At 45.4% G+C, this 71,096-nt stretch overlaps 5 protein-coding genes across 5 annotated transcripts in view; 1 reads left to right on the plus strand and 4 right to left on the minus strand.

Moving 5' to 3' along the window:
• Positions 1-4,190: 4,190 nt before the first annotated feature.
• On the minus strand, positions 4,191-17,196 carry rab40b (RAB40B, member RAS oncogene family). Its single transcript, XM_085361126.1, has 6 exons — positions 16,925-17,196; positions 8,054-8,114; positions 6,352-6,412; positions 5,593-5,670; positions 5,111-5,333; positions 4,191-4,576 (listed from the first exon to the last, which is right to left on the minus strand). The coding sequence occupies exons 1-6, from the start codon at positions 17,064-17,066 to the stop codon at positions 4,284-4,286; spliced, it is 858 nt and encodes a 285-aa protein (XP_085217252.1). The 5' UTR covers positions 17,067-17,196; the 3' UTR covers positions 4,191-4,283.
• Positions 17,197-22,454: 5,258 nt separating this feature from the next.
• On the minus strand, positions 22,455-25,400 carry cox11 (cytochrome c oxidase assembly homolog 11 (yeast)). Its single transcript, XM_085361127.1, has 5 exons — positions 25,337-25,400; positions 24,280-24,611; positions 24,046-24,201; positions 23,843-23,968; positions 22,455-23,551 (listed from the first exon to the last, which is right to left on the minus strand). Exons 2-5 carry the CDS (start codon positions 24,580-24,582, stop codon positions 23,363-23,365), a joined length of 774 nt encoding a protein of 257 aa, XP_085217253.1. The 5' UTR covers positions 24,583-24,611; positions 25,337-25,400; the 3' UTR covers positions 22,455-23,362.
• Positions 25,401-34,114: 8,714 nt separating this feature from the next.
• On the plus strand, positions 34,115-40,355 carry cbx2 (chromobox homolog 2 (Drosophila Pc class)). Its single transcript, XM_085361737.1, has 5 exons — positions 34,115-34,200; positions 34,278-34,321; positions 34,675-34,740; positions 36,268-36,337; positions 36,422-40,355. Exons 1-5 carry the CDS (start codon positions 34,135-34,137, stop codon positions 37,775-37,777), a joined length of 1,602 nt encoding a protein of 533 aa, XP_085217863.1. The 5' UTR covers positions 34,115-34,134; the 3' UTR covers positions 37,778-40,355.
• Positions 40,356-53,650: 13,295 nt separating this feature from the next.
• On the minus strand, positions 53,651-54,232 carry LOC146627466 (noggin-3-like). The gene has a single exon (XM_085361128.1). The coding sequence runs from the start codon at positions 54,230-54,232 to the stop codon at positions 53,651-53,653; it is 582 nt and encodes a 193-aa protein (XP_085217254.1).
• A 9,716-nt stretch (positions 54,233-63,948) lies between these two features.
• ankfn1a (ankyrin repeat and fibronectin type III domain containing 1a) overlaps positions 63,949-71,096 on the minus strand; it is a 108,191-nt gene continuing 101,043 nt past the window's right edge. Inside the window, 5 exon segments of the mRNA XM_085361129.1 lie at positions 63,949-64,690; positions 65,018-65,219; positions 65,297-65,519; positions 69,212-69,378; positions 70,072-70,240. Of these exon segments, the coding sequence (XP_085217255.1) occupies positions 63,949-64,690; positions 65,018-65,219; positions 65,297-65,519; positions 69,212-69,378; positions 70,072-70,240 (1,503 nt within the window).

Genomic DNA, 71,096 nt, shown 5'->3' on the forward strand with positions numbered 1-71,096 from the left:
ACGGTTAACAGTCACCTCCTGAGCGCGTGCTGCAGGGGTCAGCTTCATCATCACCATCATCATCTTCAGCTTCATATCAAACAGGCGTATTTACAACACGTACAAATATCGCACACAAAAAGTTTGTGTGTCTGAAGAAGAATGATGTGCAAAAGCACAGCTTCAAGGTGCTTCTATGTACAGGTGAGGAAACATTTAACCTCAGCGCTGAGGTGGAAATGTGGCGCAGGAAGTGTCAAAGGTCACGGTTTCAGTTCATCTTATGAACATGAATCAGAGGCTGTGTCCCAATTCAGGGTCTGCACGCTTGAAGTACGCGCACTACGCGTACTACGTACGGTGCGTCCTATAAGTACGAGAAGTGCGGAAGTGAGAGGCTTGTGAAATGGGACGGTATACGCTTCGTCGCGCTGTTCAGGTTGCCTAGCAACCATGATACTAACCGCGAGACACGTTACATACAGCTTTGTTTGACAGAAATGAAGGAGAAAAATGTTTTGTTGGTCATTCATTTTTGTCATGACATCACTTTGATTAGTTGAGTATCTGAGGCTGAGACCACGGGACTGTAAAACATGATTGTTGGGCTTCATGTCTGTGCTGAACAGTCATTTAAGAGTAGTTAGTAAATAACAATTAGCTGATGTTGTTTATGAGACTAAAGTCATCTCACTGTGGTGATGTAAATATAATATGGCCAATATTATAGTATTGTCAGATTGATTGATTGAGATATATATATATATATATATATATATATATGAATAAATAAAACACCCAGCACGCCCCTGCGGGCGGTTTATCCTTCAAGCTCGGGTCCTCTACCAGAGGCCTGGGAGCTTGAGGGTCCTGCGCAGTATCTTAGCTGTTCCCAGGACTGCGCTCTTCTGGACAGAGATCTCCGATGTTGTTCCCAGGATCTGCTGGAGCCACTCGCCTAGCTTGGGAGTCACCGCACCTAGTGCTCCGATTACCACGGGGACCACCGTTACCTTCACCCTCCACATCCTCTCGAGCTCTTCTCTGAGCCCTTGGTATTTCTCCAGCTTCTCGTGTTCCTTCTTCCTGATATTGCTGTCATTCGGAACCGCTACATCGATCACTACGGCCGTCTTCTTCTGTTTGTCTACCACCACTATGTCCGGTTGGTTAGCCACCACCATTTTGTCCGTCTGTATCTGGAAGTCCCACAGGATCTTAGCTCGGTCATTCTCCACCACCCTTGGGGGCATCTCCCATTTTGACCTCGGGACTTCCAGGTTATACTCGGCACAGATGTTCCTGTACACTATGCCGGCCACTTGGTTATGGCGTTCCATGTATGCCTTGCCTGCTAGCATCTTGCACCCTGCTGTTATGTGCTGGATTGTCTCTGGGGCATCTTTACACAGCCTGCACCTGGGGTCTTGCCTGGTGTGATAGACCCCAGCCTCTATGGATCTTGTGCTCAGAGCTTGTTCTTGTGCTGCCATGATTAGTGCCTCTGTGCTGTCTTTCAGTCCAGCTTTGTCCAGCCACTGGTAGGATTTCTGGATATCAGCCACCTCCTCTATCTGCCGGTGGTACATACCGTGCAGGGGCCTGTCCTTCCATGATGGTTCCTCCTCTCCCTCCTCTTTCTTGGGTTTCTGCTGCCTGAGGTATTCACTGAGCACGCTGTCAGTTGGGGCCATCTTCGTGATGTATTCGTGGATGTTCGTTGTCTCATCCTGGACTGTGGTGCTGACACTCACCAGTCCCCGGCCCCCTTCCTTCCGCTTAGCGTACAGCCTCAGGGTGCTGGACTTGGGGTGAAACCCTCCATGCATGGTAAGGAGCTTTCTTGTCTTTATGTCAGTGGCTTCTATCTCCTCCTTTGGCCAGCCTATTACCCCAGCAGGGTACCTGATCACGGGCAGGGCGTACGTGTTGATGGCCCGGATCTTGTTCTTACCATTCAGCTGACTCCTCAGGACTTGCCTGACCCTCTGCAGGTACTTGGTGGTTGCAGCTTTTCTAGCGGCCTCTTCATGGTTCCCATTTGCCTGCGGGATCCCCAAGTACTTGTAACTGTCCTCTATGTCTGCAATGTTGCCTTCTGGTAGTTCAATCCCCTCAGTTCTGACTACCTTCCCTCTCTTTGATACCATCCGACTACACTTCTCCAGTCCGAACGACATTCCAATGTCATTGCTGTATAGCCTGGTAGTGTGGATCAGTGAATCGATGTCTCGTTCACTCTTGGCATACAGCTTGATGTCATCCATGTACAGGAGGTGGCTGACAACTGCTCCGTTCCGTAGTCGGTATCCGTAGCCAGTCTTGTTAATGATCTCACTGAGGGGGTTCAGGCCTATGCAGAACAGCAGTGGGGACAGAGCATCTCCTTGGTAGATCCCGCACTTGATGGTGACTTGTGCTATGGGCTTGGAGTTGGCCTCTAGTGTTGTACGCCACATCCCCATTGAGTTCCTGATGAAGGCTCTTAGGGTCCCATTGATCTTGTACAATTCTAGGCATTCCAGTATCCAGCTGTGGGGCATTGAGTCATAGGCCTTCTTGTAATCAATCCAGGCAGTGCACAGGTTGGTCAGTCTGGTCTTGCAGTCTCGGCTGATTGTTCTGTCTACCAGTAGCTGGTGTTTTGCGCTTCTGGTATTCTTGCCAATTCCTTTCTGTGTCCCGCAGAAAGGAATGGGTCATGTATTGACCCATGTGCCTGTTCATCTTAGCCGATATGATGCCTGACAGGAGCTTCCATGTAGTACTGAGGCAGGTTATTGGTCGGTAGTTGGAGGGGACCGCTCCCTTCTTGGGGTCCTTGGGGATCAGGACCGTCCGGCCTTCGGTTAGCCATTCCGGGTGTCTCTCGTTAACTAGCAGCTGGTTCATTTGTGCTGCCAGACGCTCGTGGAGTGCAGTCAGCTTCTTCAGCCAGTAGGCGTGAACCATGTCGGGCCCTGGTGCTGTCCAACGCTTCATACTGGAGACCCTTTCTTGGATATCTGCCACTGTGATGGTTACTGGACCCTGTTCAGGGAGGTCGCTGTGGTCAGCCCTCAGATCCTCTAGCCACTGAGCATTGCCGTTATGGGTTGCGTTCAGTACTTTTGACAGTTCACTCTTCGGCCGCTCCATCTTATTAAGGAACTTCCACATACATAAATGTCAATTTCAAAACTCAAGCCCATCATTTAATTTGTTTTTGATTGAAATTGAATATTACTTAAACTCTCTTAAATTAACTTCCAATAAAAAAGGTTTATCATTGATTGAAATTCATTCAGAAATGTTTAACGAATGAGCTGTCACAACTTTCAAGTACAAAGTTATGAAGTCTGTCACATTCTCCCCTTTTGTTTCTTTTTTCCTTTATTTATTTATCCTTCTTATTTCATTGTGCTGTATATTGTTACTCTTATTTGCCTTGTATGTCTACTGTACAAACTGAACTGGAATGACTGTTCGCTTTATAATTTCAATAAAGTTTGGGAAAAAAAAAACCCTCTTCGGCTGCTCCCTTCTGCCGTATTTTGCGGCAAAATTATCCACACCCACCGCCGCGCTATGAATTGTGGGATATATGGGACCACGAAGCGTGCACCGGACCACGCTTGATATTTGGGGAAATCGACGGCGCATTTGAAGTATGCATTTGAAGTACACTTCGAATTGGGACAGCCGTCGTCGCGTGGCGGTGACGTAACCGCACTTAAAATGCGTACTTCAAGCGTGCAGACCCTGAATTGGGACACAGCCAGAGGCTCCGAAGAATTCCAAGAATAAAGTCCCAGAGTGGAAAACTGTCACACCTGCAGATCAAATCACATAACGAAGAAGAGTCCGGGCAAAAAACCACATCTGAACGATTCAAGAAGGAAATCTGAATCTTACAAATCTGACTGGAAGTTTTTTTTTATTATAAAATCTGTAAATAAAAAAAAAAAAAGTCTCTTTCAAAAGTAAAAAAAGTACCAAAGTAACAAAAACCAGAAGAAAGCCAGAAGAATAAATCAGCGTCTGCAGCTCTGATTGGCTGCTGAGAACGCGCGTTTTCTGAGCATCGAGCAGCTTTACGTCACACTTTCAGACTTGGGGCTGACGTGCTCCGAGGATTTTTCCTGACACTGTCGTTTTCCAACCATGTGATGTCACCTCACCTATGACTGGACGCCTGCAGCTCACAGGTGGCAAAGCAAACGTCACCAACAGGAAGTCTGAAGCTCGGTTCAGGTCCTGGTGAGGAATTCTTCATTTCTAACCGCCATCTTCAAATGTTCGAGCAGGCGGTGCCTTAACTGTCGTTAGGAGATTTTACAGCTGTTTCTGCAACTCTGAGTCGACGGGCTGAGGGGCGGCGCCCGGATCAGTTTGGGCTTTTTCAGCAGCGCCCCCCCAGTCCTCTTGGTGGCGCCGTAGTGGGCGCTGGCGGTGACGGAATAGGAGCGTCCGTGCATCATGCGAGCGTTGAGGCCGTTGGCCATAGAGAAGGACTTCAGGTGAGACTTCAGAGCCAGTGGGAGGGGCAACTTGTCGACCAGGTGGACCGGCGTGCAGGAAACGATGGAGCGACAGCAGAGGTCCTGCAGACTGAGCACTGACACACACAGAGAACCAATCAGATTACAGCGCTCACAGAGAAGAACCAATCAAAACAGGGAATCATTATAAATTTATTGTATTTCATGAAAAAACACTTTATCAATAAAGTTATAAAACTTTAGGAAACAAATTGAAATATTGAATATGGAATCATGTATTTGTACAATAACATATGTTTGGATACATTTCCTAATATTTTAGGACTAAAGTCATAAAAATTTAGGAATAAAGTTGTAAAATATTCCAAGAACATTAATTTAGCAATAAATGAATAAGATTATGAAAAACATATTTCAGCAACAAAGTGAAAATGTTGTATTAATAAAGTGACAAATAAAAATAAAGTTGGAATATTTCAGGAATAAAAAGTGTTTTTTCAGGAAAGAGTGAAAGCAGAACGATGTTTTTGTGAATGACGTCTGATTTTATCCTCAGTGAGGCGGAGCCTCCAGCAGAGGGCAGCGCAGAGCTGAACGTCCCATTTTAAAGCTGCATCACAGACCTGCAGGGGGCGGAGCTAATGGCACACCTTTACTGGGCCTCCACAGGCGCTCCATGCCGTGTCTCATCAGCACGATTCGGGCGAGCTCCGTGAACGACTCGGTGATATTGAAGTTGCATAGCGGGCTGACCTCGAAAAAGGTGACGCCCAGTTTCTCGGCGTACACCTGCGCCTGCTCCGTGGTCACTTGACGCTTGTAGGCCAGGTGCAGACGGTTGCCAACGAGGATCTTAGGAACTCCTGGGGCATGCTGGGTAAACGGGGAACAGAAAGGAAAGGGGGATGTGGGTCTTTAAGCACACTCAGTGTTACAGGTGTGTCAGGTGGGGGGAGGCAGCTTAAAGTTAAGGGAAACGTTTGAAGTACAGCAACCTAAAGAGGCACTGCCTCAGCAGGCGTGGGCGCCGTTTTGACTCAGTCAGAGTTTGTGACATCACCGGTCAGCTGTTAGATAACAGGAGAGCGATGGAGAGAGAGCTGACTGCACACACACACGATCGATGGCTCACCTCGTCGATCTCTTTGATCCACCTGTCGATGCCGTCAAACGACCAGCGGTTGGTGATGTCATACACCAGGATGACCCCCTGAAAACAAACAAACTCACACTCTCATCAGCGTGTTTACAGCCTCTACAGATAATCTCACCGTCATTACATCACCTGTTTAAATGAACGCTTAAAGGCTGCATCGCTGGGGGCGTGGCCTCTTTGACTGACAGGTGTGAGCGCCCTGCTCTCGGGCCAGCGGGCCGTTACCTGCTCGCCGTGACTGAAACTACAGATTCAAGATCAACTTTTAGCCTTGCCGTGGCAACAGTGACACCGTTTCCATGGTTACATGTCCTCTAATAGCCCTGATGAGCGACTACAACAGAACAGCTTCATTCAGGGAAACGTGTTTTCTCACACTTCCTGCCACCGCCTGCTGCCAGAGTCACATGGCTCCATGTCCAATCAGGGAGCAGCACTCACAGCTGGTCAGCATCAGCATCTTCAGCCTCGAAACCCCCAAAGCGTGTCTAACACGGTGCTTCAGAGCACGTTTGAAACTAAAAACCAGTTTAAAACTAAAAATGTTATTTGTTCGGAAAATAAGATGAACTCATGTTGATCATTCTGATGATAGAACCGTTACTGCTTTACAGCAGCCCAGGGGTTCGTTTACATTCAGTGAAGGTCAAAGGTCATTAGGAGAATGGAGAACTCACCCCCAGGTTCAGTGAGCGCCCCCCTGTGTTTGTCTGCAGCAGTGCACTCGGTGCTCACCTGTGCTCCTCTGGAATAGGATCGGAATATGGTGCAGAACCGGCCCTGCCCCGACGTGTCCCTGAAACAACACAGACCAGGAGAAGTTAAAGGTCACCGTGGCGACGCTCACGCCTCCAAACAAACATTACTCAGAGTCTTAACTAATGACTGTGAAGCTGAAGGTCAGACTGGGATGAGCTCTCCCGTTGTCCAGCCTTAATGGGAAAGAAAAAACAAACTCCCAGCTTTACTTTGGAGAGCCGTCTCACGGGGCCGACTTCAGCTGCCTGAACGTGAAAAAGGTCCAAACACAGGAAGCCGAGCACAGAGCCAGTGGTGTGGACTTTGGTCTCGACCCTCTCAGACCGGTGACAGTGTGCGTCCTGGTTTTAAGGGTTCTGTCATGAAGTCGTGGACAGATTAGGATTGAAGTGTTCCCGAGGCTCTGGAGGAAGTGTGCACAGACATGGTGGGCTGGGTTCTCCCCTCACTCTTATTGTGAAAGGTCAGTGCTTCCTTCAGTTCAGGTAGAGTCGTGGTTTCTTTCTGTTGTTGTGTTTGACTGGATTCAGAGACTCGAAGCTGCCCAGTGTCTCAAACTCCTGTTAAAAACCTGCTTTTTTAAGCACACAGTCGTATTTACTGCTGATTTCAGCTGAGGCTGTTTTAATTGTGCACCTGCTTCACATTTTCCTACAAGATTTAAGACATGAAAGGTGGCTCAAGACTTTTGCACAGCAGCGTCCTGACTGTGGTGATGAACATGTGCACAGATGCTTGTCTCCGCCTCCTCCTGCAAGCGTAGCGCGCTCTGTGGGTTTGTTGTTCCTGTCCACAGTAAGAAACGCGAGTGTGTCTGAGCACCACAGCAGGGGTTTGCTTGGCTCATGAGCACGCGGGCGGGGAAAAGATGGCCGCCAGTTATCAAAGTCAGAGCGGCAGATCCAGACAGGATCATCACACACACACACACAGCGTCGCGTCCTCTTAAACATCAAAGCGGCAGACTGAACATGTGACGGCGCCTCGGCTGAAACACGTTTCTACAAACACGAGCGAGTTTGTGCAGAGCAGCAAACCGTCATCACAGAAACAAACTGAGTAGATTTACTCGAGTACAGCTCCGCTGATTTCATCCAATGACATCTTTTATGCCAAAGTAAAAGCATCAGTGCTGCAGATGCTCTTATGATGGCATCATCATCCTGGACTGGTCCTTCAAAATAAAAGTCCTGGTCACTTCCAGGTTAGTTTGTGTGACGTGTCCAGCAGGGCGGGTCACACGCATCTTGTGTGGTTACGCTTTTACGGTGTTCGCCCTCTGATGACGACATCCTGTCAGCTGCAGCATCAAAGGAGGTTTTGAATCAGACCTGCTGTCAGTGTCACATTAAGGCTTTTAATCATCATAAGTTATTTTCTTTCCACTTTTATCCACCACACACCGCTCAGGCTGTGCTGTCAGCTGCATTCCTCTCAGTTTCTTTGGACATAAAACTGAAACGTCAAACTAAAACTGAAGGAATATTTTCACTGAGTGAAGCGAGCCTTTAACACCCGTCAGGCTGAAGCTGGATGAAGCTCAGTACCTGAAAAAGCTTTTTATTGGGTAAACGGGCCTCACATGCCTCCTGTATATTTTGGTTGTCCTCTGCTTTCTTTCCACACAGACTGATAACATGAGACGTAGGCAGCCGTGTGAACGACGGCGTGTTCGTACCAGAGCTGCAGCTTCACTCTTCTCCCGTCCAGGAGGATGGTGGTCGTCTTGTAGTCGATTCCTGAAAAACAGCAGAAGGAAAGATTCAGATCAAACCAACGAGCAGCAGTTTTAGATCCAACGTGCCAAACATCTCAAACATGCATCACAAACAGTGGCGGTCCGAGCCTGTTTGGCGCCCTGGGCCCAGCAAATGGGCATCAGAAAACCGATCAGTGCCTATGCCATCCCCAATATACGCTGGCATGACGTCGCAGCAGCATGAGTACGAGCAATTTTTTTTTTTTTTCCGCAGATGCCCGTGATGCCGCCCCGGGCAACCGCCTGTGTTGCCTGTATCAAAAACCTCTACTGATCACAAATAACATCAAATCAGAAAAGAATGACTTTGACTGTGATGAATGAATTTGTGAGGGCCAGCCAATCAGAACAAACAAAGGCACAGTATTAGAAGGAATCGTCAATCATGCAAAGCACTGCAGCAGGTCTGAGCAGATACAGCGGTTCATGAGGAGTTCACGTCCATGGCTTTATGTTGCTAAACCACGTTGTTCAGTTTAGGCTGTAAAAACAGTTTGCTCTGAATAAGGACTTGCTCAGCTTTAGTTAGTAACTACATTTAATTAAAGGGTTATTCGTGAAACCCTCATATATTCATGAACACTTTCACCAGAGCCCTGCAGCTGCCCAAATCCAGGTGTGATGCTGGGTATTCAGAGCGTCCTGTGCAGGTGTGTGGTTTCTCTCCAGCTTGTTACTGGTTAGCCGCTAATATCAGGCGACTCTCACAGGGGACAAAAGCAGAAAGCAGCTCGTCTCTTCTGTAACTGTAATTATTATTAGCTTCCTGAAAATAACCACAGCGCACTTTGACGCGTCGACACACGCGGCACACGCTCACCGTCACGTATGTCACGGGAAAGCTGCTGGGTGCAGGAAGCAGGGCTGGACTGGGACAAAAAAATCGGACCGGCCCACCAGGTATTATAGGAAAAACCATAAAGCCTTTGAATGAAAACACTGTTGTGACAGTGATGTACAGTCTTGTTGGTATATGCATGATTCCTATACATTTTACATCATACTAAAAACTTTGGTTGTAAGATTCAGATAATTATTTATTAAAAGCGAAACATTTTAAATGAGAATAAGAAAGTATGTCTTTGTGCCCCCCTCTCCCTGTTAATGCCCTACCTGCCCCCGTGGCAAAGCTTTGCTAGACCCGCCCCTGCACAGTTACCAGCTGTCAGATACTTAGAAAAGGATCCTGGTGTTATTTGTCTCTCAGAAACAGTTCATAACTTCCCTTCAATTCAGCTGATACTAGAAACTAATATTAAATAAATTCTAACAACAGCTGATCAAGCTTAAACGTGCTGCTGTTGTTTAGCGCGACATCAGCTGGTTTCTTCTTTCTGGCGCAAAGTGGGCGATAAACAAACAAGAGAGAAAAGCCGATCAGCTGATCATTGATCAGTTTCATGATTGAAGTAGCAACAGGAGAGAGAGGGGAGAGGATGAGAGGAGAAGAGGCACGGTTGGCAGTTACTAACTAACCTTATGAATAAAATAAAGTTCACTATCAGTAACATCATAGCACCACCCAGCTGTATAGAAACTCCGTCATGCTAGCTAGTAGCAGTACGAGTTATTGTAACTGACTGTAAAAAGTCAGCACAACAAAAATAAACTAAACTTGGTTCATATCTGACCCAGATAGACTGCAGCTCATAACTTCTTACCTGGAGTTCAGTTCACCGCCTCGGGGCTCTGCTCCTCCTGCCTCCCCTTCCCCTCATCCACCTGCTGGCCTCTGTGGAAGCTCCGCCACAGCCACCAGCAAACAACTGAGTTGTTTTTACACATCTGCCAGCATCTGGCCAATCCACCACCTCTCATTGTTTATACCGTTACAAAAATCAAAATCAAAAATCACCATGGCCCACAGGCAAATGCCTGTATGCCTGATGGCCAGTCCAGCTATGGCAGGAAATAGGAGATTCCGGGGGATGATGCTGCCCTAAGCCCAGTACTACTATGATAGAGTGCTGATGCTAGTGGGACGGCCTTCTGTGGTCCTCCATCAATGACCTAAGATGGTTCCAGTGTCACTTTGACACAGTTTACAGTATATGTGCTTAACTATTAATGACACAAACGACTGGTGTGATATGACTCCGTCTCTCTGACCCAACACTGACAACAGGATTAACTTTGACCATTTTTGCCTCTTTTGTGGGGCAGCAGCTTCACCTACACCCACATGTAGACCACAACTGCTTCCTCGTAGTGACAGCTACACGCACAAAGATGTGGAGCGAGCTCTTAGAGCAGCTTCAGCAGAGGCTGATTGCACGGCGTCTACCAGCACTGAAACGAAACTGCTCTGACTAAAACAAAATGAGCTTTACATTTCACGTGTACTTGTTAAGATTTGAATCTTAAGTCATTTTTTTATTCATTTACTAGTTTTGACTAGTAAAAGCATAAAAGCAAAAACAGACAATACTAAATTATGAATACTGATTCCTGTGTCCATGCAGGTTGAATCCCAGCCAATCCCTGCACAGAAATGTCCAAAGATGAGTTAATAATTCTAAGAATTCAACTGCTCAACGAACAGACAGAGGGCTCCCTGATAACTGACTATAAATTAATAATGTGCTATTAGCAAAGAACAAACAGTGAAAGCCAGCTCCTCGTATCGAACACGTATATGAAAATATCTGCGGGAGAATATCCTGAGAGAACAAGACGTGATATAACGTAGGAGTTATTCTGGGAGACGTAAGCCCCACCGACACACGCTGTGTCCAAGTTATTGCACACACACACTCTGGTGTGCATGATGCATGAAGGGAAAGTGGAGTTACATAACAGGCTAAAACAGAAAGGTCTGCTGACAGATGTCTAAACAGCAGAGCGCTGGGAAACGTAGCTGCTGCAGGGTGACAATAAGAGCTCCATGATTCAGTTTAAACACCAGCAGGCCCGAGTGCACGAAACAAGATTCCTTTATTCAAATCTGCACAAATTGATTCATCTTTGTTCTTTCAGTGTGACACAATAACTCCTAAGTACAGGAGGCGTTACTGAGACTTGTCTACAAGAGTGTGAGTCAACTGATTTCACAAAGTTCTGTGTTTTTATTGTATAAACAAATAAATAAGAAGAATAAAACAAACATTGAAATCAAACAAAGCAAACTAACAGTAAACAGTTTCCAACAATAACAAATAAACTGGATTAGAAATAAAATTAAATTTAAAAATATAAAACTGCAAAACTCTGATTAGCGGTTGTTTGTAGCTTAGCCACACTACAGTTAAAACAGCCTTGTAGTGCACAAAAATAATAAGCAGCTTCTTATCTTACATTAGCTTCATGTCCTGCTCTCAGATATTAGCCACGCTAACACTACGATACGTTAGCTGACGTTAGTCGAGAAAATCATCTTTTTATGTTGCTCTAGCTTCATTTACTGCTGTTAGCCTATTTAAGGTTTACCTTATCTAAGCTAATGTCACATTAGCACGCTATCTGATAGCTTTGTGTCCCATTAACTAAGAATTGATAACTTAGCCACATTAGCATTGTGTTAGCTTCACAGTAGGGGTGGGTTTTGATGATCGATTCATCGATTAAAATCGATCCTGGCTTGGATAACGTGATATCGATTCATTAAAATCCTGAATCGATTTTTTAATATAAATTTATTTTGCCCGAAACGCCAGAATCTCAGGTTAAACCTCACAAAATTTCAACAACTACCAAACAGCTAAAACAGTAAATGAGAGCAGGAACACGGCTTCTGCACAAAGACGTGAACACAAAGCGCCGACGCATCAGAATCAGTGAGATGTGACTTTCTCACCGACGGCACGGACACGGTCGGGGCTGAAAGCGACAGCTCGCTGATTCTGATGTGTCGGCGGGTCGAGCTTTGTGTTCACGCCCTTTTTGCGCTGATTCTAAAGCTGCAGGTTTTATCTCTCTCCAAACAATATTGACCGAACCAGCAGCAAAAGAAGATCCAAACTACGCTTCACACAAACATGAATTCACTCTGACTTTTGCTGCTTTGCTTCCACCAGGATAAAATCACACTTCATGCACAGCTCTCTCTCTCTCTCTCTCTCTGTTTTCTGCATTATTCGCTTGCTTGTTACGCACAAGTCTACTGTTGTTTACAGCCTGTCAGCCGCTGTTTTTTTCCTTTTACTTACTTCCGAAAAGAAAACCTAATTTCTGCCGTTCAATACTGAACAAATTTAAACTTTTTAAAATTATACAAAATGCAAAACGCTGTGTCTGTAATAAAACCGCTGTTACGTCAGAGGTGATGTTCATATGTTGATTAATGGTTTTCTTTCGTTTTTGATGTACTGCAGAATATTTTTATAAAATCCAGAACAGGAAAATCAACTTCATGTTTTTCTGTTTTATCCTCAGTTACTTTGACACAAAGGCCTCGCTGTGATGCTCACACCTTTGATAAAGTCTCAAAAGTGTCAGCTTCCTTTTTATAGATACAAAAATATGTAAATGTACTGATCTGAATTATAATATTGCTGACTGTCTGAGGCAAAATTTCCCAGATTCGAATCGAATCGATTCGGGACTTTGTGAATTGGAATCGAATCGATTCTAGAAATCAGTGACGATATCCAGCCCTACTTCACAGCCTGATGTTGGCCCTTCTTGTGTTAGCTCTGTGTTATAATTGAGTCTGAATAATAAAACAGGCAGTATTATGGTACAGATTACCCCTCTTTAAGTTTTCTTGTAACACCTGGGCGAGCAGCCACACGGATCATTTTATCAGACTGTTAGTAACTCTGTTTGGGAACTGAGGGGAGATTTGGACTCACAGATGGTTAATGATGTCAGAGGTTCTGCCGTGCTGCTGCGTTTTGTTTCAAACAGAAATATGACCACTTACATCTTTGTGTGCCATCTGTAAAGAAGTCCTCACAATCAGTTCAAACCCAAACAAACACATCACCTCTAACAGTATTCTTCATGCATAGTGAAGGTCGGCCTATCTGTAAGAGCCGGTTCACACTGGAGGAATGAGTCAGCCTCTCCTGGCAGCACCAGCAGCATCATTATACCCCCACCGAGCAGCTCGCAGCAGCACCACCACAACCACACAAACACTCTCACAGTGCACATTTGGAGTAGATGGGAGAGTGGAGTGTTTTTGTGGAGTTACACAACACTCAGAAGGATGTTATAAAAGAGCCGATCGTGGCGTTCAGACCGTAAACAAGCGCTTGGCCCGTCTTCGCGTGTCTCATTTGGGAGTAATTATCAACGGCTCATAAAAGCACAGAGAATAAACTAGCAAGCTGTTTGTGTGCATTTTTCCGAGCTCGCGTCAATGCTAATCAAGGCTTCCCCATGTGGTCTGGCTCAGCTTTGCACTGCAGCCAGCTCTTCTCTGGACTCGGCAGGAGAGCAAAGCCCCCTCCTGGACCTGAGAGCCAGAAATCGTCCCACAGTTTCACCACAGCTATGTCTGTGTGCCGTCATGCCTCCCGTTAGAGGAGATGACCCAGAAACAGCAGAAGCCTGCGGTTTTCCATCAGCCTGAAACCGTCCTCACACCAAGGAAAACCCAGAAACGGCACGACTCGAGGCCTCTGCTGATGTCGCTGCTACTGATTAATTCACCCAACGGTCATCACGTCTGAGAGACCAAAGACAAAAAATTACTAAACAAAAACTGATTTCTGTTCATCAGCAGTGTCACAGCTGAGGTTCATCAAACATTCAGATCAACATGTCCAACGTAGTTCCTCCAGAAAACCACAGACCTCTAGTTTTCCTGTTACTGTATCAATGAACACTTTATCCTACAGTTTCCACAGTTTCTCAGAACCCAGGATGTGTGTTCAAAACCAATTTACTGCATGAAAGGACAAGGGCCCAACAGTATGGTGCAAACTGCGCCCAGTACAGAGGCAGCTGCATTATAGTGCTAACATCTGCACAGGTAGCATGCTAACACTTAGCTAGCCAAGAACCCAGACTGATGGTAAAGCTGGGTGTATGCAGACCCCGGCCCAGCAGCCAGAGCCTGAACATCAACGGGTAACAAACTGATGAGCAGTCAGCCTGCAGCCTGTTCCTACCAGTTCAGAATCACCGTGGTGACCACTCCAAAGTGTCTTTGTGCTGGTTTCCATCTTTGCTTTTTGTTCATCCCTGAACAATAAAAGAAAGAGCGTACCTGTGTCCTCATGAGGACTGTGTTTCAGGACAATTTACGGAGTAATGAGAAAGCAATGGAAAAAAACCTTTCTTCAGCGTAATTAAGTAACGCAGCACATCACTTTTAAGCAAAGTAATGAGTAATGTGTAATGGATTACTTTTTTGAGTAATGATTTTGCTCCATATTGTAATTCTTTGCTTCAGAATAGTTCAGAATAATCCTTCATCTCATACGGAGACAGCTGGCTGCCCCTCACAACAGAAGGTTTAAATAGCAAGTGGGCGGGGCTTCTGTGCCTGAGATTGACCATATAAGGATATAACCTCCCTATGACATCATACAAAGCCAACACCATAAAAAACTGGTGTAAACTGAGTGTTTAGATCTGAGCTTTGGTCTCATAGTGATTAATGAACATAGGCTGAGCTGATTATTGTCACTGGGACAGCAGATAGATGTCATTTCACTGTTAGGAGACACAAATATTACTGATGGCGTAGCTGTGTGGAATATTTTAAAAACAGGATAATTGGATAAAACTTACTACAGATTTTTATACATTTTCTATTTTTTGAATTTACTTCTTTCACTTCAGAATTAGACATGAGAGTACAGCCTTCCTTCCTCCAGGATGATTCAGAGACCATGTGGGTGTTTTTCTGCATCCACAAAGCATGGCACTGGCCTGTCATCTGTGACCTTTGACCTCCTCACTGCAGGCTGTGGCTGGTGATGTCAGCAGACCTTTTTATGTGCAGGGGAGATTTTTTGGCGTGTGAGGACTCATCTCCTGAGCCAGCAGACTGTTCTCTGCTGGTAAATCGTTTTCTGTCCAAGTATAAAACATGAAAACACGTCTGCTGTAAACAGGTGAGTAACATCACCTGCTGCTGCTGCACGTCACGTCTGACCACGGTGGAGCTCAGATCATCTATGAAACTGTCCTAAAAGCTCAGTTTGGACTTTTCTGCAGAGAGATGACAGCCGTGTGCAGGATGTTACATATTTAAATATGAAATCAGTTTTTATGACAGCAGGTTGAGCATGTGGTCATGTGACTCGTGAGCACAGTGTGTTACATCGTGTGTCAGCACGTGAACTTGGAGAGCTTCAACTCCTGTCACCCTCCTGCAGGCCGAGCATGAGTCATGAGCAGCTGCCTGCCAGCGCCACACACAGACACACACAGACGTACACACACACACAGACACACAGACACACACACACACACACACACAGACACACACACACACACGCACACAGACACAGACACACACACACACACACACACACACACACACACAGACGTACACACACACACACACACACACAGACGTACACACACACACAGACGTACACACACACACAGACACACAGACACACACACACACGCACACACACACACACAGACGTACACACACACACACACACACAGACGTACACACACACACAGACGTACACACACACACAGACACACACACACACACACACAGACGTACACACACACACACAGACGTACACACACACACACACACAGACGTACACACACACACACACACACACACACACACAGACGTACACACACACACACACACACACAGACGTACACACACACACAGACGTACACACACACACACAGACACACAGACACACACACACACGCACACACACACACAGACACACAGACACACACACACAGACGTACACACACACACACACACACACACACACACAGACGTACACAGACACACAGACACAGACACACACACACACGCACACACACACACACACACACAGACGTACACACACACACAGACACACAGACACACACACACAGACGTACACACACACACACACACACACACACACACACAGACGTACACACACACACACACACACACACACACAGACACACACACACACACGCACACAGACACACACACACACACACACAGACGTGTACACACACACACACACACACACACACACACACACACACACCATGGCAACACGGCTTCAATATTACAAACTAAAACGGTGTGTGGAGCTTCTAATGCTTCCCAGAACAAAGCAACACTTCACTGCAGTTCCTCTGACGTCCACAGGGGGCAGGCTCTAAAACCAGCCAATCACCACTGTTGAGTGACATCACAGTGATTATGTCCAGTTTTTATACGCAGTGGATCCAAACCATCAGTTAGTTGGATGGTGTCTGCTCACCAGAGAACAATGCATATCTTAACAACTATGGCTCTTATTTTGAAAGAGTAAAACTTGTGAACCAGTTAAAATGCTTTCAATAATAAAATACACTCAGCTGTTTATTAAAGTAAACGTGAATACATTTATTTATTTTTAAGAATAAACTTGTGAACTTATTTCACAAAAACAGCTTTTTCTTGTAAACTTTAATCACTAACTTTCATTTTTCAACTCAGAATAAAATCTTTTCATAAGGACTAATAATAACTAATAATAACATAATTCTTTTCTTTTCATAAAGCTTTGATGTCAGAGAGGCTGCTGTGGACTGGAGCTCTGATGGAGGCGCTTAAAGTTTGAGTGAACATGAAGTCAGACTCCTGATGGAGGACTCGGTGTCAGCAGCCTCCACAGAGATCACCGGACAGCTGACCCTACTCCCCCCACTCACCCATGTTGTAGCCGTACGGGGACTCGGTGGCTCCGTCCTGCAGGCTGGCCAGGATCTCGCCCTTCCCCACGTCGCTGTCGCCCACCAGCAGGAACTTGAGCAGAAAGTCGTAGGCGCGCGCCGGGCTGCTTCTGTGGCTCATGCTCGCGGCGGGTGACGGCTGTGGTGTCCCATCCTGAGATGAGAGCAGGCTTACACCTCTTTCCCCCGCACTCAGACTGGAGCGTGTTCAGGAGCTGCTCGGAGCGCGTCCAGCTGTGCCATCGGCGCGCTTTTACGCACGACAGTAAAAATCCTCTGCAGGTTCAGGTCCAGGTCTGCTCCCGGACTGAGGAGCAACGGGAGGGTGTTTATCTCGGTTCGATTGGGTAATCGTTCGAGTTGCTAGGGCAACCTTGAGTCAGGATTGGACGTTGGAGACGTCCATCAGCGAGCGGGACAAGCTGTGCGTTTGGCTCACTAAGTGACGTCAAGCTGAACAGAAATAGAAAAGGCAACAATTTCCTGTTTGGATTGAGAAAATAAAAGCATGACAGCGGCTGGGCGGAAGAGATGCTTTACACAGGAGCAGTCTAGAGATGAGCCTTCGGACAGACAGCAGTCCGGGTTTGATGAGGCTGATGTTCAGATCAACAAGTGCAGCACTCGGAGCAGACTGAGGTTATATTTGCAGGAGATATTTCATGATGTCCATCTGCGTCTCTCTGAGTTTTGTGAAGCAGTGACTGTTGGAAATGTCTTAATGCAGTCGAAGGAAGAAGTTTTCCTCCATCAGCTCACACTCGAGTAACCAATCACTGACTGAAAGCGTGACAATGTTATTTATACAGCACCAACTCACAACAGCAGTCACCTCAACAACATGTTTTTGGCTGTTTTGGCCGTGCCCACCCTGACAAAGATGAATGACATATTTGGTTGCTGTAAAACCACAAACTCTGTGGCAGGGTTGGTCCTTCCCGGGAGTAGGGAGTGGGGGAGTTATCTTTTTTTGTGTTGTGCTCTGGTTTCCCAGAGGCCGAGGCACAATAACAGCAACAGCAGATATAAATTCCTAACTTCCTGACAAATAGACCACAGTCTGTCAGACTCGGCCCCCACCGGTCCAGCACCATCACACTCAGCACCGGGTCTCCACAAGGATGTGTTTTGAGTCCCCTCCTGTTTACGCTCTACACATCCGACTGCTCCCCTACCCATCTCTCAAACACCATCATAAAGTTCGCGGATGACACCACAGTGGTTGGACTCATCTCAAGGGGGGATGAGTCGGACTACAGAGATGAGGTCAACAGACTGACTGAGTGGTGTTCAGTTAACAACCTCCAACTGAACACCACGAAAACTAAAGAACTTATCTTGGACTTCAGGAAGGGCAGAGCAGACCCGGCCTCACTCTACATCCACGGGAACTGTGTGGAGAGGGTACGCTCCATGAGGTTTCTGGGCGTGCAGATATCTGACGACCTCTCCTGGACTGCAAATACTACGGCGGTGGTTAAAAAGGCCCAGCAGCGTCTCCACTTTCTGAGAGTGCTCAGGAGGAACAACCTGGAGGAGAGGCTGCTGGTGACATTTTACAGAGCCACCATAGAGAGCATCCTAACGTACGGCACAACAACATGGTATGCAGGGTGCTCAGCTGCGGACAGGAAAGTACTGCAGAGGGTCATCAACACAGCCCAGAAGATCACTGACTGCTCTCTGCCCAGCCTGGAGGTCACTGCAAACTCTCGGTACCTCAGCAGAGCTGGCAATATCATCAAGGACCACTCTCACCCCAGCAACCAACTGTTTGAACTATTACCGTCAGGCCGACGGTACAGGTCACATAAAACCAGGACAAACAGATTCAGGGATAGCTTCTTTCCCAGAGCTATCACCGTAGTAAATAAGCACAAAAACAATTGAACCTATTCCATACCGTCACTGTCATTATATTATGCTGCTATTCATACTGTCATTATATTAATGCTGCTATCCTGTATATATTGTACATACTATTGTTTGAGTACTTACGATTGTTTTTTTTGTCCTTTTATATTTATATTTATTATTGAAACTTGCACCAAGGGAGTGGCACTCCAATTTCGTTGTACTCTGTACAATGACAATAAAAGGCTATTCTATTCTATTCTATTCTATTCTAAATTAGTGACAAATGTAAATATGAAAACATCCTTTCAACCTGTCAGGACTGTTTGAGGTCAGACTTTAAAGCTTCGAATTTATCTTTTCTCCTTTATGATTTTTAAATAAAGTTTCGGTATCCAACAAACAGGAAGCAGCACACAGTGTTCAACTCAGGATTCAGCTTTAGTGATGACATCCAGCAGGTGTCAGTGTCACACCAAACTGCCGTTTGTTGCATCACTTTGATATTCATATACAGTAAATTTCACGCATACAGTATTTTAGGTTTGTCACATTAACAGCTGTTGATGGGAACACGTGATATATAGTTCTATATTGTGTATTGTGTATTTTGTTGTACAGTTATTTTATTTTCAACTTTAATTTATATATTTTATCTTATTCTTTCCAGTTAAATTTACCCTTCATTCTAATTTGTGTTGTACAGTTATTTCATTTTTAACCTTAATTTATATTTTATTCCTTCCTAGTTAAATTTACCCTTTTTAATTTTTCATATTTATTTCCTATCTTATTCATAGCCTTTTCCTTTTTTGTTTTCTTTAGGTCACGAGCAGTTGTCCAAGCATTTCACTACATATCGTACTGTGTATGACTGTGTACGTGACAAATAAAATTTGAATTTGAATTTGATTTGAATTTGAAAAATTATAATAAATGCTTTACTGGAACAATTCAACCATCACTACATTTTTAGCCATTCTTTCAAGAGATTAACTGATCCTCGAGAATATTTTTAAAAAGAAAATGATTCTAGCGTTACGTAGCTCACTGATACCCAAAGTCCCCCTAATTAACAGAAGCTATAATAATGGAAGATAATTATTAATTATTAAGTGTGACGCATCAGAGTAAACTTAAGATTTCTCTTATTTTGTCAATAACAGTTGAATGAGATTATACTTATATACTCTACACAAGCCTTTAATAGTGGTTTCATGTCATATACATCATGTAGCTGTGATTTTTTTGAAAAAAGGAAAAAAAGTTCACAAGCAATCAAGAAGTAATGTATTTTTCGGATTATAAGGCGCATTAAGCGAAACAAAACAGTCAGATAAGTCAAACTTTACTCAGCTCATTCTTCTTGCTTCCTCCACTTCAAGTTCAAGTTCAAATTTTATTCGCCACATGCAGTGGCAGGTTGCTGGTTGGAATGAACCCGTCCCCCGACCTTACACACACAACACAGACATCACATGGGGATACAAGTCAGAGAACGGATGCATTACAGAAAAACCACTGAAATGTACACTACAATGGGAAAGTACAAGAGGAAAAAAAGAGACCTCTACTCATGCTGGGCTACAGGAGGACAGCATGAGAACAGGAAACAAAAAAACTCCTCTGCACAGAAAGCACATAAATGTCCACAGCACAACATTATAGAGCACGTGACCAGCAACAGGGTTGGGTAGGGGAAAGGAGTAATCCCAGGCAACACAGCAGCCATCCTGCCACTGTGCCGACTCTCCAGCGCGAGCCCAGACCTGCTTCGTGAAAAACATTGATTCATTGATTCCCTAACCCCTCCGTAACATTGATTCATTAATGTTGAATTCTCTGGCAGCTGCTCTATTCCCATGTTGTTGCAGTATATTAATGACTAACCTCGTGTTGTGGATGGATTATCTCAGTTGTTCTCCTGACTGAAGTTTGGTCCGTTTACAGCATCCTGCCATGCGATTGCATTTGTCTCTAACCATCAGGAACCCTCAGGTGAACTTTTATCGAGTGGGAGAAAGTTAGCGTTCATCCTCCAGCTTTACTGTGTTTATGTTATGCTAACATAGCTGTGTTGCTAGCAATCACCTAGCACATGATTATGTACCAGCTAGCCCAACTTCAGTAACCCTACAAACGTCACTGCTGTCAAATTTCCTTCATTTGTTCAACTCAAAGGGAAATTCATTTTTACATTTTTCGTGGTGCATACTGCTGAAGGACTCAGGGATGGAGGTGTCTGAATCTATGTGGAGTAAGTGTTTGTCTAAAATCCACTCTGGCTCCATAAACAGTAGACACCAATTAATTCAATTTAAAATCTGACTGCACAAGATTCATCCCTCTGTCTCCCTAATGTGTGACAGGTTGGCAGACGTTGTTTCATGCTTTTTGGTCTTGTCCCTCATCCATAGGCTTTTGGTGTAATATATTTCACTGGTATTCCAGCGCATATATGAAGCCCTACAGCCTGCTCAGAGCTGCTCCCGGCTACAGTGCAGCAGCCGTTGGAGTTAGGTCTGATTGGTGCCCAGAGACTAATCCTGAGGGAATGGAGTCCCCCACTCCTCCTTCCTTTCAGTTGAAGGTAACAGACATGATGTCCATAATACAAATGGAAGAGATCAGCAAAGACTGTAAAGACTCTCTTTTGAATGTCTGGAACACTTTGTGGAGGCCAGACTGGGCTAAACTGGGCTAAACTGGGCCCAGATTTGTAAACTCTATTCCAGCTTTTGGTGTTCTGTCTTGTGCTGTTTTGCATTATGCATGTTTGTCTGAATTAACTGTTTTTTCTGCAACACATCTGAGCCTGCTTGTTTTTGCTTTATATTTTGAAAATCCAAAACAAAATTTAAAAAAAAGGAGACTCAGAGCCACAACCTGTTCATCCTTTAGCTTTGGTAGATTTAGATTGTTGAAAAATTCATCATTTTCTGCATCGGATGGATTAATCTGTGACATGAAGCTTCGTTAAAGTCTTCAAAGACTTCTTTGTTGTGGCTCATGAGTAATGCTTTCAGTTCAAACCTTTATAGAGTAAATAGTTCTTTTTTTCTTTTAGTTCTCCAAACGCAGGCTTTGCACTAGAAAATGTTTTCTTAATTCTTTAATTTAGTTCGAGTTTTCTCAGGTTGTTAACTGCATGTTCTTGTGGTGAATAAATAACTTCACTTCGTGCAGGCATCAGTTTAAAATCCTTGAGTGTAATTTCATCAACCTCTCTGTTCCTGCAGTTTCTCTGAAGGTTCTCCAACCTGCTGGGTGGAGTGTTTAACTCACACTGCTGCTGCAGTTTGGCTTTTAGTTAAATGTTAGATGATAAAATAATTCATCTGTTGTTGATCCCAGGCTGTATTTGCATAATTTAACAACCTGAGAATCAGGACCAGACGATTTTTACCGGGTCCTAAAATATATCAAAGCTTAGACGTGTCAGAGCATCTTCTTTGAACGTACATAAAGTGAAATCAACTCTTTCGTTCTGCAGTTAAATGTAAGTGTAAGTTCAGTCTGTGCCGACACGAAGCAGTAAAAAGACCTCTGAGCAGGTCACGTCTTTTCCTCTGCTGCCCCCTGGTGTTCAAACTGTCCATGACTGTCCAACTCTGAAAAAATAAAAACTGTGAAATACATTTTTTATTTGATTCGACTGACAGGAAACATCCTGCGAGAACACTCAGCTGTGAAACTCTCAGGCATCTTTAAATAACAAAAGTAAAAACAGGACAACATGTTAGAATACACAGAAGAGTAAAAGTGAACCCGTACTGCATATATTCAGCACGACGCTCTCTTTAATTTGACTTTATTTCCAACCGCATTTATTAAATATTTATATCGTTACAGGCACAGGTTTAAACGTGTACCTGTACATGTGCACATGCACTTCCACACAGCGCATGGTGTGTTTTTCCTCCAGGCTTTAAAAGTAAAACTTTAAATGTTTGAACCTCAAAGAAAATGAAACATTAATAAGTTTAAATCAGACATCGATATTTATCTGATGTTCCCTAAATGTTCCCTAAATGTTCGAGAACTGATGAAGAGCTGAAAGGAAACTTTGGAACAACAGGAGGTGGGACAGAAACCAGGAAAACAAAAAGAAATAAATGAATAAATATCATCAGAATAATAATGATTAGTGGTGCATCTGTTAATGAACACATGAAGGGAAGTTTCATGTGTTTGTTTCAGGTTTAAAGTTTTTTCCATAAATTTAATTTTCTTTGATCTCTTCTGGTTTTTCTTTTTTATAACTTTTCATATTTTTCATACTTTTTTACACTTGTAAATCTTTTTATTTCTTTTTGTTTATTATCATGTACAATTTGTTTTTCTCCAACATCTGTGATTCTTGCTTTTGAAAGAAATGTTTTCTTGTACATTTTCATGTTGTAACTTCCTGGAAATGCTTCGACCCTCCGGCGCACAGAGCTCCTCCGTCGGGACGTTTGATGATCAGTGTCGACTTTTAATGTGACGTCAGACAGAGTGAAGAGTCTCGATTATCCGAACAGTTTTTTCCTTCGTTTCCTTGGAGAAAGGCGGAGCCCTCGCTCAGCTGTAGCTGTATCCGGGCAGAGGAAGCATCTGACCCTCTTTGGCCTCGAAGAAGGTGTAGGACAGCGTGATGGTGTCCACTCGGGCCATCCGCGGGTCGTTGTCGAACTCGGGGTCGATGTAGAAGAAGACGGGCATGTCCACCTCCTCATGAGGGTTCAGGCGCTGCTCCTCGAAGCAGAAACACTGCAGACACACGAGCAGAGATCATGTGTTACACGTGTGATAGCAACCAGCTCAGATCACCCGCCAACGCCACGGCTTTACGTGCCGAGAGGACTCGGAGCGTCTCCGTGTAGGGCTCTCTCCCACAGTCCAAACACATCCATGAAGGTGTGAATCTAGAGTATGTGTGTGTTAGTCCTGCGACACACAGGCCACCTGTCCAGGTGTGCCCCGCCTCTCAACCTCCTGCTCACCTGTCCAGTGTGGCGAGTGTTGTGCCATTGATTGATCATGTGACTGATTATTGATTACCTGGATCTTGTTGAAGTACTGTCCGGCGTCAAAGGGCACCACGTTGTAGGTGGAGATGCCGATGATCGGTTTGTCTGTGGGGTTCTTGGCTCTGTAGAACGCCAGCGCCGTCTCCCCGGGAACCACCTGGGGACAGAGCGTGTGCGTGAGGAAGAGGAGGAGGAGGAAGTGATGAAGGATGGAGACGGAGCGCAAAGTCTTACGAAGATCTCCGTCTGCTGCGGCCTGAAGTTCCACTGCATGCTGGCGTGAGTGTCGGCGTTGAACGTCACCTTGATGACGCGCTCCTTCACCGGCGTCATTGTCGCCACCTGCTCCATGTCGTGTCCGGCCACCGCCGTGCCGCCGAGCCCTGATGCCTGGCGACAGAAGCTGAGCGTTCAAACGAGCTCTCAGCAGCTGTGTGTGTGTGTGTGTGTGTGTGTGTGTGTGCTCACCTGGCAGTAGAGTCGATACAGCGGCACTGCGGCGTATGCCAGGCCGATCATTCCCACGCCGGCTGCGGCGATGTAAGTCAGCGCAGTCTTGTTCCTGTTCCTCCACTCCTCCTCCTGACTCTGGGTCTTCCTGCTCCGCCCCCGACTGTGGAGGCGCTGCGGACGCCACCGCCACAGGAAGTTCTTAGCCTGAGAGCGCAGCCCCCTTGGAGCGCCACAGCGAAGCGTCAGGACGCATCGCGTTAATACCACCGAGGCCTGAGGAAGGCAGAGGGGCGGCCGCAGCAGCAGAGGCAGCAACATGGCTGCAGTCAGTCACACCTGAGACTCACCTGCACGACAATCAGAGTTAGTGTGGAATAAACAGGAAGACGTGTTCTCCACATGTTTAACTCGTCAGGTGAAAACAACAATGAACCAAACTCCATTCAAAAACGAGACGATTTTATGCCACCATGCCAAACTGCACCGACTATTCAGAGTTCACAGAATCCTTTGAATGTTGGTGACTTTATGTTGACACGTCACAGTCTGTAAACTGAGCTTTTATTTTATATTCACCTGAACTCTACTTCAAAAATGTGCACATTTAGAAACTTTGCCTGGTAACAAAAGTTCTTAATGTGCTAAAAGTTTATCAAACAGCTTTTTCACATTTTTAAAAGTCACTCTTTAATTCCGCACATTGCACACTGTGTTAGTGTTAGCAGTACACTGACCCCCAAACTACATTTACAAAAGGTTCACTTTTAAGACACTTGTCTTACAAACAAGGTTTGTAGCTGATTTAACCACAAAGAGCAGAAACGTTATCGGGGATCATCAGCTTCACAGATCTGCACTCAATAAATCTGATTTTAAATAAAGCGATCTGACAACACACACACACACACACACACACACACACACACACACACACACACACACACACACACACACACACACACACACACCTGCAGCGGCTGACTGCACACGTCACGCGGATCACTCACCTGTTGTTAAACTCTAACTATGGACTAACTACAGAAGCTCAGTGGGAGCTTCATGGTTGACTTACCTGTGGAGTTTCTTCGGCATTCACCTCTGCTCAGTTACCAAACATGATTCCGGAAACACTTCGGTGTAACACACAATGTGGTCCGCTCCGCCCCATAGCAACAAGCGAAGCGTTCCGCCGGCAGAGTTCCGCAGGGTAACGGATCACGTGACTGAATTTATCCGCTGAGAAATGTTGTTTAACACAAACTTCACTGTAAAAATACCAGAATAACAGCAGTCGTTTGTAGTTAATTGGTTTTCATTAAAAGCACCTAAAATATATATAAGTTAATAAATAAATAAATAAATACTTTTAAAGAACCAAAGAGAAAATTTGACAGAAATAAAATAGATTTTACATTTAAAATGTGATTTTAAGGAAAACAGCCAAAATATGCAAATTAGGAACATCTTCAGCTTGGCCTCCAACAATCTCTAAACTATCTCTTTCACTCTTGCTCCTTCTGTCTGAAATCACCGCTGATATTTAAAGCCTGACAGACCTGCACTAGCGCTGTACTCATTTCCATTTCCCAGCGCGACAGTCCAGAGACCACACTGAGGTCTCAGTATAATATTTCCCTTCCTGTTGATCGACTCTCTGGCTTAAATAAATAACTTAATTTAATAATTTAATATTTAACTTAATTTAACCTAAGTTAAATTTAAGTTAAATCCTGTTAAATCCTCTCTTAGACGTAGGCTGCTGGGGGATTCCCATGATGCACTGGGTGTTTCTTCTTCACTCACTATGTGTTAACAGACCTCTCTGCATTGAATCATATCTGTTATTAACCTCTGTCTCTCTTCCACAGCATGTCTTTATCCTGTCTTCCTTCTCTCTCCCCAACCAATCACAGCAGATGGCCCCGCCCCTCCCTGAGCCTGGTTCTGTCGGAGGTTTCTTCCTGTTAAAAATGAGTTTTTCCTTCCCACTGTCGCCAAAGCTCTATGAATGTTGAGTTGTTCTCTGTATGTATTTTTTTAGGGTCTACCTTACAATATGAAGCGACTGTTGTTGTGATTTGAGCTGTATAAATAAAATTTAATTGAATTTAATATTATTTAAAAAATTGTAAAAGTAGTCTTTTGTAGGGATGGGTACCGGTGTCCGGTGCCATGATGGCACCGGTTCTGACATAAACGGTAGTAACCAGACCGAAAAGCAGCGCACATTTCGGTGCTTTATTTCGGTGCTTTTTTTTCCTGAGCTGTGATACACTTCTAGCCAATCATTTTACGTTTCCCAGGATAGTAGGCGGGGCCAGGTACGTACGTTCTGTTAGAGCAGAGCTACAGATTAAAAATGTCCAAGGCGAAGCGGTCAAAGTCTGGCTGTACTTCACAGCAAAAGATGCAAACTCAGCAGCAACAAGTGCTTTAAGCTGATACTGTGATACTGTCAAAGGAGGTAACACCTCGAATCTGATGAAACACCTGGCGACGCATAGCGGTTTTTTTTTTAAAGCCGAGAAATGCGCCGTATTTGATAGCTTGCTGCGAGACCTCACACTGTGCACGTTGGGTGGGTTGCCAGTTATCGGACCCGGAGCAACATCCCCCAAAAACCCGAAGAATAGAGTCCTGGCCCCTAGCCCTGCCAGTGTAGCAGAAATGATGAGGATGATGATGCAGCAGCAGCCGTTCTTCTCTGCGTGAGTAGCTTCATGTTGTTCGTGTGTAATTTACGTTGAGTAGGCTAACCACGTTATTACATTAATGCATGTAAGGTGAACTAGCAAACATCATCATAGCTACATGCGGCTGTCTTCTTGTTTGATGGCAGATACTCCCTTCACCCTGGCCAAAAAGGCTAAAATGACCAAAGAAAAAGTGGAAAACAGCTGAACATGAGAGGTTTAGGACAAAGTTTGTGTTTTTTCCATTGTTTAAGCACTGCTTCCAGCCAAGAGTGATGCCATATATGCCCCATAGCTGCAGAAAAGGCTAACATTGTTATCTTTTTACAAAAACAAAACAAAACAGCTGAACATGAGAGGTTTTTGGACAAAGTTTGTGTTCTCCATTCTTTAAGCACCGGTTCGAGCACCGTTTGAGCACCGGCACCGTTTCAAAAGTACTGATTTGGCACCGGTATCGGATAAAACCTAAACGATACCCATCCCTAGTCTTTTGCATTGCAAGTTTTTTATTAGTGTGTGCTCAAATGGCACAGTCGGACCTGTCCAGGGTGTACCCCGCCTCTCGCCCAGTTTCATCTGGCACCCTGAATTTGATCAGCAGTCATGAAAATGGATTGTTTTAGTTTAAACACTATGATAACAGCTTTGAGCTGATAATGCATTTGTTCTGATGACACCGCTCCTGAAAATAAACTCTCCTAGCAGCAAATATCACAACTACAACAGGTAGGTTTTGTGCAGTTGGCAGTAAACTTAATGTCATACAAATTAATTTTTGTATGACTCATTTAAATGTCCTCCTGAACGTGAAACTCCTACAAACACACAGGCTGTAACACCAGCTACAAAAATACCTCTGCTCACAATTTTCACTCACAAACTGACTCTGAGCCTCTTTGTTAGGTTTTTGTTTGGTTTATATGACCTCCATAAAACACTGGCACGTTCGAACATGTGTTCTAACCCGTTTAAGTAAGATCAGCGTCTTCTGCAGTTCTCAGCGCACGGCTCTTCTCTTTTCCTAAGTCCTTATCATATCTCCTACCAACTTTTCCTTGACCTCAGTGTTTTCATCGAGGTCAAGGAAAGCAGGTTAGGAATATGAGATAGGAGGTACTTGTGGACACCCAGAGGTTTATTCCAAAGTCCTGAGCAGTGCCACATGAGACCCTTTAAACAGCAGCTCCATGTTTCTACAGTGGATCTGTGGCTATATGAGCACATTTTTATTGAGCCAATGTGACTGTGATGAACAGAGCGATCAGCTGCACTAACCACTGCTGCTCAGAGAAACCTGATGGACTCGGCTGAATCTTCTTTCAGAGACAAAGAGGACGCAACTGCAGCTCTGCTCCCTCACATGTTTACTTTCACTTCTGGAAAATGACATTGAACTAAATTGAAAACATGTAGGCCTACAGGCAGAGGCGGAGCAAGAAGTGGAATGTCTTGCTCCGCCTCTGCCTGTACATGTTTGCATTTCCTGCTTCTCCCATTAGGATCAGCTGGTTTGTAACCGCTAACTAGTGTAGCAGGAGTGGATCCTGAATTTACACATTAATGACGGCGTCAGGGGATCAGGAGAAACTCAGCTGTTTTCTCTGAGCTGAAATGATGCTTGAAGTTTAAAATGTTAGAAAGTCATTCTTGAAACCTCTGAGTTTTTCTCTCCTTTCAGCCTGCTGCAGGTTACACCAGGTTAAAAGCACATGTTCATCTACATTTCTGTATTTTTATTATGTAAAAAAATGTAAATATACTTTTATGTTCATATGTATTTGTATTTTCTAATTAGAGTTCTTAAATATATACAACAATAATATAAATTATTACAGTATATTATAGAGCTGGGCGTTAGAACGATAATGATATGTATTGCGATATAACTTTTTCTCGATAGAAAAATTAAACTATCGCGATAGACCTCGCCGCTCTTGTCCTCTTAAAAAAAAAAAAGAAGAAAAAAAAAAAGAACAGCCAATCCAAATTAAGTAGCGCAGAGCCGAACCAATCACAGCCGCAGCGTCACGTGACTTGTTACGTACAGCACAAGTGCCAAGCCGCACATGTGTATTTGTTTGGGAAGCAGCCAGCCACCGTACCGCCCGGGTAATGGAGGAAATGAGTGTGCTGACTAGTGATGGTAAATTTGATTCTTTTTACTGAATCGAGTGTTAATGAGTCACTCACCAAAGTGAATCGGATTTTTTGAGTCATTTGATTCACTGAGTCAGTTGACCAGAGAGTGCAAAAATTTTACATTTTCACTCAAACTTAGTTTGTTTCCCTTTTCATGTAAATCCCACTGCTAAGATGAATGATTAAAAAAAACAACAACTATTTTATAGAGAAAAAAGAGCAAAAACATTTCTAAAATTAAGCAATTTCCTATCAAAATTGCTTAATAAACATTTATTTTGTTTATTTGTATTTCATTAGTATTTTCCTTAAGTGTGTCAAATATATATTTTCTCATCTAAATGTCCACTGAGCTGTGAGCCAGGGGGCGGTAATGCACCTTAACATTGGTTGCCAACCAAGAAGAAGAAGAAGCTATGAGCCAGGAGGGGGGGTGAGGGGGGGGGGGGGGGGGGGGGGGGGTGAGGGGGGGGGGGGGGGGGGTGAGTGAGTGATTCGTTCGCTCGCTCTATGATTCAGCACAGGAGGGAGGGGGTGAGCTAGTCCTGAGTGATTCGCTTATGCTTACGATTCAGCACAGGAAGCAAGGGGGTGAGTAGCTCAAATGTGTTGTTAGCATGTTAGCAGCGCGATGCAGAGGTGTGGACTCGAGTCACATGACTTGGACTCGAGTCAGACTCGAGTCATTAATTTTATGACTTTAGACTTGACTTGAAAAAATGTTCTAAGACTTGTGACTTGACTTGGACTTTTACACCAATGACTTGGGACTTGAATTGGACTTGAACCGGTTTACTTGAAAAGACTTGATATTTTACCCCAAATATAAAATTTAACATGCATATTATATAGAGATTGAAAATGTGACGTCATTCACGGGTAGAACCGCAAAGGATTCTGGGAACTCGTGGCAAGCGGTACTAGCGCACGCAGGCTTTCAATTAAAATCAGTTAAACAGCGATAAAAAGAAACACAAAAATGTCAAGAAGCTGTTGTATTATTAACTGCAATAGCCGGTCGCATGACAGCCACGGGAAGCCGACGGGTAAAGAGATCGGTTGTTATCGGATTACGTCGTTGAAGAGAAATTGTTCAAGCCATGTTTCCGAAGTGACAAAGAGGCGACGGATGGCCTGGATTGCAGCCATTCAAAGATCAAATATAACGTCCCAGAACACTCCAGCTCACAGGTTAGTCTGCTCCAAGCATTTACACAAAGGTCAGTCTGCTGTTGTAGTTAATGCGTCATTTTCATAACATAACTGGTGATATAGGTTACAAGCAAGTCTGGCGCTGAACAGAAATTGTCGCGCTATGCTCCTTTATTTATTGTGCATAAATAGTGAATTGTCCTGACACAATATTGCGTTTCGCTTCTGTTATTATGGTACATTGACAAAAACATATACTTTTATTCACAGGATAAAACAGGTTTTTTGTATCACTAATTGCCCAGTACGATTACAGCATACAATATTGTTGTCACTGCTACATTTCTGTAACGCTACCAGAAATTATTTCCACTGCTAATTAATTACCGTTGAGCTCAAAGGTCCTATTTATAAACGGTTAAGAAATGTGTATTTATGACGACAATTTGTGAGACTGGTAAACTTATGATACGTACGATGGTCTTTCGTTCTACACGGTGCATTTCAAGGTCCTGCACCCATCCGTCGGTAAACTGTACCTGGGCTTGTTGCAGTGACCTGAAGTTACTAAACTTCATGAGTGTATGCACTCACTCCAAGAACCGTATGATTATAAATATGCATATAAATATGCTAGGATGAGATAGCTGACTTCATCTAACTAGCAAATGTTGTCCAGGCTACGTTGGTGATGCAGTTTTTTTTAATGTGTATGATATTTTTGTCATGCGATTTTAAAGCCGGTCCTACAACCGCATCCAAGAATAACATGCAGCTTATCTCAGAACTGTCGGTGAAAACTATTCTTGGAGCTAGGTTTAATTGAGCTGCATTTTAAAGAGGTGCAATTTCACAATTTGTGTATATTTTCTAAGTTCACTATTTTGTATGTGTTGAGAAAAACACAGATTAAAAAATTACATGGTCTAATATTTACATTTAGCATAACTGCAACATTATTTTTTCGTTTTTTTTTTTTTTTAAAGACTCGAAAGGACTTGAAATTCAAAGTTTCAGACTTGTGACTTGACTCGGACTTTTACACCAGTGACTTGAGACTCGACTCTGACTTGCCTGACATTACTTGAGACTTGACTTGAGACTTGAGGATAAAGACTTGAGACTTACTTGAGACTTGCAAAACAATGACTTGGTCCCACCTCTGGCGCGATGCTACTCTGAACCGAGGAGCTATTTTCTTGATGTGAGCTTCTACTCAGGGTTTTTTCTTCCAGTTCAGAGCGGAAATGCTTTTGTTACGAAACTGGCTGTTGTTTTATCCCCACAATTTTAATTATAAGCTAGATATATTTCTACTAGGGATGGGTATCGTTTAGGTTTTATCCGATACCGGTGCCAAATCGGTACTTTTGAAACGGTGCCGGTGCTCAAACCGGTGCTTAAAGAATGGAGAACACAAAATTGGTCCAAAAACCTCTCATGTTCAGCTGTTTTTTGTAAAAAGATAACAATGTTAGCCTTTTCTGCAGCTATGGGGCATATATGGCATCACTCTTGGCTGGAAGCAGTGCTTAAACAATGGGAAAAAACACAAACTTTGTCCAAAACCTCTCATGTTCAGCTGTTTTCCACTTTTTCTTTGGTCATTTTAGCCTTTTTAGCCAGGGTGAAGGGAGTATCTGCCATCAAACAAGAAGACAGCCGCATGTAGCTATGATGATGTTTGCTAGTTCACCTTACATGCATTAATGTAATAACGTGGTTAGCCTACTCAACGTAAATTACACACGAACAACATTAAGCTACTCACGCAGAGAAGAACGGCTGCTGCTGCATCATCATCATTTCTGCTACACTGGCAGGGCTAGGGGCCAGGACTCTCCTCTTCGGGTTTTTGGGGGATGTTGCTCCGGGTCCGATAACTGGCAACCCACCCAACGTGCACAGTGTGAGGTCTCGCAGCAAGCTATCAAATACGGCGCATTTCTCGGCTTTAAAAAAAAAACGCTATGCGTCGCCAGGTGTTTCATCAGATTCGAGGTGTTACCTCCTTTGACAGTATCACAGTATCAGCTTAAAGCACTTGTTGCTGCTGAGTTTGCATATTTTGCTGTGAAGTACAGCCAGACTTTTGACCGCTTCGCCTTGGGCATTTTTAATCTGTAGCTCTGCTCTAATTGAACGTACGTACCTGGCCCCGCCTACTATCCTGGGAAACGTAAAATGATTGGCTAGAAGTGTATCACAGCTCAGGAAAAAAAAGCACCGAAATAAAGCACCGAAATGTGCGCTGCTTTTCGGTCTGGTTACTACCGTTTATGTCAGAACCGGTGCCATCATGGCACCGGACACCGGTACCCATCCCTAATTTCTACTAATGGAATTATTTTGCTAACAGCAACAGGGATGAGTCAGTTGGGCTTGTGAATCATGATTCACGAGTCAGTAAAGTGATTCTCGAGTATTGAACGATTCGTTCACGAATCGAACATCACTAGTGCTGACTAGAAGAATCAACCGAGCGTGACCGAAGAGAAAACAGATGATGGTTCCAATGCCGGAGAGATTGTCGAACGGAAAAGCCATAGAAGTTCCGTAGTGTGAAGGTATTTCGGCTATTTCAAGTCTGACAAAAAACAGAGTAGCGTGCACTGTAAATTGTGCCGAAAGCAAGTCTGGAAATACAATAAACTGGTGCATGCTCAGGCTACGTCCACACGTACCTGGGTATTTTTGAAAACGCAGATTTTTCTATGCGTTTGTGCCTTTCGTCCACATGTAAACGGCGTTTTTGGTCACTGAAAACAAAGATTTTTAAAAACTCAGTTTTTGCATTTATGTGTGGACTAGAAAAACGGAGAAAACGCAGCGTCAAAGGTGTGCGCATTTTTTGGCGTCACACTGTGCGCCACGTTATTGTTTCGGTGAAATGAATTTCTACAATACTGTTACTGTTAATTCTACTCTCTGCAGTGTTTAAATGCTTACATATACACACAGTTACTGTCCCCAGCTTTGTTTACTTTTTCCCACCGAAGCTTCTAGACTTCTGATTGGCCAACATTTCTGCACGGTTAGGAATCTAGCGCCACCTGCTGCTTTGGCATGTTCATAGCAGCGTTTTCCTTCATTTCTGCCTTTATGTGTGGACGGGATTATTTTTTAAAACGAAAACGGAAAATCTCCGTTTTCAAAAATACCCGTGTACGTGTGGACGTAGCCTCAGTCTCTGACTGGAAGCGCTAATTCGTCATTCGGCTTTTGTCAGACTAAAGTAACTGTTAAAACTGTTTGAAAAGCTCAGCTATACAACAAGGAGAGATTGAGAATTTCCTTTTAGTTCTCAGTTTATTTGATATTGACAAAAGTTAGTCAGTTTTGTCTGTTCTTCTGTAAAACAAACTAAGATTTATTTTTAGAATTAATATTTTGGTTCTAAGTGGAATTGACAATTTAGTCTGTTTCGTTTGTTCTATTTTGAAACTTAAACGCTTTAGCGGCTGCCTTTTGTGTAGTTTGCAATATTTGCCTTTATTTATCTGAAAAAGTCTCATGTTCCTTAAGTACATCTACCCTGTTGAACTTATTATGGGAAATAAATATTTAAATAAAAACAAGCTGCTGATTATTTCACATTGTACTTGTGAGCAACGGCACATTTAAATCTTATAAATATAGTTATTTGGCTGATATCGTGATAGATATCGTTATCGCCTGAAATGAAAAAAACATATAGTGATATGAAAAAATCTTATATCGCCCAGCTCTAGTATATTATAATTATAATGCTATCATTATTAGTAGTAGTAATCTGGAGGCCGATTCGATTCACCGGCTAGCCTGGCTCTGGTCGTTGACGCTGTGAGGGGAAGTACGGTGGCCGGCAAGAAGAAACGCGCTGGTAGTGCGGGGAGCTGCAGCCATGGAGGGGGTCACCGTCGGCCAGGTGTTTGACGCGGAGTGTATCCTCAGTAAGCGGCCCAGGAAGGTAAGCTCAGCGCCGGTGGCCCGGGTGTTGTGTGGTTCCGCTCGGCCCGGCCCGCTGTGACTGTTCTGTCTCCGCAGGGAAAGTTCGAGTACCTGGTGAAGTGGAGAGGATGGTCCTCCAAGTAAGTAGCTCGCTAGCTGCTAACGGCTAACGGTCATAACAAAGCCGGGCCGCGGCTCGGTTCGCGCCGCCACCGAGGCTCCTATCGCGGCACACGGGGGGAGAAGCACGGCCGGTACCGACCCATCGGCGCCCGGCGTCGATCCACGGCCTGCCGGCGGACACGTCCAGCTCCAGGGCCGCAGCAGCTGAGGCTCGGCCGGTCCTGCGCCACCGAGCAGCCTGATGTTGATTTGCTGACATGTTTTGTATTTGTGGATAACGCTGGCAGCTGTGCGTGGGCCTCCGTGATGGCTCCACACAGAAAACCCGCTCGTGTCCGTCCTGAATGTGAAATGTTTGTCGTGTTTTCAGGCACAACAGCTGGGAGCCCGAGGAGAACATTCTGGACCCCCGGCTGCTGGCAGCCTTTCACAAGAGGTCAGTTTGTCCCCAGACTGCAGGTAAACTCAGGTGTGCTCCACGTCCACCTGCGTGGAAGCTCACCTGAAGGGCCTGAGAGAGGAGCAGTCAGGGAGCTCCTCCCAGCCACTCATTAGTTAAACACCTTAATATTTGTAATGTTTTTAATCATAATTTAAATAAGCAGTTAAAAGTAACTTTGTTAAGAAAGGTTGTATAGTAACAAAATTTATTTAATATTATTTAATATTTATAAAAATTTAAACATGTCATATCAGAATTTATAAATTATATATTTCATTTTACTGATAGTTATAATTACTGAAATAAAAAGTCCTGCGATTATTAGTATCAAAAAGATTTAAAATAATATAAAAATGTGTTGTCTCTAATATACATATGAATTACATATTAAAATACATGTAATTATTCATTCATTATTAGTAAACGTTACTGTCACAGTAAGATAAATGTATAGATATATATTTTAAAAAGTTAATGATGGCGTCAATAAATAAATTATTAAAAGACTAAAAATATGTATATTACGTACTTTACATATTTATATAATGTAATTAATAGATTTAATTTATTATTAAAAATATAGAAATATGTTATTATATTCTGCAGCACGGTGGTTAGCACTGTTGCTGCACAGCAAGAAGGTCTCTGTGTGGAGTTTGCGTGTTCTCCCCGTGTTTGCGTGTTCTCCCCGTGTACTCTTGGCTTCCTCCCACAGTCCAAAGACATGCAGTTAGTGGGGACAGGTTAACTGATGAATCCAAATTGCCCATAGGTGTGAACGTGAGAGCGATTGGTTGTCTGTCCCTGTGTGTTGGCCCTGCGACAGACTGGCGACCTGTCATAGGGCGAGAGGCGGGGTCCAGGGTGGACCCCGCCTCTCGCCCTATGACAGCTGGGATAGGCTCCAGCGCCCCTGAAAAGGATAAGTGGAAGCGAATGGATGGATGGATGTTATTATATGTTATGTATTTTAAATGTGTTACATATTATATGTTAATAGATTATTATTCTAGTATTCAAACAGAAATCTATGTAAATAATATATAAAAGAATTAATATGTATTAAACACTAATAGTAATAATAACAAATATTCAAATTACTTTTAAAAGAATGATGTATATTGAATGTATTTAATAATAAAATTGCAATTTAATAATTATATTATGTGGACATGTAATAAATATATATTCGATATGTAATTTCATATTGATGGGTGAGCAGGCGCCCAGGTTCGAGTCCAACCTGTGGCCCCTCCCTCTCTCTGACCGCTCTCGTCTCTCGTCACTTTCATTTAAGGAAAAATATAAATATATGTACATGTAACTATTTAATTTCATATTTATGATTTTAATGAATGGAAACAAGCAGCAGAATCAAAGACAAACTGACAGATCTTTGTCACATGTGACGCGCGTCAGTTCACGAATCATTTCACGCTTGTTTTTATGAAAGAACGACGTGTTGAATATTTGGACTTGCTGTCTGCGTGTTTAAATAACGTTTGTTTCGATCTGTTCCAGAGAACAGGAGCGCGAGCTTCTGTTTCAGAAGAAGGGAAAGAGGCCGAGAGGCCGACCTCGAAAGATTCAGGTGAAACACGCCGACCCCGCCTCCTGATTCTGTCTCATGACCTCTGACCCCTCTTGCTCATCCCGTTCTGTTTCTGTTCTGCAGCCAGCGCCCACCGTCACGAAGGACGACCGCTCCTCGTCCTCCTCTTCCTCTGGCCTGTCATCAACCGCCTCCTCGTCTTCCTCAGAGGATGAAGAGCACACAAAGAAGGTGAAGCCCGCCCCCCGCGTCCACCCCGTCCCTCAGAAGAGGCCTCAGATCCTGCTCGCCAAACCTGACACCCCCCGAAAGAAGAAGCGAGGGAGGAAGCCGCTGCACCCCGACCTGAGGGCTCTAAGGCAGGCAAAGAGCCGCCCTCCCCCGCCGCCTTCTCCACCCGGTCCACGCCACCACCAGCTGCCCAGAGACGAGCCGCGGGCCAGCGTGAAGAAGCCACTGCAGCCGGCCAGCTTCACCTACACCGGCCTGAGCCGGAGCGCCAGAGAGGAGGCCGGCTCCGCCTCCCAGACCTCTTCTGCCTCCTTCTCCCAGGCCTCCAAACCCGGTGGGCTCGGCTGCATTTGGACCAATCGTTCGCTCTCAACCTCCTCCCTGTCCTCCAGCTCCACCTCCCAAAACAAAGCCACGCCCACCGCACAGAATAAGAACTCTCTGTCAGAGCTGAAGCGCTCCGTCCCGGAGATCGGCAGAGGAGACGGCTTTAAGGTGACGCCTGTGAAGCAGGGCGGAGCCTCTGGGTCGCTGGGACTGCACAGCAGCTTTGGAGGAGGCGCAGTGGTGCAGCGCCCCCTGCTGGCTCAGAGGAGGCAGGATGGCAGCGGTGGTCAGAGCGGGGTGGCTCCACACAAGCATCTGAGCACGAGTTTGTCCAAACCGCCATCGTCAGCATCGCCGTCGCCCCGAGACAGAGCCAGCCAGGCGCTGAGCCTCCGCGCCCTTAACCTGCAGAGCGTCGACAAACTGCCGCCCACGAGCGGCCTTCAAGGAAGCAACACTAGCGGGGTGGCGGTAGCTAGAGCGAACCCACGGAGTAGTGGCAGTGGGATGGTCATAAAAGGAGGAGCGAAAGATGCTCGCACTGGAGGCGGAGCTCCAGAGCAGGGCATGACGAAGGACAAACTGACGGGTGGTGGCGCTGCTCGAGGGAATAGTGGCGTGAGGCAGGACGGCCGTAAACACGTGCTCGGCTCTCAGAACAGGAACCTGAACGAGCTCAGCACCGGCGACTCCGACGAGACTAGCACCAGCGAGTCAGAGACGGAAGACCCTCTGTTTCCTAGCAACAGCAGACCCAGCCGCGGCAACAACGCCACCGACTCTGACACGGAGACGGACTGGAGGCCGGCGCGGAGCCTCCTGGAACACGTGTTCGTCACAGACGTCACAGCCAACTTCATCACGGTGACAGTGAAGGAGTCGCCAACCAGCGTGGGCTTCTTCAGCTCCCGGAACCACTGAGCCGGGCGTCTGCTCGCTTCCTAGAACAGCTCAGGGTTCCTACACCTCTCTGGAAATCCAACACGCAGTCATTCCCGGCGCCTCCAGGGCGACCCTTCGGTTCCAAGAAACAAAAACACGGTGGAGAGATCGGATCGAGCAGGAAGCTCCTGACAGTCGGCAGTAGGAACCCTGACGTTCAGACCCCGTTCACACCTGTGATCAGTCTGCCGACCTTTAACCTGCAAACAGGTCACCTTCACAGGGTCAGAGGTCAGGCGACTTTCATACCTTTTTAGACCTTCCTACCTTCCTGTTAGGACGGAAAATGCATAAAAAAAAGTCAATAAAACAAAATGTTCCCTTCCTCTGAGATGTAATACACTACGACTGCCAGGAGGGGGCGCTAATGTAGGGCTCAGATTAAGCTCATAAATATTGTGTCGTCGTCTGATTGACAAACACAGTTTTAAACTGAACTATGTGAAAATGTTACTTTTTTGTATCTAAAGTTGAGAATTTGTGCTTGTAACGATAATTACGATTATCTGTCTCATGACCTCTGACCCCTCTTGCTCATCCCGTTCTGTTTCTGTTCTGCAGCCAGCGCCCACCGTCACGAAATGGAAGGGTAAAATGTATTACCCTTCCAGGACCTGAAGCTCAGTCAAGCTCCACTCTGACAGCCAAACCATCTGTTCTCTGATTGGATTGTTAAATTTGTGATTCACGTGATATTGACCAATCAGCTGAAAGGAAGAAAATTGGGTCAAAATTTGTACTTGTAAGTTAAAAGTGACAGAGTGAGGGAGCAGAGAGGTTTACACTTCGGATCTGTAACCTTAACAAAAAAAATGTGTAACCTGTGTAAATATTTTTTAGACACACACAAATTCTCATCTACAGATGCACAAACATAACGTTTCTTTAGATATTTTAGTTTACAAAGTTCTAAAACTACTACTCAGATTTACGAGCACAGTTTGACTCCACACTAATGAACCTAACAGCTGATTGCTGCCATCGTGGAGGGAAAAGTCTGTATGTTTGTTTGAACTGCAGGATCATCCTCGCAGTTTAAAGTTTCGTCTGTACTGAGCACGCTCAGGTCGAGCAAACAAACAGCTGCTCGTTGTCTGCATATAAACACTCCCGCCTCACCTCTGGTTTCTCTCTGTCTTAAACACAGAGAGCGTCAGGTGTTTGTCAGGAAGGTGTTCAGGTATGAAAGTAGGTCAGGCCGAGGTCCCACGCAGCTGAGACCAAACCAAAGTCAGGATGAGGCTTTGATGATGTCGTAAATGACACATTGATTTCATTGGCTGGAAGCCCCTCGAAGCTGGCGCAGGCTTCTGCACCCTCTGCTTCTGCTTAGAAAGGAAGTGACGTCCTTCTCGGCGCTTCCTGATCAGCGGGGATAACTCAAGCTTCCCCACAGACCAGCCAAAAAACCCTGGAAGACAGAATTATTGATCCGATTGTTTCTGAGCGACACGCCGCCCACATCCACAGCTGCTGTCACTGACTGTCACAGCCAGCGGCTCCGAGGCGTGGCTTCCGAGGTGTGAAGCCACGTGAAACCACGCCACTATGAGTTGGTTTGTTTCTCGTCCGAAAATCCTTTTTGTTCAGTCGCCCGATAAAAAGATGATGGAAACCGTCCGCTCGGTTTTTCTCACATCGCTGAAGCGTCTCGGGCCGCGTCACGGATGCGTTTTGGTGCTACGCCGCTTACAGCACAGTCCGACTACTCTGGCATCCTTCAGGAGGCTTTGTGTGCTCGCCTCCTCAGGTCTGATAGGTGTCTAAACGGGGTCTGGACTCACAGGTGGACAGCGCCTCTCCGGTGCCTCAGGTTCCCCCCTCACAGCAGGACTGTTGGACCGCCGCTCGGCGGGATTAGCTCCAGGAGGACATTTGTGTTTGTTGGACGTACGTGGCTTCTTCCAGGGCAGCATGTTTAAAAAAAGAAGTTTCCTCCAGCCGTCGTCTTTCAGTTCTCTTTGGACCAAAGCTGTTACGAATGTGTGTCGTTCTCAGTGTGGTATCGACAGTGTTTCGTGCACTACGTGCAGTATAAGCTCATGAGACATCCCATAATCACTTCTATATATGTACATATATATATTTAGCAGTTTTGTACCATTTGAAACCATCGCCGTGTCTTTTGGAGGTGAAATATGTGTTAATTTATATTTGTAAATATGTCTTTCATGTGATATGTAATGATCTATGGGTGCTCATTTTGGCTTTTAGCGTCACGCACCTGTAGCCTGAAATAAACCGGAAGCACCTGAAACTTCACGGCTCGCTCGGTGTGTCTGTGCGCTGCCGTGTTTCACCACCAGGTGGCAGCGCTGCACAGAGAGCAAAGTGGATGCAGGTGCTCGCTGACGGTTGATGACCAGGAAAAGTTTTAAATGAATGCAGTTAACAGGAAGTTTGCAGGTCATACGTAGGTCATATGATGTCACACCAGTGACATCATCAGGTCACATGAACGGAGCGTCCAACTGAGACAAAGCACTGTTGATAAATCAGCTCCTGTAATAATGTGATAAACGCAGAATTGATTTTTCTTGTGTTAAAAATGACATTAATTAACCTGTAAATAAAATTACATATTAATAGACTGTTTTAAAAATATGTTTAAAATAAAAAGCAAATATTTTAAACATTTAAAATGAATAAATTATAATTAAAATGTTTTTCAAAACAATATTAAAAAGATCAAAATAAAAGACCATGAATAAATATTAGAATTTAAAAAAACGCCTTAATTGTGATTTAATAATAATTAACAGGGAATGTGATGAATAATTAAAAAAGTCAATTACAAAGTAAAATACTGAAATTAAAAAAGTTAAAAATGATTTTTGTAAAATTGTATTTTAATAAGCAAACCAAGAGATTTCAGAAACTATAAATAATGAAATCAAATCTGTTGTCAGGTTGATGCCACAGCAGCCATAAATAAACGGTTTCTTCTTTATGTTTAACGGTGACTCTTTAAGGAGAAACGAGAGTGAAGCACATGATCGTCGTGGTTATCGTTCCATTAACATACAAACTGGACTGATAACTTCTCAGTTCTCACAGACGTGTCGGCTCAGACTGTAAAAATAGGAATTCAGTTTATTATTTCTAATAAGTAACATACGTTTTAGTGTTTCGCAGATTCTTGAAATAGTTGTTTTGATTTTATGACAATAAAAATGGTAAAATTTTAAATATAGACATAAATATAATACAGGTAGCAGGACCTCGTCAATGTTTCTTCATTTTTTCTGTTTTTTGTACTGAATTTGATAAAAAGGTGTTTTACAGGCGCAGCGCCTCCAACTGGAATCAGCTGAAAAGTCATAAACACGTCTTTAAAAAACCCGAGATGATATTTCTGAGATGAATTTTAAACGGTTTAAGCCAGGGGTCCCCAATCCCAGTCCACGAGGTCCCTGCAGGTTTTAGATGTGTCCTTGATCCATCACAGCTGATTTAAATGGATAAATGACCTCCTCAACATGTCCTGAAGTTCTCCAGAGACCTGATGATGAACTCATCATGTAATTCAGGTGTGTTGACCCAGGGTGAGATCTAAAACCTGCAGGACACCGGCCCTCGTGGACTGAGATTGGGGACCCCTGGCTTAAGGCCTCAGAGTTAATCATGAGGGGGCGTGGTCAGATAGGCCACACCCTAATCGTGAAACTGACATTGGGGTAAAATGATGCACAGAGACAGATTTTATATCGGGCTGTGGACGAGTTCATTTTAACTCTGTGGGTCTGACTCAGTGTGGAGCCTCCAGTGGACGTCAGGGGAACTGCAGCTTTGTTTCCGTCACTTTGAGCTTCCAGGTTTTCATGAAAAACTCCGAGCTTCTGTTTGGGATTCACGCAGAAACAAAACACGACAGCGAGAGACGTCAGATTAATGCAGGCGTCACACACTGATGTCTGCAGGTTGCTGTGTGTGTGTGTGTGTGTGTGTGTGTGTGTGTGTGTGTGTGTGTGTGTGATTTATGGTCAGAGCCGAGCAGAGAGGTGGAATTTTCCCAAAATATGTTTGAGTAAACTGCTGGGAGACAGCAGCCCTCACAGCTCGCTGGTGTGCATGAACAATTTGAACAGTGTGGGGCAGTGTAACACCCCCCCCCGAGCTGCACGCTACAGCAATGGAGGACGCCGCTTCTCTCCGACTCCTGGTAATGCAGCTGTTGTCCTGAGGACTCAGAATGAGACACCTTCACTCACAGGTGGAGAAGTTATGGTTAGTTCACTGATGGAGGAGCGCAGGAAGCTACACACCACTGCCCCCTTGTGGCTGCTCCTGACGCTACAGTCGCATCCAAATAACTGAAAATGAAAAATATGAAGTTATCATTAAATTTGTACCTGAGCGCGTTATTTATTCTAAACGTTGGACACATTCTGTTTAGTCAGAAATCAAATAAATAAATCAAAGTAATATTACATGAATAACATTAAGGGTTATGAGAAATGTTAGAAGTAAAAATATGCTAAAAAAAAAAATTGTTGAATAAAAACCTGAAAAAGACTCTTCAGCAGCTCTGTGTCTGCAGACGGAGGCATCTCCCTGCTGCCACAAATACAGCCAGACTGCCATCAGCCTGCTGCTGTGAGACATCCAGCAGCTGACCTTCAGCGATCATCTGCATCACCCCGCCACGACCCGAGGATCTGACCTCTGACCGGAAGACCCTGACTGTGTTTACTCTGCTGACACCCCCCCCACACACACACATATACTCAATGACGCATGCTGCCTTGTACAGTATGACCTGTACATGTCCAGAAACCTTGGAAACTCCTCACGCTGCTCCACCCTTTTCTCTGAGTGGGAGGTGCTCATTCTCATTCCTAATGCTTCGCACTCAGCTGCAAACTACCCCAAGCTGGAGGTCGCCATCTGATGAAGCCAAGACAACCACATCTGAGACCAAAGAGTCCAACACGCTCCACCCTTGGCTACACCCAGATTCTTTGAGAAAGGAACCACCAGGAGCGAGTCGGGCTTTGCTGAAAACCCAGCAGAGGCTAAACACTCGTGATCAGCTTGTGTCCTGCTGTGCTCGGGGCTGTGATTGGAGGATCGGTGCTTCGTGCAGTCTTTAAACCAGGGGTCCCCAATCTCAGTCCACGAGGGCCGGTGTCCCTGCAGGTTTTAGATGTGTCCTTGATCCATCACAGCTGATTTAAATGGATGATTGACCTCCTCAACATGTCTTGGGGTTCTCCAGAAGCCTGATGATGAACTAAGCATGTGATTCAGGTGTGTTGACCCAGGGTGAGATCTAAAACCTGCAGGACACCGGCCCTCGTGGACTGAGATTGGGGACCCCTGCTGTAGAGGAACTACAAACATATTCTTGACTACACTCGATGTAGAATAAAGTGCTGCAGGAAGCGTCTGCCTGCTGGGAAAAAGGAAAACAATTCAGGAAATTCCAGAAATGGAGGAAAAAATGTGTCGACTCTAAAACAGAGAGAGACTCTGCACGTTTGTGACATTTTATATAGAAATGAAAGTATATTTCTACAGCGTGAGTGTCTGTGTGCTGCTCATCGTCTGTCTCTGGTTACTAATGTTGTGCTTACAGATTTTACACACTGACACGTTTGTTGCACCACGGCACGCGGACTGCGGTGTACGCGTCGGCTCCTGGCAGTCTCCTCTGAACATGGGGTTTATGACGTGTGGGCGGGGACGCCGGCGGAGGCCGGGCCAGCCGGGTGGGTGGCCACAGATGCCGACTGTCTCCTCGCACTGCAGTGAAACCCTTGAAACACGTGGGTGTGACATCCGACATCTCCCACTCATCCCACCTGCAGTCTGTTTTCCAGGCGCTCCGTCTCTGCTGCACAGACTCAGCGTGACTCCGAGTGAACTCATCATTTATGTAACTGTGCCACAAAACACGGCCTGAAATCATGAAAACGCGTCAGACATGGCAGATTTATTTCACTTCGTTTCATTGAGCTCATGTTTGGAGGACGATGGGCTGCAGACGTGTTCCTGTTGGAGGGTTTTCACGTTCAACTGATCATTTGAAACTTTGCGTTTTTGTGCCACTTTCGGACAGAAATGTTTCACGAACATTATTTTACTTAATATGTGATTCAGATCTTCACAGTGGTTTAGCTGTGGTCCGTAGAGCTCCTCACATGGTCCAAGACGAAGCACCACGTCTCAAAGCTACCGCGGTAAAGTGAGCCGTCATTTGTGAGCCGCGGTCAAGCCAGCCGCCTCCTATCCGCCGCATAAATTTCCTTGCGCTTTTACACCAGTCTTTAGGGTAGCGCCTTTTCGCTTTATTGTCAAAGGAGCTTGCAAAGAAAAGCGTCTGGACTTCTTTAAGTTACTTGAAGACGTTTCACCTCTCATCCGAGAAGCTTCTTCAGTTCTAAGGTCAAATGGTGGAGAGTCCCAGATATAAACCTAGTGGGAGTTTCCCCCCACAGAGGGACAAAAGGACCCCTGATGATCCTCTAATCGCCTGAGCCAAGGTGTGAAACTGGGCGTGGGTCCCAATCAGCCAGAGTTTCGGGTGTGTTCATTGTGAAACCTGGCCCCACCTTATCATGCGAATTCCTGAGATCAGATGGCCCAGGATGTGAGTGGGCGTTAAGGCGTCTGGGAAGGATCTCAAAACTGGATTATAGATGGCAGACAGTTTCGCTTTATATCCTGATTGAAAGCCTAGACCCGCGCACACGTGCGCGCGCACGAACTGTCACACGCGCGCGCGCACACACAAATTACAATGGAACAGCCCAATACAGCCATCGCAACAGTCTGGTTGCATATTCAAAAATTCATTAAAAATCATTCTTAAAAGTTGATGCCAAGCTTTCAGCACAATCCTCTTCTGGGACACCTACTTTACCTCTGGGCCAGGTTTTACCCAGATTTACTGTAATATTACTCAGAAATCACAGTAAACTCATATTCAGTGCAATACAGTCAATACACTACAATTATGTCTATTTCACAAATTCATTAAAAATCATCCTGAATAGTTGATGTCCAACTTTCAACACATTCCTTCTCTGGGACACCTACTGTACCTGTGTGCCATGTTTCGTCCAGATTTACTGTAAAATTCCTCAAAAATGAAAGGACATTTATATGCAATTCAATACAGTCAATACAATTATGTCAAATTCAAAAATTCATTACAAATCATCCTGAATAGTTAAGGTTCGATTTTCAACACATTCCTTCTCCGGGACACCTACTGTACCTCTGTACCAAATATCATCCAGATTTATTGTAATATTACTCAGAAATTAAAGGACATGTATATTGAATTCAATACACTTACTTAAATATTGCATCATATTCAAAAATTCATTAAAAATCATCCATAATAGTTGAGGTCCAACTTTCAACACCGTCTTACTCTGGGCGTCCTACCGTACCTCTGGGCCAAGTTACATCTCAATTCACTGTAATCTTTATCAAAAATTGAAAGAACAATTATATGTCAATGCTGCTGTGTGCCTTTCAAAGTGACACTAAATAACAGAAGGCACATCAGGGAATAATCCAAAAGGCGGATTTATTAAACAAAATCAACATACAAAATATCTCTAACCCATACTACATAACCTAAAAAGAAACAAAGGGACACTTAGAAGCACAAGGAAACAATACTGAAAGGGCAAGAGACACAGCCCAAACATAATCCACAACTAAAATGCCAAAAGAACAAGTCATCCCACATAGCAGACGGGTCTTGCCTGGATCTGGTGTCAAGCCGGCACTGCTGGCTGACTTCTGGCATGGTAAGATGGCACTGTTTATGTGATGGCATGCCAACATTTGGCCTGATTGGGTGAATGTGACATGTTGTATAGAGCACTTTGAGTAATATGGGTGAGTAAAAAAGCGCTGTATAAGAATCAGTCCATTCACTGTCTGAACAGAGTTTCGTCATGTTACTTTTGCACTATTATGTTCCAGCACATGTTGTTATTACATGGCTTACATGGCTAAGGTACACATTAGGCTGACATCTGGGGCCAGAGCTGAAACTGTTCTGGGCCAGCACAGGGCCAGCAGTGTGTCTGCAACTGGCCTTGTGCTGGCGCATGTGTGGGCCACCTCTGGTAAACCAGATCTGGGCCACCATAGGGCCGTCATTCTTTGCGGTACGCAGGCCATGTGTAAGCACATTGTGTGGGACAGATCCAGGCCATACCAATTTTGCTATGTGGGAGGAATTATGTAAAAATAGAAACATCATAAAAATGAAAATGAACATAAAGTAAAATGTACTGAAAAGAACATCAGTATGGCCATCATTATTTGCTTGGAAAGTCTAAAGTTCCATGACTTTGAACAGCCAGAGAACGCAATGCCCAGCTTAGAGCGACTAAAAGTAACTTCTTTTAACATTCTGTCATTCTGCTTCTATATCAAACATCCACTAAAAATAGTCATTTGAAAAAAAATATTCGCCACTTTTCATCAGTTTGGGTTCCTCTGTTTATAGCAATTTTTAGAAAAGAACCCAATACCTTTGTCACTATACAGTTGTACAGTGAGATACAGAGCATCTCCTACTCATTGCAAACATGCTGGGAGGGTGGCTCTATCCGCCTTAGTGCAGCTGCTGTACCATACAGAGGGTTGTGCGGTCAGCTGAGCGCACCATCCGCTCCGAGCTCCCTGACCTGCACTCAATCTACAGCAGGCGGTGCTGGACCAAGGCCAGGAAGATCGTGAAGGACCTCAGCCATCCCAACAACAGACTGTTCTCTCTGTTGAGGTCAGGAAAGCGATTCCGCTCCCTGAAGACCAACACAGAGAGACTGAGGAGGAGCTTCTTCCCGCAGGCGATACGGTCTCTCAATCACACCACCACACAGTACTGACCCACACATATGGTTCTTACACACACACTGGACTTTCTGGACTTTGGTTTTGCACAACACTGGTCACTATATTCTTCATTTCCGGTTAATACTTGTACAGCTGCTGTTATTGTGTATATATTTATTTATATTTCTTCATACATTCTTATATAGTTCTATATTGTGTATTTTGTTGTACAGTTATTTTATTTTCAACTTTAATTTATATATTTTATCTTATTCTTCCCAGTTAAATTTACCCTTCATTCTAATTTGTGTTGTACAGTTATTTCATTTTTAACCTTAATTTATATTCTATTCCTTCCTAGTTAAATTTACCCTTTTTAATTTTTCATATTTATTTCCTATCTTATTCATAGCCTTTTCCTTTTTTGTTTTCTTTAGGTCACGAGCAGTTGTCCAAGCATTTCACTACATATCGTACTGTGTATGACTGTGTACGTGACAAATAAAATTTGAATTTGAATTTTTTGAATTTGAATACTGTGATGCAGTAAGTTAGTAGGCTCTCAATGGGCGAGTGGTGGAAGGGTGAGCTGTAGTCCACAAAGAGCATTGTGGCGTAGCTCTGCCGCTGTTCTAGGTGACTCAGCACCGAGTGGAGGGTGATGGCATCTTCTGTGAATCTGTTTGCGCGGTATGCAAACTGGTGGGGGTCGAATTCTGGGGGGAGGTAATCCTTGGTGTGCTGAAGGACTAGTCTCTCAAAGCATTTCATGATTACGGGTGTGAGGGCCACAGGGCAATAATAGTTCAGGCTGGTGATGGGAGACTTCTTTGGCACTGGGATGATTGTGGCTGATTTTAGACAGGATGGGATGGCTGCTTCATCCAGTGAGAGGTTGAAGATTCTGGTGGAGATGAGGGTGAGCTGGTGGCCACATGGTCTTAGCACTTTACCACGTATTCCGTCTGGACCGGCCGCCTTCCTGGGGTTCACTGCTAGGAACACACATCTGACATCGTGCTCCGTTACAGTGAATGGAGCGGTGCAGGAACCAGGTGAGGATGAGGATGGGAGCAGGGCTGAGGCAGATGAATGCTGCTGTTGTGGTGTTTCAAAGTGGGCGAAGAAGCTGTTTATTTCCTCTGCCAGCTGCACACTCAGGTTTTCTGTTTTCACAGTTCTGCCTCTGTGGTTTATGATGTCGATTATTCCCTGCCACACCTCTCGTGTGTTGTTGCTGGACAGGTGGGACCCCTTTTCAGGTCAGCTCGAGCAGACCTGTACAGAGCTCTGTCAACAGACCTAAAGTCGGCATTGTGGGCTTTGAGGAGTGTGCAGACCTCGCCGGTCATCCAGGGTTTTTGGTTTGGAAAAACCTGAATGCTTTTGTCCACAGTCACATTTGCAATACAGAACTTGATATAGTCCAGTACTGATCCTGTGAATGTTTCTAATGCAATATATTAAACTTTACCAATGTAACGCTGCCAAATCAATTTTGAAAATATCTGTGGATTTTGTATTGAAAAATGCAGGTATCTTTCAGATTTATTTTTATGTTATCAAAAATGTATTAAAAGTATAAGCATGAAAAATTACAAGAGTGCAATAAAAAATATAACCAAACAAGCTTAATTTACAGTTTGAAATACAGAAGATAATGAAAATATATAATAATCCCCATATCCAAGTATCAAGACGTGTAAAAACAATTTACATTCTTTCCTCAGTTTCTATTAATAAGACTTAAATTTACATGAAATTATTCAAAATTATATACATTATTCATAAGGAGACAAAGAATTCAGAAACAACATGGAGAATGTCTTGATGCACGCTCAATCATCCAGGTAATTAAATCCCTAAAGGTTGATTCTGTTCATCTGGACGTAGCGTTTTCAATGGGAGAAAAGTTTTGTCACTCATCCAGGTGACTTCTGCAGTCTCAGCTGACTGCAGGTTTCCCTAATCTTATAATACTAATAATAATAATGGATTCCATTTATAAAGCGCTTTTCGAGACCCTCAGAGCGCTTTACAAATCCACTATTCATTTACACACGGGTGGAGGCAGCTACAGTTGCAGCCACAGCTGCCCTGAGGCAGACTGACAGAAGCGAGGCTGCCATATCGCGCCATCGGCCCCTCTGGCCAACACCAGTCGGTTTTAGATGAAGTGTCTCGCCCAAGGACACAACGACCGAGACTGTGGGAGCCGGGGCTCAAACCGGCAACCTTCCGATTACAAGACGAACTGCCAACTCTCATTATGCAATGTACTGTTTAAAAGAAAAACCTTTTTTTTTTTGCCTTGACAACATACATTCATCTTCATTTCAAATAAGTAGTTATTTTTCACACAGAGAGCAATACCACTCTCCAGCCTCTGCTGTCCAAAACTCTGTATTCATCTGGAGGCACTGTGTGTGAAACCACTTTAAATAGCTCTCATGCAGGAACAAAGATATTGTATAAAATGAAGTGAGGGAATGGAGCTATAAATAGATTAATATAGAGATATGAAAAGAAACTTATATATAGACATAGGAACACAAGTTTTAACATTAATGTAATATAAGCATACAGGTGTCTAAGCAAACATTGTGGCATACAAAGTGAGAGTGCAGTGAGTCATGTTTATTCCTGTTCAGTATGTGTCTGACACAAGTGGATGAATGAAAAAGTCTGACAGCAGCAGCAACAACAGACTATGCCTTCCTGATGACTTTCTATCCATTTACATCTTTTTCTTTGATGCCTGTATCCCAGCTTGAAGAGTCCTGGACCCTTTTTCTAGTCAGTGGGTGTGTGGGCAGACAACTCTGGCTTGTCACCCAGTTGGATTTCCTGGTATTTGTAAGATGGCACTATCTACAAATCAGGACACATTAACTATGATATTAAAAAATGACATGATGACATAGTTCTTGGTCAGTTTACCAAGCATTTCTCAGCTTTGTTCTTTATAGTTCTGTTCATCATATCATTGCTTGTGAGTCCTGGATTATTTGATGATATGTTTACATTATGTATTCTTTTGTTTTCAGTTCCATGTTGCTTTTAAGTGTAGTTCTTCTTCAGCGTTCCACAAGTGGATGGAAGACTTGTGAAAACACTCTAGTGTTAAAGCCAGTCTTGTCTTCATGTCTGAAGTACATTATTCTATTCTATTCTATTCTATTCTATTTATAGTAAGTAAGTAAACTTTATTTATTAAGCGCTTTTCGCAGACAGGCAATCACAAAGCGCTGTACACAAATATTAAAATATTAAAATAAACAATAAAATCAATAGACATTATACACAATGTAAAAGATCAAATGTAAATAATGTAAAAAAAATAAAATAAAATATGTAGATCAACAAAAGGCTTGTTTGAACAGAAGAGTTTTTAACTGTTTTTTAAAAGAATCCACAGAGTCAAGCAAACGTAACTGTAGTGGTAAACTGTTCCACAGCCTTGGTGCAACAGACTGAAAAGCTCCGCCCCTTTTGTCTTCAATCGTGTACGGGGAACAACTAAGAGACTCTGAGTCTGTGAGCGGAGATGACGAGCGCCAAATCACAACAACAGTCACATAAAGACACTTTATGTTGCTGGGTAAAAACGCAACAATAATACAAAGAAAACCCCAACAATTTAAGTACCCATATGAGCTAACATTTAGTGTGAGTGGGAAGGAAAAACTCCATTTGAAGAGGTAGAAACATCTGGCAGAAACAGGCTCAAGGAGAGACAGCCATCTACTGTGACTGGCTGAGGTTGATGAAAAGGAGACAGGACAACATACACACTGTGCAAGAGATATTAACTAATGATTAAATGCAGAGAGGTGTAGAAACACAGAACGAGCAAAGAAGGAAAAAATTCATACATGATGGGAAGCCCACCGTTCCTAGGCTTATTGCAGCACAAATAAGGGAAGATTCAGGGTCACCTGATCCACTATAACTGTATTATTTGTCAAAACGGAGGGTTTTAATGCTAATCTCAAAAGCAGAGACGGGTGTTTGTCTTCTGAATTAATATAGAATAGAATAGAATAGAATAGAATTCAACTTTATTATCCACAGAAGAGAGGTCTAAGAGATGAAGACTTACCGTTCAACCTTAAAATTCTATAGGAACCACAAGTACACCTAATACTCCAAAATTAAAATCTGGATTTCATTTTTTTTCTTTTTCTTTTTTTTTCTTCTTTTGTGTCCCGTTTGGATCTTTAGCATCAGAATTGTTGTCTTAAGGCCAAGAAAGATGCCAAGCGGATTTATTTTACCAAGTGGATCATCGTGGCCTTGCTATATTGGTCCATTTGATTGACCTTTATTATAATTATGAATTTATTTTATTTTCAGTTGCTACAAACGGGACAGACATGACTGGGGGATAGGACAGGGAGAAAGAATGAAAGAAAGAGAGGGAGAGAAAGAAAACCAAAGGGGAGAAGAGACGGTGAGAAGGAGGGGAAGAAAGAAAAAAACAAAACAAACAAAACAAAACACCTGGATCACCTGTATGGAGAAAAAAACAGAAGAGAAAGCAAACAACAAAGAGCAACATAATAAAAAAAACGGCACCATCACAATAAACTAGCTAGCAGTAGATATCAGTAGATACTAAATAATAAACGATATTGTGCAGCACGCAAGATAGACAGCGCACAATGTGCTTTGAGGCAGCAGCCAAGAAAGCTGTAGTCCGCGTCTGTGAATACCCGTGTGTACACCTGTGTGCATACCTGTGTGGATCAGCATGCTTGCATTCCAAAGGTTTCTCCATGTAACGATCTGCTAGAGGGTGTGGGGGGGCCACAGCCCCGTCCTCCAGGGCATGAAGCAGGTATGGAGGAGATCAAAACTCCAGACATCCAGAGGCCCCCAGAACACAAGAGACCAAGGAAGACCAACAGAGGGGCAGCCGCGCCACTGTCCCAGAAAGAGCTGAGGAGAGTCCCAGATGAGGGCTCACTCAGCAGCCGCGGAGCAGAAGCCAGGGGGGGTTGCAGTGACGCGCCCGTGAGCTCCGCCGGCAGCCAGCCGTGCCTGAGTGACCGAGCCCCAGGCCGAGAGGCCGGGGGCACCCCACCTCCGAAGTGGCCCGAGCGAGCCCCAGGCTCCAGGCCCCGATAAGCGGCCGCCAAGGAGTGAGCCGGTGTGAGTCTGGATTTCAAAGCGAGTCAGTGAAGACAAGCAAATATGCTGTCTCTTCATAGTCCCTGTCATGACTCTCTCAGCGGCACTTTTGATCCATCAATATTAAACAATTATTAAACCTGGCCCAGAGGTACAGTAGGTGTCCCAGAGAAGGAACATGTTGAAAGTTGGACCTCAACTATTCAGGATGATTTTTAATGAATTTTTGAAATTTCCATAATTGTATTGGCTGTGTTGGGCTGTTCCATTGTAATTTGTGTGCGCGCGTGTGCGTGTGACTGTTCGCGCGCGCGCACGTGTGCGCGGGTCTAGCCTTTCAATCAGGATATAAAGCGAAAAGGCGCTACCGTAAAGACTGGTGTAAAAGCGCAAGGAAATTTATGCGGCGGAGAAGAAGCGGCTGGCTTGACCGCGGCTAACAAATGACGGCTCACTTTACCGCGGTTCAAAGCTCAGGGTCACTGATTGTGTCAGTGGGTCCGGGAGGTTTTTCAGTGATCTGCGAGCTCCTGGACTGATGCTGTTTCTCACATTTTTACTGATTTCCTTGGTTTAAAGTCTTTGTGCTACGCAAACCACTCAAACTTGATGTTTTCTAATATTTCACAGTGATTTACAGACACAGGTCTTTCGCAGCGACCGCACAGAGAAGCTTCTCGTCTCTGAGCCGCTGCTGCAGGTTTTAAACTGAAACTAAATGAGCGTTAAATCGTTTGGATCAAAGCTTCTTCCTGCTCTCAAACATTTTACACTTTCAGCTCTTTTGTTTTTGAGGATTTGCTGTTTTTTCAACAATACAAAGTTTTTTTATTCCAAACTGCATCCTGACATCACCCTCACTCACTAATGTTTTCAAAGTTTTTCAGGATTTTAGAGAGAAAACGGACATAAAGACAACAAACAATAAAACTATATCAAAGGTTCAGACTGAAGCTGAATGCGTGACGTGAATCTGATGAGAAGTCGCGCACGTATTTCTGATGGACAATAATCAGCTGGATTTATAGAATTTAATCTTTCAATCTTAATCTTCAACCTACAGGAAGAACATAAAGAAAATCTGTAGCTGTTCAGCAGCAGCAGCGGCACAGGTGTGCGCTCCACCTGAATACGTGCAGAGGAGAGCCTGCTGGAGCCGTCCACCGCCCCTCCATCCTCCCTGCTGCCTGTGAGCGGAAACTCTGGTTTAAATAACACGATCCCACATTATTCATGTTAGTTTTAACTCATTCGTACCGAAACGACGTTCTTGTCTTGCTCAGCGATTGTTTCGTGAACAGGAAGCGTTCAGCGTCTCTATTAAACACAAACATTTAAACACAACACAGATATAAAACTGCTAAAACGCTGCCACCTTGTGGTAAATGTGTTTATTTCTCCAAAGAAATGACAAGAATAAATCACTGATAATAAACGATAATAATTTTCTCGGTTACATCATTTAGCTGGAATCTGCAGGTTTTCCTTTAACAAACATTTCCACCTTAAATCAAGCAGAAAAAAACACGTAAAGTCACCTGAATGTGACAAATGTTCCTGCGGCGCTGCTCGTTTCCACCCATTTGTACTTTTCTGAGGACATAAAACAGATTCTGGATCTTTTGCATTGATCTTATTCTGAGCAGACTGACTCCACGTGGACCCGCAGGCGCGCGCCGGTCTGTGGATCCGCAGGCGCGCGCTGCGTTCAGGGTTTTGGCTGCTGTGACAGAAAACATTTTACATTTCTTGCAAAAACAAATTTGACACTTTTTTGTTTCTCGAACAGAAGGCAAAGTCAAACACGTGATTTTACAGGATGCCGTGATGAATAAATAAAACCAGTCTGTTCTCTGCTGTCCACGCCTGTGATGATGTCACGTACAGGTGTGATGCGGGTGTGAGTGGAGAGTCTCAGCTCGGGCAAGCGCACTTGCACTCAGATATGAGTGGGTACTGCACCGGGATCCACGCGCACCGGAGCGCGTTCCTGCGCCGGCAGCGCCACCGCAGCAGGGTCACGTGCGCGGCTCTGGCGGGCGTGCACAGCATGCCCTCGGGCACCGAGCACGAGCGCTTGTTGGAGCAGCTGCCCACTTTCACGTAGCGCGGCCAGAAGCGCGCGCCCAGGTCACTCCAGGCGTGCTGCACCGGGCACGCGGCACGCGCCCACAGCCACTGTTGCAGCCGGCGGCGCAGCTTCCGGCCGCGCGGCGGTTCCGGGACCCCCGGGGAGTCCGGGGGCTCCTGCGGCGGGGATGCGGACATGAAGCGCGGGTCGAAGCGGGCTCCCAGCAAGCCACGCAGCTCCGTGACGTTCAGGTCCCGCTCCGTGGGGTCCAGCGCTGGGTCCGGGTCCTCCTGCAGAGCCTCCACCGGTAGACCGTCCCCGGGGACCGGCCGCAGCAGGAAGCAGTGCTGACACGCCCCCTCCTCCGTCCCAAAGCCTACGGAGAGCACGAGCGCCAACACGGCCAGGAGGGAAGAGGGCTCCATGTCCACGAGCCACACCCCCACGCAGGTATCCAGAAAGACCTTAGCAACCGTAAGAGCGCGCGGGGCGCAGAGACGGGTCCGCGCAGTCCGTGTCCAGGTCCACGGCGCGCGGGACTCCACGCGCGGTCCGCATGCTGCTGCTGGTTCTCCCGAAGCCCGAGTGAAGCCTCCGCTCGCTGCAGCCAGATATCCTGCAGGGTGCTGATGTCATCCACGCCGGGCCCACCCCCTCCCTAGATACTCCAAGTTCACGCACAAGCGCGTGACCGCGAGGAGGAGGAGGAGGAGGAGAGGAAAGCACCAGGAGGAATCCACGCGTGATGACGGTGAGCTCATAAAGTCAGCACAGACATGAAGTAAAAGCGCGAGTGGTACAAATACTCCAAAGTACTGTGGAAGTACTCACATGCCACTTGGCTGCAGGGGTGTATTTAGCTGAGGTGCCCCCCCCACAGCTTTGAAAGGAATGTAACTCAGTACATTTACTGCCAGTTACTCTGCTACTTTCTGCTTTCACTCCAATATTTTCTATGTAAATATTTTAGAGGTTAATTCCTGTAGTTTTTGCAGATCAGTTGAATCATTACAGAGCAGCTACACAAACATCTGGAAGAGGCTTTGCACAGGATGTGGACTCATCTGCACCCTGAACCTGAACCTTGAGGGGTCAAATGTCGCTTTTGATTTGACATTTACCTGTTAAATCAACTGTTTACCTTGTTTAGTAAATGCAAATAAATAGATTTGCATTTAAGAAATATAATAAATATAAATGGTAAATGGCCTGCATTTGTATAGCGCTTTACTCAGTCCCTCAGGACCCCAAAGCCCTTTATACTACATCCAGTCATCCACCCATTCACACACTGGTGACGGCAGCTACACTGTAGCCACAGCTGCCCTGGGGCGCACTGACAGGGCACACATTATTATATATATAGATATAGATATAACACATTGTAAATTTCAAAACATGCACAGAACTGCAGAACAGCAGCTGTCCCAAATCTGTAAACTCTGTTAATATCAGTTTCTTTCTCTTGCTGTCACTCCTCACAAACCTGTTCAGTGAGCACCTCCTGCTGCTGTCCTCAGGAAACCCCGTTTTTACTGTTGTTTATATAAAGCAGGACATTTGTTCCAGAAGGTTCATTCAGATTAACATCTTCTTTATGTCTTCATGTTTATGTCTTTTGTCACATTCATTACTGCCGGTGACGACGTGCAGCAGACCCTCGTCAGTCCCCTCAGCCTGAAAATGTGAGGAAGGGTCGTGAAGTCAGAGTGGACATCAGGCGGAAGCTGAAGTGGTGCGGTGAGAGCTCTGCGATCGCCAGCCTGACGGAGTCTTCAGGTCAAGCAGCGTGGAGCACTACTTCCTGCCAGGATTCCCAACAGGAAGCAGCGTGGACACCTGTAAGCCAACAGCTCGCTGGGACTCATGTGACAGGCTTCAGACACGCCTCTTTAATGAACGCAGCCCAGGAGGCTTAAAGCAGCGCTCCATTTATTTCTGCCTCCTTACCTGCTGGTGACGAGGCAGCAGCAATGTTTTTGTTTCATGCTGTTTTATTTCCGCTGTCAGCTTCATCGTTACCGACTCTGTAAACCTGACACTGAACCTCCAGCTTCACTTCATAAACTTCGCTTTGAAAGGTGATTTCTGAATTCATAAAGTTATTATTCTCATGTACATATCAGGTGTTTTAGAAAGAGACCTCCAAACAGGACAAAAATAAATGTCTTACATACAGCTGATCGTTCACACCACACGAATGATCACTAAATACTGTGTAATACTCAGAGACTGCAGCTGTGGACAGAATAAACCTGATTGTGCAGGTGGAAAGATGCTGAGTTCAAACTGTGACTCTGAAGATCTTGATGGATGACAAAGATGTTGATTTATGGTTTTTATCCACGTCCAGCTCTGCAAGGTTCCCTAAACAGTCGAGGTTTTCTTTGTGACCCCTGCCGCCCTCCCACCTCCGGCTCCTGCTGAATTTTGGGTAATTTTGTGGCCGGTGGCAGCATGTGACGGGCGCCATTAAACTGTCATATCTGTGTGGGGAGGAAGTCAGCGGCAGTGAGATAAGATAAGACTGCCTCTCTTTGTAAACCTTTTATCCCTCGCTTCCACATCGGGGTCCACAGAGGAGCCCCGGGGGACTCGAGTCCACGCTGCGATGGATGCAGAGCACCTCAAGCACCTTTCAGGTCGGAGGGAAAGGCACCGGCGAGCTCTGAGGAACCGTCTGAGCTTCACATCTGGTGAAAAAAAACACATTTGGTTCAAACATCAGCTCAGACGACAGCTTCACTCCTTCATGTCCCAAATAAGAGCATTACTGACGCGTCCAGATCGAGAAAGTCGTAAAATGGTTTGTCGTTGTGTCGGCTGTCATGCTCAGGGAGCTAACCCTCACAGCGACTTCACCGTTCATGGCTGAGAGCATGAATCAAATCACGAAATGATGAAATCCTCGGGTCTTTAAACTCATCACAGTGCAAATATTTTAACCTCTGCTAACCTGCCCCACAGCATGAGGAGGATTTAACTCCAGATCTTTCTTCATGTATCTGGTGATGTTTTGAGCAAACCTGGTGAAGAGCAGTGCTCGAGTTTTTCTTTCCCACTGTCGCCGAGTGTTTGATAGTTTCTCTGTATTACTGAAGCGTCTTTAACCCTATAAAACGAATTTAGGTAGCTGTTGATGTGACCGACTCTGAAATTGTATTTTTATCCTTTTGGATAAAAGGAGGCCAAACATCCTGAAGAACCTAAAAAAACTCGTCCGATTATTTTAAACTCAGGTGTAAAAACCTGAACTTTGAATCCCGGCAGAGCAGTTTTCATTCATTCTGCAGCTCGAGCTGTTGTTGTTGTTGCTGACGTGATGGGAGTCGCGTCCTTGGTCCCGTTTCGTGTCTGTTTTTTTGCGCTTGACCTGATCCCGCCACCTTGAAGCCTTCGCGCCCAAATGGACCGTCCAAATTGCCCTGGTCATCTCACCATCAAAGCCAGAATTACACCAACAACAAACAACAGCTCCCCGCTCCCGGTTTTATCTGGCCGGGTCACGGACGAAGCAGCCGGCCTGTTTCTCCTTCATCCTGGGAGGCCCTTTGATTCGTTATTAAGATTACGCTAACGTTATATTTGAACATCAGAGGAGCAGTTAGGACCTGCAGGAGTCCCGACTAAAGGCTGGAAACCCACTGATCCACTGCGCTGGGCCGTATCGCAGCCCGGCTTCGGAAAATCAAAGGAAAACGTGATTCAGAACATGTGGATCTGTCTGTAGTGGAAAGACGAGGGAGGAACACAGCGGCTAAATGGAAACTATGGAGAATGCTAATGGCACTACGAGGCTTTTGATGATAAGTGAATGAGAAGGTGACGTAATGTTTTTACCCCAAAAGCCTCGAGGACACCGAGAAGAGTGAACTCCAGAAGTGGGAGTTTGATGGAAAAGCAGGAAACAGAAGGATTATTACAGCACGTTCACATCAGCCGCAACATCTGCTCATATAGGAGACTTTGAAAGGAAAAACAGATTCAAATACAAAACAATACACTTCAACATTACAGAGGCGGCTTAAAGAGGACCGAGTGTTCTCGAGGGTCGGCGTCAGAGGCCGAGGACAGAGCCGCCGTTCGAGTTCCCGTAGTCGGACAGGAAGTGGTTGCACTTCAGCCGGAGTGCAGCAGGGGGCGTTTACGTGGAGAGTCATGAGTGACTGGAAGTGAACGAGCTGAAAATGATCTCCACCTGCTTCGTCATTTAAAACTACAGCAGGCGCATGGCTTCATTACTGCAGAGCCTTTGCTTTCCACCTTAAAGCACCTGCAGGCCTGTTGTGAACAGCTGTTAAATAAATGAAGTTAAATTGAATCCACACATTTTGTTTTAGTTTTCATGAATCATAGCATGTCAAAGCATCGGCGTCCTTTAGCGATTTTGCCCTCAAACACTGGTCAGTGACGGGTTCGGGACAGGACGTCGTCCCTCCACGGCGCCTGTTTCAGACCATAATAACGTTTCCACCAAGCGTCGGTAACAGCAGGCGCTGCGATGAAACGGACACTTGTTCTCTAATTTCACTGAAACATTCTGCTCCACTGTCAGAAACATGGAGCTGTTGTCACGACCTGCGGGATCGGCAAGATCAGCATCTCTTCACTCTTAGCCCCCCTTCTCTTCTCTTTTTCCTCTCCCCTGTTTTGCTGGGGCGGAACTCATGGCGGCTTCACGCCCTCGGTCCACGCCTTCCTGGATTGGGAACACCTGGGCCTCATCAGACCAGCTGGTATATTAGGAGGAGATCAGCTGTTCAATGCTGGATTGTTGTGAAGGCTCTTGTCAGTACACACCTAGCTCAAGTTTCCCGTGCCTCTGTCCCAGAGACTTAACGTGTTCCCAGATTCCCCGGACCCGTCCCCGTGTTTCCCCGTGTGGAGTGTGGAAGGAGTGACAGGTCGCTAGCGGAGTGGAGAGAGGCTGTTCTGAGCGCGTGTGTGATTTCCCCGTTTTCCCTGGAGCCCTGCCCCTCACGTCTTGTATATAGCACTAACCTCGCACCGTCTGTACATACACTTGGTGAAGATCTGTAAATAAACTATCTCTGTTTGAACGCTACCCAGGAGTCCTGCGAGTGGATCCTCTAAGCAACTCGTGACAGCTGTGGTGAAACTGAATGAAGGCCTGACGTCTGCTCAGCTCGCAGTCTGAGCTGCTGGACCGTCCTGCCTGCAGAGCGGCGATCCTGTGGCTTGGACCGACGCTCCTGAATGCTCCGGGAGCTCCAGCTGGAAAACTCCCTCCCAGCGGTGGTGTGAGATTCCAGCTGGTTCACACCCTCCCACACGGCGTCCTGTGACCGCAGCCGCCCGGCGTGCAGCTCAGGAGCTCGGCCGATTCCTCCAACACCTACGGGCTGACCTCCGAGAGACCACAAACACCGTCCACAGTGACGCTCGGTGGCTTTTTACTGTTCTACAGTTTAATACTCTGAGCTCAGAAACGTGAAACTGTGTTCATGCTTCCTCGCGCTGTGCCAGACTCTGTCATCCTTTGTTCTGACCTGTGATTCAGATTTTGCAGAGACAATAAATCCCTTCTAATCAGAGCTAAACCTGGTTCACAGCAAGACATGAATCTAATTTGAAGCCAGAATTAAATACGGTTGAAAGCTGACATTAAACCTGAATTAAAGCCTCCTTTAAGACACTTAAATCCAATTTGAGGTTGTATGAAGATTTAAAACCAGTTTTAAATGTGGTTTAGAGCCTGGATTAAACTTTTACTTAAAGCTCAGGTTAGACCTGATTTAAAGTTAAGCTTTAATTCAGATTGAACGCTGACATTAAGCTGTTATCATGTCTAAATTATTGAAAAACTTAATTACACTTACATTAAGCCCGATGGCAGCCAGTATAAAACCCGATTTAGAGTCACCATTAAACCAGACCTAATCCAGACTGCAGCTGCCTTAAACCCGAGCTTTCTGAAGCAAAGCTGTGACTGAACACACCACCTAAGGAATAAAGAGTGTTGTTTACCCAGAATGCCACAGGCACAGCGCACAAACCTCACAAACAGCAGGTGGCAGGTTGAAGTGCACGACATCAACATGAGTTTATTTCAGCTGGTAAAATACATCCATTCCTGTGAGGTTGCAAAATGTCAAAATGCATGAACACTTTTTGTAAAGCAGTCCATAAAAAACACGTCATCAACGTCTGCTGCGAATAAATAAAGTGGCATCAAAGTGAACGCAAAAGGCATTTTTAGATAAATGGAGGTGATCCAGAAATATACAAACAGAAGGTCGACTCGGCGTTTCTGAGTCCGCACATCACGACAAAATACCAGACGTGATAAAAACAGCAGAAAGAAAACATGAAGACAGAGTGAAATCAATAAAAACAAACAAAGTTTAGGCGTTCAGCCTTTCAGAATAAAAGCCTTTGTGAGACAAACAGGAGCCTCAAAATCAATAAACTCAACTTACTGTGGAGCGAGTCACCCGGCTGCTGCTTTCATTACTCTAATGAAGTGAAACTGTCTCCTTCCTGCTGTTTATTACAACTTTTATTTCCATAGCTGTAGCCAACACCTTTGTAGTCATCAGTCAAGTTTCCATCCAGCTTTCATGTTTTCAATTCAAGCATTAAATTCAAATAAAGAAATGTTGACGGAAACTTTTTACGGTGTTCCCCATTTGCAGTGTTTTTGAGTTTGATGAGGCATGGATGGAAATGACATTTCTAATGTAACGTTAGCTGGCGTCATCTTGTACTCGTACACAAGGAAACTAAAACTAGAATAGCCGTTTAACGTGAACGTCGACAGCTATCGAAATTCACAGTACGACACGCGGTGGGTTGAATTTTCGGGTCAAATACTCATCGAATGACTACGATCAGTCTTTATTAATTTTGCTTGTACATAATCAGAAGATGTGATGGCCACAGGTACAAAAACAAAATTTAAATCGTTATAAACTGGTTTAGCTTAAGGTCCTGTCCACATGTACACAGGCATTTAGTTAATGTGACTTTTTCTGGGCCTTTTGGTCCCAAAGTAAACATTTATTGTTTATAGTCTTTTGAGCTGCCAGCATTTTTATGCAGTGAGGCTTATATCGCCACCTGCTGGCACGCTCTTGATATTTTTCAAAAAGAAATCCTTGCTTTAAAAAATACCTGTGTATATGAGGACGTAGCCTAATGCTGACAGTCAGATGTTCGATACCAAAATCATGTCTCGTGTCAAGCTTCAGAACTGTTGGCAGATCCAGGAAACCTTTGTTAGTACTGACAGAAAATGCTGTAAATGTTTGAACTCCACTGAATAGCCGGTGTGACGTTACAGCTAGCTGGCTAACCGCCCTGCCTTTAATCCCTCTACATTACCACATCTTTTAATTTAATGCTTTTGCTTCAACTCAATCGTCTTAGACTTAATAATGATAATTTTGCTAGCTGGCTAATTAGGATTCACAGTTTTCGCCCACAATAACATTGGCAAGCGGTCCTAGTTAGTTTAGCTAGCTTAAGTAACTAAATTGAATGCGTTAAAATAGTGGATAGATCGTAAAATTATCTGATAGTCCTGTTTGGCTAACCTATGTTCGTTACATAAAACTGGTGTTTCCTCTGGCTAATGCTAGCTAGTGCTCTAACATGAGCGTTCGTTTTGTCGTCATGTGGAGCCAAAAGATAAACATGACGTTCTTTGGATTTTTTAGGGAACTTTAGCCTATGAAATGACAGGTTACTGAGGTTTAACCATGTGACTTGTTCACCACTGTAGACACATGACAATCATGGAGTCAGCGTAGATAATTATAAGACTTGAGACCAGTCTGAAACCATCTGCCATCCACCGGTTGTTTCCTGATCATTTCCAGACCAGTTGCGAGGGGTAAATGATTACTAAAGTGTCAGCCACGCAGGTCTACGGCCCGATCAGTGGTAACTAACCCTTGCTAAGGAAAATGTGCATTCTCCAACTGTCCAAAGTTCCTTGTGATGACTTTGGTTCCTAACATGTTGCTGCGGTCTTAGTCCGAATGGAAGAAACAGACCTGAAAACAAACACCGTCCAAAGTATGACACAAACCTTCTCCATCATTTCTGGTTCACATCGCACTTTTTCAAGTTTTACTACAGCCGGGCTAACAGTTAGCAAACATGAAAAACTACAGACAACCTGTGAGCAACAAGTGATCGCTAAGACGTTTTTGGTGTTCCACCGTCTTGGCAACCCATTTCAACCAAAGACCTCAGGAACCAAGGCCAATCAGTTCGGGAATACACATTTCCATAGTAACCATGGTGGTTGCATCTCGCCCACGGCAGACGACGTGTTCATGACATCACGCGAGAAACCTCAATAATCCTGATTTTTAAATGACTTCAGCTTCCGTTCAGATATTGGCGATAACCTTTAGCACGGACATGATTTTGGTAACGATCTTCTCTGTAACTCTCAGTATGAAAACTAACAAATGATTTAACTACACCATGAGCTGTGCTAACGAGACAGCTGCAGCAGAAACGTGTTGGTACATTTATTGCGCGTCTGGTTGTAAAGCTGAAATCTTCAGACATCACTAAAGATCATCTGGAGACAGAATCAAACCTGTAAGCTGACGCCTTATCGTCAACCCTTTGTAGGACATTAAACTGACCTTTGTACAGTCACTGTGGTAGAAGCTGCCAGAGTTAATGCCCAATTTAATCAAATATTTAATTAGCTTTAATTCCATAATCGCTATGTGCAAACGTTAAAAATGCACTTTTAAAATACTGTGCATACGTTAAGAATCTGTGCATGTTCAAACCGCTCTCCACTCTACATCACTTCTCTACAACACAGATGGAGCTGCTGCAAGTTTTAAGTAAAAAAGAAAAAAACAGAAGAGAAAACACCGCCATCGTGGAAGAAGCTGAACAAGAAGTCAACAAAGACAGCACAAACACCGTCAGGTCTGACCACACGGCGAAGGCTAAACCGGAACCCACAGACTCCCTGACATCATCATGCCGAACGAGAAAGGAAGCACAAAATGGACGTAAAGCTTCAGTCAAAGATTAAAACAAACAAAAACAACACCACAGACTACTTCATGCCAACAAAATACAGCTCCGACTAGTCATCCACATTCCAGGTAAAATAGTTGGTCTTTAAACCTGAAAATATAAAAATACTTCATGTTTTAAGGTTTTAGTGGTCTTTGTTTAGTGACTGAGGCCGTTTCCGTGCTCAACACTCAGCGATTAATATATTTATATATATTTTCTTCTTTTTAACACCAGGACAGCACACAGGAGCAGCTCAGAACAACAGTGATTGAAAGACGGGATTGGATCGTCACAGGCGGCCACGAACAAACAGGCTGAACCGTACATTCAAGTCGAGGGTGGGTATCCATGCTCTGAGGGCGGGGTCCAAAAAATAACTCTAAACTGCGGGTTTTTTCTTAAGCGCAACAATCAATCAAACCACCTTTTTTTCTTTTCTTTTTGTTGGTCGACATGCAGAGTCTTGTGCAAAGTTCCTGGTCGGAGAAGCAGTGCTTGGTTTGTCGTTGCATTGACTTTTTTTCCTGGGTAACAGTCGATGCCATGGGTTCTGAGGCGTGGCAGAGTTGAACCAGCAACTTTAGTTGAGTTTACAATCTGCGGAGGTCGGAGGGCAGCTCGTCAGCAACACACCCGGCCAATCACCACTGTGGTAAAAAAAGGAAGGGCGGGGAATAGTTAGCTGAGATACTGTGAATAATGATGGATCTGAAACCTGCATTCTTTCTAATGTCCAGCAGGGGGCGACTCCTCAGGTCAACAGTATAAACAAATAGTTTCTCACAACTGTCGACTGTTCCAGTATTGAATGTTTATACTGATCGTGACCAAAGTTTCCAATAATGAGCTCAGTGCAGTAATCTAAACACTGCAGTTACATGGCCCCGCCCACCTACTGTTTAGACCTTCTGTTTGTGAGAGGAAACCAATCAGAAGAGTGTTTGCTTAAAAGGGGAGGAGCTAAAACAGCTTGTTTCAGACAGAGGTTGGAATGCAGACTACCAGATAAAGAAGGATTATTATGAATTATGAATCATGAAAATCTGCTTAAGTAGAGAACAGGAAGTGACATCATGCCTTGTTGGTTTTGGTAGTACCTACATATGTCTGAAGAACTTCTTCCTTAAAGCGTGCTGCTGAGGATCTCCGACACCTGGGAGTTGGTTTGGTCATCCGAGTCCACCTCCTGGGCGGTGGCTCCCTCTGGCTCCTCCCCTTCCACGACCACCGACACGCCTGCGGCCCTCACCTTCTCCATCACCACTGCCCCCTGCTCCTCCTCCTCCCACCCCCTCCTCTCGTGGCCTGGTGACAGCTCTTTGCAGGGCTCAACGAATATCCTGCGAACGTGCGGTCGCGGCTCCCGATGTCGGGTTTTGCGGCTCTCCAGGACACAGGAGGCGTGGCTGACATAGGTGGTGCCATCCGGGGAGGGCAGGTCCCCCGGCAGGGGCAGGTCGGGGTCGAGCTGCTTGGTGTAGAGTCCCTCTGACAACGATCCGGTGTGACTCTCCCCGCTGTGGCCCCTGAGCCAGCGCTGGGGCCCACTGAAGTACTGCCCGCGGTGGCTCCTGGACAGGATCTTACGTTTGGCGGGTGGGTTGGCGAGGGTCCGGAGGAGGGGGGGGCCCTCGTGGTGGCTCTTTGAGAGCGAGAGGCCCTCCAGAGTCCGGGTGGTGTCAAACAGAGCCGGGGACAGGGGAAGATCTTTGGAGAACCTGGGGGAGAGGGGGAGGGAGGGTGAGGTGGGCAGGGTTCGAGAGCGAGAGGGCGCGCGAGGGAGGAGAGGTGAGGAGAGGGGAGCATCCTTAGGATCCTTCACCACGGGGGAGAGGGGGAGGTCTTTAGCCGGGCACACGCTATACCTGAGTGGAAACCATGAGGAAAGTAATCAGATTACCCAAACAACATGGAGGACCTGCTGGAGGATTGATACTGATGCTCAACAACTCAAAGAAGCTAAAATCTAAAGAAATGAAAACGATTCACTTCAGATGAAAACAAAAAACGTCATGTGACTCTGAGGGTGGGCCTGCGAGGTGATACCAGGTGTGCAGGGCGCATCCTAGTCAGGTGCTGAAGCACCCCAGTGCAGGCCGAAGGTAACAGCGCTGCGCTGTGGACTGACTCTGATCTACAGCCTGAAGTGATCAGTGCACGCACACGAAGACGTGCAGGGTTAAAGAAAGCGCACTAATCACCGGAGCTCGTTGATTTGGAGCACGTCCGGGGCGCTGCCGCCCAGCAAGCGCAGTGCCTGCTGGGACAGATCCTGGCCCGGAGAATAGAGCAGATCCAGGTCACGGGGGCTCAGGGCATCGCTGGAGTCATAGTCGCTGTCTGTGGGCAGGAACACCTCCGAGGATGCATCTTCATCTGAGCCCGGCAGCGACTCTAGATGACAGAGGATTAACGTTAGCTTTGAGTGCTTCTTGTTTTCCTGAAGTTTAATTTGTTGAGCGATGCCTCACCGCTGATGGCTTTCCTCCGGCGGAGCTCTGGGGAAGGAGACGGTGTGGGCAGGTAGTCCATGTTTGAGGAAGTGGAGTCTGTCTTCTGTTGACCGGAGTCACTCTCAGGAACGCTGGCATCCACCAAGCAGGTGATGGGCACGCCGCCTCGAGGCTGCTTGTAGCGTGCGTATTGTAGGGCGTCCGTAATCCAGCGAAGGTCCCGCCGCATCTCGTCCAGTTGCTACAGAGACGCAGAAAAAACAAGTTTAGCCCTCAAAAAGCTTGATGGGGGCTGCATGGAGCACAGCAGGAGTTACAGCTTTACTCAAATACCAGAGAGCTTTTCTGATGATCTACTCGTCTATGGCATCAGGCGATAACCACTGTGATGACTGAAGCCTGATTATGAAGAGTTTGGTTCTACTGTGAGAGATCTTACTGGGCTTCTTTCTGTCATAACAACATTACTGATGCTGAAAACTACATTCATGTATTTAACGGGACTTTTGAGCTCAGCTGTGGAAGTGGAACTTTATGAACAGGAGTCAGTCACAGGCTCCTCCTCTGACACTATCGAACAAACATGAGTGACAGTTTTTCTGTGGCGTGCACGCTCTGTGCACGAAGGTAAAGTCAACATGTGTCTCGGGTGGAACGAAAGGAGGCAAATCAAAAAGCGATCAGCTGATGTCACAATCAGCTTTAGTCTAATCGGCTGTACTCTTCATCCTATTGGTCCTGCAGAGTAGCTCCGCCTGCTTATCGATCCCACTGATCTGACCACCACCCGCCTCTATGGTGACGCTTCCACAGCACAACGTTCTACCCACTGGCTCTGGAGTCATGCATCCACACTGTCAGCACCTCAGCGTTCCTGTGTAACACTCCTAACAGCAACATTCAGGTCTCAGGTGTTTCCTGCACGTTGTTTAGGATGCAACATATGATGAAGACACGGAGAACAATTATATGCCGGATCCACGTCCACTCGGTAAAGTCTAATTTGGCTGGAAGGTTAAAAACACTTTATACAAATACTTTGCAGTTCAGCCCAGAAACAGAAAGTTTGAATCCATCAGCTTGTAGTTAGTTTGTGCTGTTCCAGTGGAAAAGACGTAAAAACGACCACTTTAAAGAGAAAATGGCCTCATGAGACTTTCATCTGTGGGCTCTCAGTGGGATCGTCACAGCTTATTACGAATATTTGTCTGAAACAGTCCAAAACAAACAAAGATTATTATACAGCGTCGTCCCGTTTAGTGACATATTACTGTGGAGTTCTCTGTTTTGTATTGTGCACATTAGTGAGGTCATCCCAGCGCGTGTTATACATAAGTGACAGGATTTCTTCATAAGTGGTTAAACTGCTGATGTGATCTGATCTGGAAACAGTGAAAAACATGTTTTCTTTGGACGGCAGTAAAGTGTGATCAGCAGTAATTAGCCTGCTGTCAGAGAGGCCGAGGCCCACCGCGGTCCTCGCAGAGTCAGCCGACCGCCGACACACACGGTGGGGAGACGGACAGCGGCGATGACTCGACTGGAAAGAATGCGGCGAGTCTGCTGCGAGGAAAACACGAAGGAGATTCCTGCTCGTCCCACAGAGCGCGGCGGCACGTCTCTGCCGAGCGTTTACAAAGAGCTGCTGCTGAGCCCGGATCGATGTGAGCCATTACATCAGCCCTGCGCCGCGTCCACAGGAAATGAAGCGACGCAGCGCGAGTCCGCGGCTCATCTGCAGCTTCTCATCGTCAAATCTAAACACAACGCGCCAAAGAAATGACGAATCCTTCGACAACAAAAGTCGCACCTGAGCCAGCGCGCCCCGCAGCAGGTACACAAAAGATGTCAACGTCCTACAAATAAAGGCTTCTGATTGGTTTACTGTCTCTGGACAGATGATGTCAGTTTCTGATTGGTTTGTTTCATTGCTCTGTCTTTCCTCTGCTCCGTATCTTTGGATGGGTTCGGTTTGTCACGCACAGAAAACTAAACCAGGTGAGCCGGTTCAGTTGCTGATTGGCCCTAAACCCTGAGCCTGGTTCTGTTGGAGGTTTCTTCCTGTTGAAGGCGAGTTTTCCTCCCCGTGTCACCTGGAGCTCGCTCACAGTGTCGTTGAAGGCACTTAGCTCAGACTTGCAGCGCACACCTGGATGGATCGGATCACGTTCTCACCTTTAAACCGCTCTGGAGTCCATGTGGAAGCGAGTCTCGGTGCTTTGGGCCACGCCCGTGTGTGATTACCGCGACACAAACTCAGCACGTATAAGCTGGAGCTGTCTTTCTGCAGTAACAGTGGGACAGACTGGGCTGAGCCATCACAGCCATCAGGTCCAGTTTTACTACATTTAAAGAAACATAAGAAAAAGTCTTCCTGCGTTCAGACGGGAAAGTTGTTGAGCCCCACAAATCCTCTTAAGTTGGTCGTGATGATGAATCTGCTCGCACATCTGTAAAGCTGCACGGCAGTAAGAAGAAGTCAGTTCGAAGCCGTTGCACTGCAGATAAGATGCTGGAGGTTTCACGCCGATCGGGGTGGCGTGGAGCTTCAGGGAGAGAGCTGTGCGGTGACGAGCTTCCCGAGCTGAAGATGAAGTTTCCATCTGCAGCTTCATGATGTCACACCAAGAGCGACGCAGGCAGATACGCCGCACTCTGCTCAGCGTCGCTTCCCTCAGCATCTGTGTCCGGTTACCGCAGCGACGCCCGTCTGGGCGCTTGTGTTTCCTGCTGAGCCAAACCTGCTTCCTGAAACAGAAACGTCCTGATGAAGACCAGCGATACGGGTTCACTGAAGAGCTGACTGAGAGAGCCGAAGACGGACGAGCAACAGGAACTGCGATCGATCTGCTCGCCATCGCTGCAGCTGAGCCTAAACTAACTGTCCAATCAGACTCAGTGTGTGAACGTTTATAAATATGTAATAAATCAGTCACTCCTGTAACGTGTGTGTACGTGATAGCGTGGCAGCGATTACATGTTGAAACCAGCTGTTGTCTCAGATGTGCTCTGTTTCTGAGAGATGAACATTAAGTTTTGGACCGTTCACAGTTAAAGTGATGACTGTCCTCAGGACGCCTGACGGAAGCTCCACCCCTCCACGCGCTCTGACTGCTTTTAGTTTCCGAGCATTTTGTGGTCGTCTACTTTTCCCCCCGAGCGTTCAGATGACAGCCGGAGAGCGAGACGACGGCCTGACACGCTCTGGCAGCGCTGCGATCGGAGCCAGCTCTTGTGGTTTTGCGCTCCGTTGATGGCGGCGGCGGCGAGCTTTCCAAGAGCAGAGAAACAAACTGTTTAACAGCACCGACTCTTTGTTGCCTCCATAAACGTGTCAGATCGATCACAGACTCGTCTGCTTTCAGTTTGTTTGCTTCTCAGAGAAAAACTGAAATAAAATCATAGAGAAAACGAGATCTATTACACGAAGGCTGTTTGATGAGCTGCCGGGCGATTAACGTTCCTGCAGCGGAGACGTTTACGAGCCTGAAGGGCGTTTTAATCTGAGGTCAGCTGACTCACAGCAGTGTTTGAGTTTCACACGTTCATTTCAGGAATTTTCCCACATCTTTCAGAAAATTCTTCCCTGAATATTTCACAGCCTGGTTAGCCTCACATTTCCATGAACTAGCAAACAGAGAGCCGCTGACCTGCTCCAGGACAACAAGTATCTGTTCATCTTACACGCCGAGCTGAAATATGAGGACGTTACAGAGCACGCTCTCCTCAGGATGAAGCTCCACCCACCAGAGACACAGCTGAAGGAAGCAAAGACGAACCAGCGTGAGAAGAAGACTAAACCTGAGCCACAGCGTCTCAGGTACAAATCAGAAAACTCGTCGTCAGAACTTTAAACCTGAAGGTGATGATGAGTGTGTGAAATGCATGCTGGGAAATTTATAGGTCAAAAGGTTAAAGGCGACCAAAAGTTACCTGGATGTAATCCAGGATGAGCTGGTGCCTCTGCTTGGCCGTGGCCACCTCGCCGTCAGTGATGGCCTCCCGCAGTGCCTGCTGGGTAATAAGGGCGTCCAGGTCGAGGACGGAGGACAGGCGGCAGTACAGGCTGATGAACTTCTCTTTGTAGGTGCAGAAGTGCACTGAGGAGAGAAAGGAAAGGGGACGTGAGAGAGGACACTCAAAGCATCGCGGCGGTCTGACTCGGCCGGCGCGGCGAGCAGCAGTGCGTACACAGAGCGAGTGTTGCTCAGTGTGATTGGCTGCAGACTGATATAATGCTCGGCTCTGCAGACGGACCCGAGCGTCTGTGCCGCCGTCTGTGCTGCTCATCCCGCCACAATAAAAGCCCAAAGCTCTGCCGCACGTCTGCACAGCGAGCCCGTAAACCTGAGAGCCCGCCTCAGAGCTGCTGCGGGACAGTCGGCTGAAGACTTCCTGTAAGAGCTGGTGTATGTGAACGCACCGCCGAGCTGCTGCTCTGTGATGTTTCTCCAACACGCTCGCTCCCTGGTTACGGCCTGATTGGAACGTTAGACTTCCTAAAACCTGGAGATGGCGCTCCACATCCCCGTTCTTCAGGCCTTCTGCAGTCGTCTCGTTCCATTGAGCTCGTGGTCTTGAAAGTTCTGCTCGGTAGCTTCTAACGTGTTCACCGTGTTTCCCAGCGTCTCCGTCTCTTAAAAACGCCTCAGTGGGTCGTTCTCGGCATGAACCTCGCCGCTGCTTCATTCTCAGCAGAGCCGTCTGCTCCACCTTTAGATCCACCACGATGTTTCATCCCTGAAAGTCACCGTGCCATCAAACCGATGTAACGTGCTGCTGCGTGCTCTTACCGAGTTCGAACATCTGCAGGGGCAGGTGGAGGAACCCCGACAGCGGGGTGTAGGGGTTGGACTGTCCGGGGGCGGAGCAGACGTCATCGGCGGCGGGCAGCAGCAGCAGGAAGGAGACGCCGTGACCGAGCTCCACCACCTCCTGACTGTAGAGCCGGAAGTGACGGGCCTGCAGACACACACACACACGCACACTGTACTTCAGTGTCTGCTAATAAAAGTCAAATCCTTTACAATGAGCATCATTAACGTGTAAAATAATAATAAATGACGTGATTCCAGTAAAACGTCGTCTGCAGGCCTGAAATGAGACGCTTCCTCTGCAGGTTAGAGAACCTGTCACATGACTACAGGCTGATTTTACAGCCTGATGTTTGCAGGTGTTACCTGCAGGAGCAGCTTACGTTATAACTTTGTAACACAGCCTGTGGCGGGTGGTGTAGTTCCCCTGTAATATAAGAACTGACAGTGGTTTTATTACTAAGTCATTATGTTTATGTAGAAATACTTAAAGGCAGGAACACGAGCATAAGGAGGTAACAAGACAGGTTTTTAAAGGAAATAATTATACTGTAAGTAATATATACACTGTAATATCCTGTAAGCACGCAGGATTTATTTAGTGTCTGCTGTAGGAGAGCTCATCACACCAATGTGGGTAAAACAACTGAACATCGTCCACATTATTAACACCCTGAAAAGTGCAGCACAGGTAATTACACGGTACTTTAAACTGAATCATTTCTCTCTGTTCCTGTAAAATATAAATAAAGAGCATTTACTCGTGCACTGCCTTAAACAACTACACATTACTGTTACTGCATCACTTTGTTGTTTCCTGTACAAGCCTGACTGTTTACTAGGGATGGGTACCGGTATGCACCGCTTCTGACATAAACGGTAGTAACCAGACCGAAAAGCAGCGCACATTTCTTTTTTTTCCGCCTGAGCTGTGACACACTTTAGATTCTAGCCAATCATTTTACGTTTCTGAGGATAGTAGGCGGGTCCAGGCACGTACGTTC

This window comes from Diplotaxodon limnothrissa, linkage group LG8 (assembly GCF_057381915.1).
Source record: "Diplotaxodon limnothrissa isolate DT_005_m linkage group LG8, D_limnothrissa_male_GT1.1, whole genome shotgun sequence".
NCBI classification, from domain to species: domain Eukaryota; kingdom Metazoa; phylum Chordata; class Actinopteri; order Cichliformes; family Cichlidae; genus Diplotaxodon; species Diplotaxodon limnothrissa.

What these genes read in the sequence shown, in the direction of transcription:
- cox11 (XM_085361127.1), bottom strand. Translation starts at nt 24,582, where the DNA reads ATGTTGCTGCCTCTGCTGCTGCGGCCGCCCCTCTGCCTTCCTCAGGCC. An exon ending in TGTATCGACTCTACTGCCAG is followed by an intron (nt 24,202 to 24,279) that starts GTGAGCACACAC and finishes TTCTGTCGCCAG; the next exon opens with GCATCAGGGCTCGGCGGCAC. An exon ending in CGCAGCAGACGGAGATCTTC is followed by an intron (nt 23,969 to 24,045) that starts GTAAGACTTTGC and finishes CTCTGTCCCCAG; the next exon opens with GTGGTTCCCGGGGAGACGGC.
- LOC146627466 (XM_085361128.1), bottom strand. Translation starts at nt 54,232, where the DNA reads ATGGAGCCCTCTTCCCTCCTGGCCGTGTTGGCGCTCGTGCTCTCCGTA.
- cbx2 (XM_085361737.1), top strand. Translation starts at nt 34,135, where the DNA reads ATGGAGGGGGTCACCGTCGGCCAGGTGTTTGACGCGGAGTGTATCCTC. An exon ending in TGGAGAGGATGGTCCTCCAA is followed by an intron (nt 34,322 to 34,674) that starts GTAAGTAGCTCG and finishes TCGTGTTTTCAG; the next exon opens with GCACAACAGCTGGGAGCCCG. An exon ending in CTGGCAGCCTTTCACAAGAG is followed by an intron (nt 34,741 to 36,267) that starts GTCAGTTTGTCC and finishes GATCTGTTCCAG; the next exon opens with AGAACAGGAGCGCGAGCTTC.
- rab40b (XM_085361126.1), bottom strand. Translation starts at nt 17,066, where the DNA reads ATGAGCCACAGAAGCAGCCCGGCGCGCGCCTACGACTTTCTGCTCAAG. An exon ending in CCTATTCCAGAGGAGCACAG is followed by an intron (nt 5,671 to 6,351) that starts GTGAGCACCGAG and finishes GTTTGTTTTCAG; the next exon opens with GGGGTCATCCTGGTGTATGA. An exon ending in GGATCAAAGAGATCGACGAG is followed by an intron (nt 5,334 to 5,592) that starts GTGAGCCATCGA and finishes CCGTTTACCCAG; the next exon opens with CATGCCCCAGGAGTTCCTAA.